The sequence below is a fragment of the Malus domestica genome, chromosome 14, assembly GCF_042453785.1.
Source record: "Malus domestica chromosome 14, GDT2T_hap1".
Taxonomy (NCBI): Eukaryota; Viridiplantae; Streptophyta; class Magnoliopsida; order Rosales; family Rosaceae; genus Malus; species Malus domestica.
This window is the reverse complement of record NC_091674.1, coordinates 1,942,771-2,014,859: the sequence shown is the minus strand read 5'-3', so window position 1 is coordinate 2,014,859 and position 72,089 is coordinate 1,942,771. Positions and strand designations below refer to the sequence as shown.

At 37.7% G+C, this 72,089-nt stretch overlaps 4 protein-coding genes across 5 annotated transcripts; 2 read left to right on the top strand and 2 right to left on the bottom strand.

Moving 5' to 3' along the window:
• The first annotated feature begins 27,827 nt into the window (after positions 1-27,827).
• LOC114821207 (cytochrome P450 94C1-like) lies at positions 27,828-29,844 on the top strand. The gene has a single exon (XM_029093184.2). The coding sequence runs from the start codon at positions 27,950-27,952 to the stop codon at positions 29,486-29,488; it is 1,539 nt and encodes a 512-aa protein (XP_028949017.2). The 5' UTR covers positions 27,828-27,949; the 3' UTR covers positions 29,489-29,844.
• Positions 29,845-36,430: 6,586 nt separating this feature from the next.
• On the top strand, positions 36,431-49,927 carry LOC103424254 (subtilisin-like protease SBT4.15). The gene is made up of 11 exons (XM_070812405.1): positions 36,431-36,484; positions 46,068-46,156; positions 46,259-46,356; positions 46,480-46,626; positions 46,840-46,945; positions 47,224-47,734; positions 47,905-47,976; positions 48,209-48,459; positions 48,658-48,766; positions 48,902-49,115; positions 49,207-49,927. The coding sequence occupies exons 1-11, from the start codon at positions 36,431-36,433 to the stop codon at positions 49,749-49,751; spliced, it is 2,196 nt and encodes a 731-aa protein (XP_070668506.1). The 3' UTR covers positions 49,752-49,927.
• A 125-nt stretch (positions 49,928-50,052) lies between these two features.
• On the bottom strand, positions 50,053-54,210 carry LOC103430934 (transcriptional activator hacA-like). 2 transcript variants are annotated; one of them, XM_008369083.4, is made up of 6 exons: positions 53,584-54,210; positions 52,523-52,720; positions 52,357-52,434; positions 51,638-51,703; positions 51,362-51,427; positions 50,053-51,280 (listed from the first exon to the last, which is right to left on the bottom strand). In XM_008369083.4, exons 1-6 carry the CDS (start codon positions 53,923-53,925, stop codon positions 50,375-50,377), a joined length of 1,656 nt encoding a protein of 551 aa, XP_008367305.3. In that variant the 5' UTR covers positions 53,926-54,210; the 3' UTR covers positions 50,053-50,374. The 2 variants fall into 2 exon arrangements, with proteins under 2 accessions (XP_008367305.3, XP_017186589.3); XM_017331100.3 differs by having other exon boundaries at positions 52,523-52,749; positions 53,584-54,162.
• Positions 54,211-65,228: 11,018 nt separating this feature from the next.
• On the bottom strand, positions 65,229-68,239 carry LOC103453948 (IQ domain-containing protein IQM3). Its single transcript, XM_070811552.1, has 9 exons — positions 67,691-68,239; positions 67,455-67,563; positions 67,156-67,221; positions 66,944-67,032; positions 66,754-66,841; positions 66,503-66,649; positions 66,325-66,417; positions 66,077-66,178; positions 65,229-65,906 (listed from the first exon to the last, which is right to left on the bottom strand). The coding sequence occupies exons 1-9, from the start codon at positions 67,975-67,977 to the stop codon at positions 65,388-65,390; spliced, it is 1,500 nt and encodes a 499-aa protein (XP_070667653.1). The 5' UTR covers positions 67,978-68,239; the 3' UTR covers positions 65,229-65,387.
• Positions 68,240-72,089: the final 3,850 nt, after the last annotated feature.

Here is a 72,089-nt window from a genome sequence, read left to right as displayed (position 1 = left end):
GTAACTCGGCCCGCAACAACTGAAGAAAAAAAAAACCAGTTTTTTCCTCCTGGACTCGCTTGCAGCGGCCTAATGCAGCTGTTTTGCTTGCCCCGCATGGCTGTGGTGCTCCCATGTGACGCGCCACAGTGGATCTGCACCCCCGGGCTTTTGTCCCACCCGCACTTTGGGCCTGCCTGCAATAGCCCAACAATGCATGAAAGCCTACTGTTTTCCCTATAGCTCGATCCACCTCTTGTCTAGCCTAATTTTGTTGGGTTTAGGCTCCCAGGTTCCATTTTTTCAAAAAACCCTCGTGGGCTTTGGTTCATTTTGGGCTACCAATTTTAATAGCCTATTAGAGTTTTGGTCCAATGCCTTGGGCTACCAATTATATTGCCTATTTTTTTTAGGCTTTATGGGTTTTAAATTTTTTCGCCCAACTTTTAATTTTGGCCTGAAGTCCAAATAATTAAATTATAAATTCTATACATATATTTGCATATTTTTGTATATATTGCGTTTGTTTGCAAGTACTATGAACCTGAAGTTCATACTTCCGAACTCGAAGTTTCAGAAAAGTGATATAGAAACCTGAAGTTTCTTAACGCACAACACTCATGTTGAGATCCGAAGTTCTCCATGCTTAAATCTATTTAAACCAAACTATGTCTTAGAACCTGAATGTTCTAACTTTGATGTTTATGGAAATTTAATTTCCTAAAACACCAAACACACTTTTGTTTTCGTAATTCAGCATATTTTTGAACCATAACAAGTTCAATTTCACTGATTTGGAAGTTTCGAATAAGAAACTACTGTATGTGGATACAAGACGTGACACCCCGCTTAACTACGACTAGTTGCGAAATCATTGTAGCTAAGTATGGTGTGGATGAGCTAAATAAATCATTCGAAGATTTATGCCTGAAGCATATCAAATGGAAGTACCTCACTGCTAAGGACTCTATGGCTCTTTGACTCACTTTGGACCGTTTCAAATCATGCAAAGATGAATTCTTGCCCGAAACAAAACATGATTGAAACCTTTACGTCCATGAATAGGTACAATTCTGAAGTTTATATCCGATCGAATTTTGACTGGAAGAAAATCTTTCTCGTCTTTTTATATCTAAATTGCTCATGAAGTAGCAGTATAGAGAGCAGAAGTTTACTAAATTCTCGGATCTGATTACTACCACACTTGTGTGGTACCCCAACAATTCAGCTAGGAGTTACCGAATGGTATAGACCTAGTTTTGGCTGGAGTCTACCGAATGATAGTGCCCTGCTTCAACATGGATACACCGAAATGCATGTTTTGCTTCGACAGAGGTGCACTGAAGGGCATGCTCTGCTTCGGCAGAGATTTACTGAATGGTATTGCTCTGCTTCGGCAGACGCTATCGAATAGACCTCTCCAGTTTCGGCTGGAGCTTACCGAACCCAAGTCTGGGTATGTCTTTCTTTCTTTCTCTCTCTCTCTCTCTCTCTCTTATATAATCTAATTTCCAGTTTGTTTTACAATATATGGTAGAATTAGGACTACTAAGATGTGGTATCATGCCTGAAGCATGATCCTTGGCACCTTAAAACTTCAAGAATAAGGGATAATATTCCCGAACGTCAACCCTACAGAATCTAACTCCGTTTTGATGGAATAGATCATTGGTTATGCATTTTTTCATGCTTTTACCCATGTTGTTGAGGAGTACCATTCCTGTAGTCAATTTGTGAGACTAATTTTGTTCCACCTAAAACATTTGGAAAATCAAAATTTAACATGGAAGGCCGTATTGGCCGAACCCCCTTGTTTATTTGGTTTACTTTGTGAATAATTTATTTTGTTCTCAGATTTAAGATTGGTGTTTGGATGTCACTATTATTCTCGAATAAGAGTTAATTAACGAAAATTACCATATGTGACTACAATTAACTCATGCTTAAGTATGTTTTGTGGGGAAGTTAGAAGTCTGGTTCCATGCTAACTTCATTCCTAATCATCCCCTGACAACCTTTTAGGCTTATCCAATCTGATTGTAGGGCATGACACTGTCCTATATTGTCAAATGGTACTAATTTTACCATAAAGGGAAGCTTTATACTCATTCATTCCGGAAGAAAGCCCTTTTTGAGCTTTAAGGATATTCGAGAGTATTATTACCATATTGAAACCAATGTAGAAAAATGAAGTAAAATTCCTTGGCATATTACCATATTGCACTTCCTACAAATATAACCAAATGCATATTCTAGAGAAGATGGAACGCTTAACGAGTGGATTACACCCATTCAGGCCCATTATGTGGCTGGCTAGAAGCTCGCAATTCCAAAGGAATTTTCGCTATGGATGAACGTTTGGGATATCTAGGATGATCCGTGACGCGCCGTTTTGGGCATCTTTTTGCTAGAAGTAAAGTCATCATACCTAGACGCGTACTATACCTTAGCACCCTTAATCTTTTCTACAACGGATTCAATGGGGATATTTATGGACTAATTCAACCACTCTGTGGACTATTTAGATACTTTATACTATTGGTTGATGCTTCTACACGTTTGTCACACGTGTGGCTGTTGTCCACAAGTTGCATTCTCCAAATTGATGGCTCAAATTAACAAGCTCAGGGCTCACCACGTTGATTATCTGATCAACTCTATTTGATTAGATAAGTTGGAGAATTTACATCGAAATTTTTTTATGGATATTTGCATGTAGGTTGGGTTTTGAAGTTGAACATCAAGTACCCTATGCTCATACCCAGAATGACCTAGTAGAAGCATTCATTTAAACACCTTCAAATGATTGCACGATCGATTAGTCATACGTACCAAAGTTCTCGATCTCTGCTTGGGGCCATGCAATATTTCAAGCAACCATGATTGGTTCGCTTGAGGCTCGTCACGACCTAACCTTATAAAGCGCGTGTCAGTTGGTTACCATATAAGAACCCAACATATTGCATTTGTGCGTCTTTGGTTGTACGGTCTATGTGCCATTTTGCGCAGCCCTTACGTACAAAAAAACAAAAGGGGTTCTCAGGGAAGGATGGAAATATATGTCAGTTAGATTCTCCTTCTAATATTCTTTACTAAGAACCTTTGCCAGGTGATCTCTTTACCGCTCATTTTACGGATTGTTACTTTTATGAGACAATCTTTCGGTCATTAGAGGGAGATAAGAACGTCAACGTTTCTAGATGTCCCACTATGTCTCATCTCGATCCCAATCTAGGTCGTCAAAGTATAACCAGACACTTTCTCTGATCTAGCAAAGTGACGAGATCATATATACTAGCTGGAAATGTGAATGCAAAGATGTGTACCAAATGTACGACGGACCTTCATCCCGAAAGTAGGAATGCCACTACTGTGGTCGACCCTCATACATTGGCGGCTATTTAATCAATCTATCCTATGCCAGAAGCATGGTAGATCACTTGGTTCGAGGATTCATTTCCCCAAAAGTGGAGGAATGTGGCATGAACGAATCCGCCCCTCGATCGCTGTTTTAATCCTTTTCATCTCATAAGATTAAATCCAGATTACTCCCGAGACATGAAGTTCTTAGTCCTATATACTAGTTTGTATGAGATATGGAATTGGAATGAGATTATCATAGATGATGTTTCATTTATATGGTAACTACTGACATAAATGAAAAGCGACGACAACGAACCACATTCCATTGATTAGTGTCAACGTAGAACTGATTGTTCAATTAAAAGAATCAATCTATGACAAATGAGATGAATGAAATAGTGCGATATGACGCCTTATGGCGCAAGGTTTCTCCCATACGCCATGTGATTGATTGCATCATTGTAAACGTGGTTGTAGTATCTCTAGGATCCTGATACGAACCCTACATGGAGTTTCCAAAAGACTTGCATTTACTGATTCACATAGTTATAGACCATAAGAACACCTTCTCAGTTCTGAGAAGACCTTTACTTTACTGATGCAGAACTATCCGGGTGGATATGGTATACCCGTCTAAGTGAATATTTGATCAATTGGGGATATATGCCCTTACGTGTACAAAATCCGAAATTGCTAGAGTTGAGAATACTAACTCGCACCTAAAGTCAGACTTTAAGATGAATGATCTTGGGAAAACTCGACATTACCTCGACCTGAAGTTTCAAGCTAGTTTTGATGGTATTCTGGTCCACCACTCGAACTAGACCTAGAAGGTGTTACGTCTAAGTATACCCTGATCGTCTGTATGCTAGATGCAAATGAGACCTTTACAGAGGGTATGAAGCATAAGGTTCCATATTAGAACATGAGGCAGCTATATCTAAGTACCATGGGCTTTTGTTATACTTAGCTCAAATGTACTAGATCAGACATCTTATGTGCTGATAATATTTTGGCATAAAGCAGCACTGCGTCTAACACGCCACCACCCAATTTGGTGTTAAAGACGTTTTTTCGTTACTATGAATTTGGGCTTATCTATCCCTATGCATCTCAGAATAGATCACATTCCCTTGATCTTTGGAATGATGCCTACCTTGTGGAATTTGCTAAATTAGACCATCTATTTGACCGCATAAGGTATGTTCCAACATGGTTATGTCTTTACCATTAAGGAATACCGCAATATCTTGGAGGTCAACCAGACAGACATTTTGTTGCGAAACCTTTGAATCGTTACAAGACTTACTGTATCTCATCACGTGAGAGATATAGTTGAGAACTCTTGTTAAGCATATTCAAAATCCCTACATTTTTCATCCATCGTTGAGTCCCAACAACGATTTATGAAGACAACACCGTATGTATTGACCATATCATGATACATCCAACAAGTTAACACCAAGCATATTGTGTCTACATCAGTATGAGCATTAGAAGATTGAAGTCAAGCAGTCCAATCCCAAACAACCTTGCCGACCTCTACACGACGTCATTGCCGAAGTCTACCTTCCAGAAGCTTGTCCAAGGAATTTGTATGCATAACTTTCTCATTTGCGATGCTTGTAGTTTCATTTGGAAGTTTTGTTAAACTCTGGGGGAGTATCCAGAAGTATACTCACTTGACTTTAATGTACTCTTTTTCCTAAGATTAGGAGCATTTTTCCCACTCGGTTTTTGCTACCTAACTAGGTTTTGACGAGGCACCCATCCTGGGTTAGTCATACCCTTGTGAGCTCTTCTACTTGCGTCCAGAAGGCGTATAATTTTGATTTAATGCAACTTCTCACTCTTCTCCTTAGCCTATGAGCTTTTGTCCCACCTTGGGTTTTATCATAGTGAGGTTTTGTGAGTTTTACTACCCATGCATTCTTTCGTTTGTTTTGAGACTCACATTCGCTACTTGTGCCGACTAGACGAGAGGACTTCATCAGCTACTTCTACATTTGCCTGAAGATTTGATGCACCATCTACTTGAGTATTTGCACACTCAAAGGGGAGTGTTGTGACATATGTTCTTATCAATATGTGATTGTGTAAATCCTAAATAGAGATAAAATAGGAATCCTTTAGGATCTAGAAGATGTTTCCTAATATACTTTGTATTACTTGGAGAATAGGTTCTCTCCACTTTATTGTTATAAATAAAGGCACAAGGACAGGAGAATTAATACACAATTCCTCAAGCCTATTCTCCACTCTCTCTTTCTCTCTATACTGCACCCCTCAGTAAATATAGGCCACAACAAAATTAAAATATAAAAATACTATTATAGTAAGAGAGAGAGTAGTTTAAGAATTAAAATTGAATCCCTTCCAACTATGCGCACCTTAATATTTATACTATTTTCTATAATGGTCGTTTGGCTTCACATGTGAGCCAATCTGACTCTGATATCATACAAAATTGAGATTCCACCATAAAATCAATTAGCAAGATGAGGAGTTGTCTAAGTCCAACTACTCAAAATCCTTTCTTCATACTCTCAACATGTCACCTGTGACGAATTTTCAAGGCAAACACGTATATAACACAAATCAAGTGACGTGGAAGCACGTGATCGATAAGTCCAACAGACAACCTACTCTAATACCATCATAACCATAGAGGAAGATTAGATAAGAAGCTTGGAGAAGAAGAAATATTGAAGAAAAGCTTGGATCTGTTTTTCTGTAATATTGTATCGGTTTACAAAATGATGCGTAAACTATAAGCTGGATGAATCTAGTCTTATATACTTGCTACATAGCTTAGAAACAAAGCAACTACATAACCACTCTAAGGAAGATATTGATAGAAATGTAAGGAAGAGTATAGAAAGACAGTATATGGCGTGGGTTGCAAATTAAATTTCTCTATTAAAACTTTGTTTTATAGAAATGTGAAGACGATGTTTGATAGAATTGTACTAGAAGCAAGTTCTACCAAGATTTCTATTAGCCAGCAGCCCATTAGGAAAAAAGAAAAAGTAATTGGAAGGCTCTGTTATACGACCATCTCCACTTATACCTGATGCAATGAAAGTTAAGCACTCAAATTAAACCCTCTTTTGACAATTGTAGTATATGTATAAGTAGGGATCGTTCTGGACCGGGGATTAGGAGAGATTGCTAATCTAAACTAAACTGACTTACAAAAAGAAACTTAAAAACACTTAACTAGACTCTATAGACTTAAAACACTTAAAACACAAACTAAAACAGATTCTAACTAATTAGACACACTAAAGTAAAGGGGGATTGGGTTTTGGACGAAAATAAAGTAAAACAAAACAGAAACTAGAACTAAACAGATTTGCACGAAATTGGTTGTTTTGGATGGATGATGGGCTAGCTAGAAGGTCTTTCTCCACACATGACACACTTGCATACAAATCAATCTCCAATTGCTTTTCAATAAACTATGATGCTCAACACCCCAGATTAACCGTGATGCACAAATTAACCCTCATATTTTCCTTTACTCATTGAATTGGATGAATGCATGCGACAACCCAAATCATTCTCTAAAAGTCCCCTATATGAATGCATAATAGAGATACAATTAAAGATCATTAAGTTCCATGAAAATCATAAGCGTTGACGAGGCAATTGTAACTATGAATGCATGATACGTTTGCCAAGAATTCAATTAACGCGATTGTGACAAGCAACCTTCACTACTCATGAATATAAACTTGTAACGATTAGGTGAAACTTATTTATATCCTAGCATCAAATTCATGCATGAAAACTAAGTATGCATCCTTAATAAACATACACAAATTCGTTATGAATAAAATAGATAATTGAATTGCAATCACAACTTATCAAATCACAATTGGAAGAAATCAATTCATATTGCAAATATATTCATGGTTTCGAATTCTCCTCTAGCCAAAAGAGGTTTAGTTCCTCATACTTGCAATTAAACAGAAACAATTGAAATTAAACATTGAAAACCAAAGTAGAATACACCTAGAATGCTCTAGCAATCCAAATTGAATGACTAGCATAACTCCAAGCAATCCTCATTCCTTGCAAATATGCGGCACCAAGGTGTGAGTGGTGAATGGATGGTCTCTTGTGGTGGTGGATGGATATAGGTGAGTTATGGTGAAGGGTGGAGAGTTGTGTAGATGATGTGGTGTCTTTGGATGATGGCCCCCAAATTATGGTGAATGGTGGATGTATTTATAGGCTAGGGATATGAGTGTATGGAGTTGTAATGAGTGGATGTAATGGGTGTAGTGGGTGGATGTTTGGTAATGAGTGGATGTAATGGGTGTAGTGGATGGATGTTTGGAGTTGTAGGTCAACACACTTGCACACACACATGTTGATTTCTAGGCTTCAAATCTTCAAAAACGTCCATCCTCATGTCTCCATGCTTGCACTATCCAATCTTGGCTCAAAAATGCTAAAAAATGCTCCAAAATGCACTTTCTTGCCAACTTTGTTATTATGACCTACAAACACACGAAAATAGCTTAAAATACATAATTAACTAAGAAATAACAACACAAATGCACAAGAACAAGCTAACTAAGTCGCATAAATATGTTCCTATCAATACCTTGCTTTGTATATACACAAAATAAACAATTTGAAACCATTAATATGCTTTGGAACCATTAATATTAATCAAGCATTTGGCTTGGTTATGTGAGCGAATCCACGATTAGCGACGTGAGCGAGCTCCGTTGCCCCTGGTTGAGCGAATCCCAGGTTATCTTCCCCCATCTTCCCGAGAACCTTTGGCTTGTCCTGCATCAAGTGGCATCAGAGTAGGTTTTCCGTTGCGTATGAAGATCATGGCTGAGATTTTCCATCCATTTGAAAATCAATTGGTTGAAAAGACTAGCTTGATCGATTGGAATTCGCCGCCAATTTATGACAAGTATGTTGATGACGACGAAGAAGTCAATGAGAAGTTTGTTGATTGAAGTTCTACACCAATCTTTGACGAGAAAATTGATTATTACAAGTATTTGATTTTAGTGGCTAATCAAGAGTGTTGTAGGCAGCTTGAGGTCACTTGTTCTCCATATTGGGACTATGTCCCAATTTTTTTTTACTACCATGTAGACGCAGGTAAGAGTTCAACGATGTGGACAACTTATAAAGAATGTGAAGCCTTTTGCATTCTGTTTTCATGCTTATATTTGGGATGAATTCATTGATCGTGCTTTGGTTAAGAGAAAATACTTGGATACGGAACTACCTTTTGCTCATTATTGGAGTTTTCTTTTCTCATTCATGAGTATTTACAATCTCCCAGAAGCAATAAGTTTGGAAGCCTATATGCATCACAATTCTTTTGGAAGAAAAAGGGGATCAGTCTATACACGATGGAAATAGAAAATATATTATGAATTTTGTGCTCTTTGCAATGTTGTACGAATTGTGATTATCTTACTAAAAGCTCTACTATGGGAAACATTGGTTGGGCATCCGAAAGATTGAGGAAGACCAAATGAAATTTGAGGACGAATTTTCTTCGAGAAGAGGAGAATGATGTGGGAGGTAGACTTGGAGAAAACAATTTGAAACCATTAATATGCTTTGGAATAACAAAGGTTTTGTATTTTAATTACTTAGGAATTTGTTAAGTTATTTTGGGAGTTGTAAGGGTGTCATGGAAACTTGAGGTCTATTAATTTGTAAACGCTTATAAATATTGTACTAGAAAGCTTTGAATGGCAGACTTGAATGAATTAAAATAGTATTTCCTTAGTGCAATCGAAGAGAGTGATTTCTCCTTCTAAAATCAAGTATTTGGCTTGATCGTGTGAGCGAATCCATGATTAGCGACGTGAGCGAGCTCCGTTGCCCCTGGTTGAGCGAATTCCAGGTTATCTTCCCCTGTCTCCCTGAGAACCCTTGGCTTGTCCTACATCAGAATTGTACTAGAAGCAAGTTCTGCCAAGATTTTTATTAGCCAGCAGCCCATTAGGAAAAAAGAAAAAGTAATTGGAAGGCTCTGTTAAATGACCATCTCCACTTATACCTTGCTCTGTATATACACAGAATAAACTTTGTCTTCGTCTTCCGAACCTTCTATATTTAGCAAAAAATCTTGGACCAATTTCGTTTTTGTGAGGTCATCCTTGGTCTCCAAAGCAATGATCTCATATTTTGATTCAAGGTGTTATATACGCTTCCACGTTTCAGTTCAACGAAAAACAGTATATAGGGTGTTGAGGAAGACCACATTCAAATGCATGTTTAAAGGTGCCCTAAGTTATGATTAATTAACACGTGGGTGCACTTCTCATTTGATTTAGTGGTAATGGGAAGAATGATTATATGAAGAATGATTATCTACTTGCATCTTTGTCTTCTATTTTTTGTTGTTATATTACTTGTCATCTGAAGAATGATTATCTTCTATTATTCGATTAATCTACTTGCATCTTTGTCTTCTATTTTTTGTTGTTATATTACTTATCATCTGAAGAATGATTATTTACCTAATTCGGAAGCTATTATGGATTAATCATCTGATCTTCGTACATAAGTAGCATATATGAATACTTTTTTTTTTTTAAACAAAGGATATAAATAAAAACTAATGAAAACTAACGATCTAGATTAATCTAGTCTAGTATCTTATGAAATTTTTTTAACACGAGAATATTTTACTGAACAATTCCTTTTGTTGTATAGGCTAATTAAAGATTGGTGATAAATTGTCAAGGGAAACAAGCATAGGTGGCTAAAATGGAAACCACCAACTTAAGGGTTTTGAGTTGTCACGGCTCTAGAGTTTTGAGACTTAGTGGCTTTGTTATCCTTGAGCTTTTGCTCTATAGGGTTTTGGGTCTCCATGCCTATTATTTTCAATTTTTAAGGTTTTTATTTTCTTGATTCACCTCCGATTCATCCTACATACCACCTAAGTCTGAACCTAATCTCACCATTCGTACATTCATCTTTTCCTCCTCTTTCACCGTATTCTCTATTTCTCATCTTTCGTTTCAATCCCCTTTCCCAAAACCTCAAATCTTTGGGGTTTTGGGGTGCTTCTTATTTGGTGAGATTTTGTGTTGCCGTACGTGGTTCGTTTGCGGTCTCTACATGTTCTGTCTTTAGTAGGATTTGTTTGTTACACTTGTTCCTTATTCGGCTCCAATGTTCATAATAACAAAATATTTGACATATGACTGGAGATGTCCTAACTATCTAGCCATATGACTGGCGATGGCCCCGGTATATATTTAGCCATATGACTGGAGATGACTTAACTATCTACTGCTTGAAATCAAATTTTGACCAAATTCTGTTGTTTGTCAGGTCAGAAGTAGCATTTCAAGTTTTGAGAGTATTTTGAAAAGTTATTATTCGCATTAGCAATCCCATTTAGGGTTCCTAACTAGCTAGGATTTGAGGTAGTATGCAAATCAAATTTAGCATTGCCTGTTGTTAATTATCCTATCAGTCAATAAAACTTGAGGTTTTTCTCGTGGTTAACTTCCCGATGGATTCTAGATTGCTATATTAACGTCTATGTTGTTGGACTTTCCTGTTATGCAGTGATGTATTTTAGAAATGTGTATAGGAAGAAGAAGTTTAGAGAGAAAGTGAAGAGGCAGAGAGAGTTCTCAAAATATCTCAGTGAGAGCCAAAAAATGCTCTACTGCATATATTCATTCTTTCCTCAACATTTACATGACTACTAGGGAGAGAGAAGCTACGTGAGCCTATGAGCTCATCATACCATTCATTACAAGACCCTATGAGATCTTGACACATGCTTACATCTGAGCCTAGCACAATATTATCTAATCTCAGCCCTTGATCACTAACTGATTTATTTACACTTGCTAAAGTAAGGAAAATACAGTTTAGACCTTAATCAACTAACACTCCCTTCTAAGGTCTTAACTGAGATTACCCCAAGCTTATCCCTCAAAGCACAGAATCTGTCTTTAGCAAGCGCTTTGGTGAAAATGTCATCTAGTTGCTCCTCACTTTTGCAGTATTGCAGGTCAATTGTTCCTTCCTGAATTGCATCTCTGATGAAATGAAACTTCCTCTTGATATGTTTAGACCTCTGATGGAATACCGGATTCTTTGACATTGCAATTGCTGATGTGTTATCACACATCAAAGGAGTTGGTTCGATCAATTCTTCACCAAAATCATGCAGCACAAATCTCAGCCATGTAGCTTGAGTGGTGGCTTCTGAGGCACTCATATACTCGGCTTCAGCAGTTGAGAATGCAACACTCTGTTGCTTTACAGAAGCCCAAGAAAATGCACCACTGCCAAAGCTGAAAGCATACCCTGATGTGGACTTCATGTCATCTTCATCTCCACTCCAATCACTGTCACAAAATCCTATGAGTAGAGCTGCATTTCCCTTTTCATACTTAATTCCATAGTCAACAGTTCCTTGCACATATATGAGGATCCTCCTTGCAGTGCCAAGATGTTTGATGGAAGGACAGTGCATGTACCTGGCAAGTACACACGCTGAGTACAAGATATCAGGCCTTGTTGCAGTTAAGTATAGAAGGCTGCCGACAATTTTCCTATACAATTCTTCATCTGCAGCTTCACTCCCATCACCTTTCCTTAGCTTATCCGTGGGAGGTAAGGGTATTGAGACAGATTTACAGCTCTTCAAACCAAACTTGTCCAGTAAACTCAGTGCATACTTTTTCTGGTGAATAAAGATACTCCCTTATTGTTGGATTACTCCAATTCCAAGAAAATGATGCAACAAGCCTAAGTCGGACATCTCATACTTGTTCATCATATCACATTTGAAATCTTCAATCATTTCTAAACAGCTTCCAGTATAAACTATGTCATCCACATATATAGAGACAATCAGAGTTCCCTATCCATCCACATGTTTCACATATAAGGTGGCCTCACTTGGACTTTTTTTAAATCCACTCTGCAGCAAATGAGTATCAATATTGCTGTACCAAGCTCTGGGAGCTTGTTTTAGACCGTACAAGGCCTTTTTTAACTTATATACTTTGTGTTCTTCTCCCTTGACAATATACCCATCTGGCTGATCTGTATACACTTCCTCTTCAAGGATCTCATTCAGGAAAGCAGACTTTACATCTAACTGGTACAGTTTCCACCCTTTCTATGCTGCCAAAGCAATGAGTGTTCTTATAGTGTCCAATCTAGCCACAGGTGCAAACGTCTCATTAAAATCAATTCCGGGCTTTTGAGTGTACCATTTGGCAACTAATCTTGCCTTGTGTTTTTGTACAGTGCCATCCAAATTCAATTTGGTTTTGAAGATCCATTTTACCCCAACAATTGGTTTGTCACTTGGCCTATCAACCAATCTCCAAGTGTCATTCTTCTCAATCATAGTAATCTCCTCATCCATTGCTTTCTTCCAAGCTTCATCTTGAGAAGCTTCAATGTAGTTCTCAGGTTCAATGACACTGAGTCTACACTGAGCAAACACTTCATTCAGATCTTTCCACTTCTTTGGTGTGTTGTCATAAGTTTCTGTGAGTGGAATTTCACTCTCCATATTCACAGTGTTAGGAGCATCATTGTGTACACTGGAAACATACTCACTTCTTGTATTTGGGCAAGATAAATCAGAGGAACTAATATTAGTTTCTTCACACACACCATTTTCTATCTCAGTTATGCTTATACCCTTATTAGCTTCTGAGAAAGGTACTGAGAAATGCACAGTTTCCATATTCTCCCAATTAAGAGCAGCATCTTCATAAAAAATAACACTCCTTGAGACAATGATCTTGTTGTGTTTCAAATCATACACCCTGTAACCCTTTTCTCTTGTCCCATATCCAACAAATACACCTTTCTGTCCAGTTTCATCCAGTTTCTGTCTTAACTGGGTTGGCACATGAGTGTAGCAAACAGAACCAAAGATTCTCAAGTGTTTTACCCCTGGTTTTCTACCACAGAATTCTTCAAAAGGAGTCTTGTTCTCTAGAGCTTTGGTAGGACACCTGTTAAGCAAGTAGACAGCAGTGTGAACTGCTTCACCCCAGAACTTGAGTGGTAATTTTTTTTCATAGAGCATGGTTCTTGCCATCTCTACTATGGTACGATTCTTCCTCTCAGCAATACCATTTTGCTGGGGAGAATAAGCAACAGTGAGTTGCTTTTCAATACCAACATCTTCACAAAATTTTTCAAATTCTAGAGATGTGTACTTTCCTCCTCTGTCACTTCTGAGTTTCTTCAGTTTGTAACCAGTTTGTAATTCAGTCATGGCCTTGAACATTTTAAAAATTCTGAATACCTCAGATTTGCACTTCAGAAAATAGACCCAACACATTCTGGACTTGTCATCTATGAAGGTAAGAAAATACCTGCTACCTCCAAGTGTCTCACTCATGGGTCCACACACATCTGTGTGTACAAGTTCTAAGGGCAACTTTGCTCTCCATTTCTGTTCTTTGCTAAAAGCCTCTCTGTGAGCCTTTCCAGTAGCACACCCTTCACACACCTGATTGTACTCCTTTAGATATGGCAGACCATACACCATACTCATTTCTTGTAGCATTCTCATGCTGTCATAGTTTAGGTGCCCAAATCTTCTGTGCCATTTCCATGTGTTACCTTCAGTGGTAGCAATATTTGCTACAATATGATCCACATGATTAAACATTAGTGGAAAGCATCTATTTCCCTTCATATTCACAGTGACTATATGATCTTGCAGTTCACGATCTCCAAATATGCAGGCCATGAAATCACCAAACAACAACCAATAGCCATGTTCAACCATTTGTCTTACACTGAGAAGATTTTCATCCAAACCAGGTACAATCATTACTTCTGGTATGAACCGAGTGCCTCTTTTGGTCTCCACAATCAGTGTGCCTTTGCCAACTGAGTCAACCAATTCCCCTGTGCCCATTTTCACCTTACACCTTATACTTCTGTCAATGTTGATCAGCAATGATTCAGTACTGGTCATGTGGTTACTGCAACCACTGTCCAGATACCAAACACCACTATTTTCTTGCACAGAGGCCTTATGACAGGCATAGAACATCATTGCATTATCTTGAACATGATTCAAATAATTTGCAGTATAATTGTTCTTTGGCTGGTGACAATCTCTCACTACATGTCCAAATCTGTTGCAGTTATGACACTTAGGTTTTCCTTTGAACCAACACTCTCCATGATGAGCCTTATCACAGATCTTGAACTTTTGTTTAACACCCTCAGTGATCTCACCCTGTCTCTCAGGTTGTCGAGTGTTGTTTTCCCACTTCCTAGACATAGACTTCCAATTCTTCTTTCCCTTACTGTGATTTCCCTGTGTGAGTGGCCTATTCTGTGCTTTAGGTACAAGACCCATAGTGGAGAAAGCATGCTCCGTGCTTGTAATTTCATCAACATGTCTACTCAATCTAAGCTCATAACTCTTAAGAGATCCTACCACTTCTTGCATAGTCATAGTATTCAAATCAGAAGTTCTTTCAATCACAACACAGATTGGATCATATTTACTGGACAAACTAATCAAAACCTTTTGCACTTCTCTTTGATGAGTGAGGTTCTCACCATAAGATTTCATTTGATTAATTAATTCAAATAGTCTAGTAAGATAGACAGATAGAGATTCATTCTCCTTCATTCTCATATACTCAAATTCACGATGTAAACTTTGAAGTTTAACAGATCTTGCCTGTTCATCGCCACGAAACTCCTCCTGGAGTAGATCCCAGGCACCCTTTGAGGTCTCTTGATTCACAATCCGAGGGAAGATCTCCTTCGAGACAACACTCTGAATAATGCCCAGTGCCTTATCATCTTTCATGAGCTGATCTTCCATGTGTGCATCCAACTCGTCATCATCTCCTTCATCATCATCCGATGAGGATGAATCTTCCTCGTCTTTCTCCTTCTTTGTTTTCTTCTTTTCTCCTTTCTTCTTCGATTCTGGAATAGCAATCCCTTTGTCAACTAATTTCCATATCCCATACGATTTGAAAATGGTGACCATTCTCACTTTCCAGAACTCGAACTCCGTTCCATAAAAAACGGGAGCTCATAAATCACCGTTTCCAGATCCAGCCATTTAGCTTGAATCGGAATGAAATTGAGAGATTTCACGTTGGATTCTCTCACACAATTTCACAGAATTCAACACCCAGTCCGAAATCGAACCTAGGCTCTGGATACCATGTTGGACTTTCCTGTTATGCAGTGATGTATTTTAGAAATGTGTATAGGAAGAAGAAGTTTAGAGAGAAAGTGAAGAGGCAGAGAGAGTTCTTAAAATATCTCAGTGAGAGCCAAAAAATGCTCTACTGCATATATTCATTCTTTCCTCAACATTTACTTGACTACTAGGGAGAGAGAAGCTACGTGAGCCTATGAGCTCATCATACCATTCATTACAAGACCCTATGAGATCTTGACACATGCTTACATCTGAGCCTAGCACAATATTATCTAATCTCAGCCCTTAATCACTAACTGATTTATTTACACTTGCTAAAGTAAGAAAAATACAGTTTAGACCTTAATCAACTAACATATGTGTGGCAAGCTTGCATCCTGGAAACTGGAAAGATCAGAATCATATATTAACACGGTATTAATTTTTCTATACAGAAACGGACACACACACACACACACGCACACGCACACGCACACACACATACACACACTCACACACACACACACACACACACATATATATAGGGGTGTGCTATCCACACACCCCATTTTACTTCTTACACACTCCTTGTTAATTTTTATCCGTTGATTTTCTTCAATTCATCCGATTCGAAGGCCAAAAATTAGAAGGGTGTGTGAAAAGTAAAATGGGATGTGTGAATATCAATCCCCTGTATATATATATACAGGAAGCTTAAGGGGAGGGATCCCCATTTTTTCAAAAAAAATGGGGACACGCTCCCCACCGTTAGATTGACTTTAATGAAATTGTGTGGTTGAGATTAAAACACAGGCCATAGAATCTCAACCACAGGATTTCATTTAATTCAAATCCAACGGTGGGAGCGTGTCCCCATTTTTTTGAAAAAATGGTCGGAAGGACAAGGCAGCAGCACACCTACTTCCAGAAAGAAACAGGAAGCTGCTGAATTTGGATCACATATTACTGTGATTGGAAAACAAACATAATAGTATATAGAAAGCTGCAGCTGTACGCAAAACAAAATGAAAGACGGCTTGGTGCTTAATTAAATTCACTTTATATATAATCTCGTTCATCGTCATCCTCCAAGCCGTCGATCCATAACTTTACCTAATAAGAAGTTTCTGGTTGGTGGAGGTTTGTGGTTATGGCGGTATCTAGAAACTAAGGGGTCAAAGAGATAATGGCGCAATTGCATGATTTATAAAAATACAAATTCCCTAGTCTAGGGGATTAGGGAGAGCAAAGGGGTCCCATTTGTGTTCACTCACTACTAAAGACAGTAATCATCAGCAGGTGTTTAAGAAACTCTAACACGGCTCTTGTTGGAGTGACAGCATTATCCAAACTGCTTATAATTTTCCTTCCGACCATAATCATTTTTCTTGAACTTTTACCATGCCATGTTGTTTAGTGGCATGACGACTTATTCTCAAAGAATTTGATAATAAAATATTGTTTTTAGTTCAAATGAGATTTTATTAACAATAATTAAGATTGTACATAGAGCGTGCATGTAAATGTAACTAAGAGGTGACATACACTAATAGAAATGTCACACTTGACAACTACAAAACATCATGAATACAAAATTCGCCCATCTAAAAAGAAAAGATAACACTCACGAAGACTAATTACTGTAAGATGTAAAACTATGAAGGCACCACAAGGAAAATACTGCACGATCGTTTGATAACTTGCAATTGTGGCCAAAAAAGTACTTCTATGAGTCATCCTTAACAAATGTCGAGTTTTCTACTTCTAATTCTATGTTATGCGCACAAAATCACAAGAAATACAAAAACCACCACATCAATTCTGAGCAACAACTGCCACTTAAAGATTCGAGTTGAGCAGTGAATTGTAGTCGCTACAAAAGCTCACCTCGATATAGCGAGACAACATCTACAATCATAAATATTCTCATCGCTTGCGGCCTCCAAAACCACAACTAGGGCTCCGCCGGGAAGGAGTATTTCTTTTTCTATCAATATCATTAGTAGAAATCATTATCTAAAAACTAGTCCCGAGGTTAATGATAAAATTTCATGGTGCCAACTGCTACCAATGGAAAGGTCAAAAGTTTTCATATAGATAGTATCGTAGAACTTCAGTGTGGAAACACACATCCAATTCAAACATTTGTACGGTTTTTCTTTTCTTTATATTAATTGGTAATGTTTAGCAAATCAGTTTCTTCAATTCTTTCTTTCTATCCTTAATTTAGTATAATGAAGTTGTTTTGTACAATGAAAACTTGTATATATAGGAAGGAAACAATTATAATTGTAATGAATAGGAGTTGTATATATTAAGACCGAAGTTAATTTTGTATGTACAATAGATCAAAAGAAACATATTGTGGAAGAATAGGATTCCACATTGAGCATATAATAAAATAATATACACTTAATAAATAAGAGTTTTCATCTCTAATATCACTGAGACATTTTGAGATAAAATTCAACATCTAGAAATAGGTAGTTAAGTTGAGATAATATTGGTGATGTTGGTGGTGGACCAGACTGAGTCTATAAAGTTTATCACATATTTCATGTAAGTATGGCTTTACTAAGTTGGCTAGAGTTGTGTGATTCACCCAAATTTGAATTCCCCTCCATCTAGTTTAGAGAAACGAGAAATTAAGTTCCCATCCCTTATTTTTTGTATTTCATTGATTGAAACCTTATTCATTTTTTCAAATTTTGATCGTCATTTGGTTATTATCCACATCATTATTTCAATAATAAAATATTTACATGCCAACATATTTAAATATTATAATAAAAAATAATTTAAAACCATTTCCACATAGATCATATAATGTTAGAAACGATCCATTGAACGCACTTATATTTATGGCTAATTTTTGTATCAAATATTTCTATTTTTAATTTATACTTTTTTTTAATTTGCAACCTTTTTTTTTAATATGTATTATTTTTTTTTATAGTTTTAGTTTGTACCCATATATATACTTTTTTTGTGCCCATATTTTAAAACTTTATTTGTATCCAGAATATTTTTTTAATCTTTTATTTGTACTCGTAATTTATTTATAATGTACCCATTTTTCATAACAATGTACCACTTTGTTATATGTATATGTATGAAAAGTATACCAATTTTCTTAATGTAAAATCTATTCACCTTTTTATTTATAATGTACCCCCATTATGTAATGAAATGTACCCTTTTTTAATTTAAAATGTACCAATATTTTCTTTTTAAAAAAAAAAAAAAAAAAAGTCAGATCAGATTTCAAACAATCCGAACTTGAGGAAAAACCTTTTTTTTATTTTAGCAAACGATATTATGTACACTAAGGTGGAGGAGATGAGCTTAGCCTCACAATGAGCTATCAATAATGTGGTTCAAATTCGTATTTGGCGAGAATCGAACCTAATGTATCTATAGTTGGTGTTAATCTTCGCATGATTTTAGGAAGGATTTAATATATTTTTTCTTATTAAATTTCTTAATTAATATTGAAATTTAGCATTTTGTCCTTCAATTCAAGTATTCAAATTAATAAAATTTCAATCTAAAATTTTTAGTTAATTAGAGACCGGAACGAAAGTTTCCCGAAGATAAATTTAACATAGAAGTACTATATCACATATACAACCAGTGGTTTGTGAAAGATGTCCCTATATTAGGACATTGATGTTGAATACTGAATTATTGGGTGATTGTCACTTATCATTACTAAAGGAAGTTGAGGTTCCAACGTAACACGTGGATAATATGAATTGGGTGGTGTGAAACACGTGTGACCGTTGGATTTTACACTTGGACCAACCTGCTGTGATACCATGAAGGTTGTTGAGATTCCACCATAAAACAATTTGGTAATATGAAAAGTAGTCCAACCTCTTATAAATCCTTACAAGATTTCTCATTTTACCAATACGAGACACATTTTCCCTTCACATTCTCAAACCTACTGTATAGGTTTATTGTTTATATGAATGAAGCATGAAACGACTGTGCAAAGAATTATGAAGCAACAAATATCGATTTAAGTTGTAAAAACGTGAAAAATGAAACCATCTCTACTCTCTTGCTATAAATACCTCATTACCTGTCGCAATAAACTACACAAAAATGACAAGCCATCAACCACTTCGAATTCCAGCTGGGGTACTGATATATATGACCATCAACGTCACTGACACATTATTTGGGCAATTATTTGGTGATATTTTTTGTGGTGTGCTAAATTTGTGGTCTATGGCAAACACGCATAAGGTAAAGAAAAATGATGTGTACTTCAAAGAACATAAGCTCGACAAACACATATCAGATAAAGGAGCCTTACCTTTTTCTGGTTACTAAATTAACTTGATACAGCTTTTATATTTTAATTTTCAAAGGTTGTATTGAACTATATAGTTATTATATGGGTACCATACCTTGGTAGCATATATCGCTATAAAAAAGGGTCTTGACAAAGGCCTAAATAGTTTATGGACCAACTCACTCAAATAATTGACCACTAAATCTCATGCGCCAAAAGTAGTGCACTTTATTTTCTTTTAAAATAAATGATGCATGGCTATATTTATTTATTTTTTAAACAAATGATGCATGGCTAATGAAATTCTCTATTATTGGATTAAAAAATTGTGCTAATTAATTTTTTTACGGTGAAATTTTTTTTATTAAGAGTTGGTCAATAACTTGTATGGAACAAGCTGTCAAACGTAGTAATGACTCCTTAGAGAGCACACATGCCCAAAGAAACATCACTACCTCTACAATTACAAACTCATCAAAGGTATAATACAATTCTCTAAATAGAAATTTTATTTGAACTCATGTAACTTTTTTCTACACCTAACTTACTCTCTACACCCATATTATTTTTAATTAAAGAATTAATAACTCTTTAAACCCAAATTTATTACCTAAATGACCCTCCCATACCCAATTCAAAATGTTAATTTATTTTTACCCCTATTTATAAAATAAAATCTCAAATCTCAAATTGAATAGTTTTGTTTTCAAAGAAACTCGAAAGACAAAAATCTTCTGGGTCATTTGTACCCCTTGCCGATGCAATTGCAGTAGCTGAGGCAAGAAACAACAACAACAAAGCCTTTTCCCACTAAGTGGAGTCGGTAATATGAATCCTAGAACGCCATTGCGCTCGGTCTTGTGTCATATCCTCCGTTAGATCCATTCTTAGAGTCTCTTCCAAAGTTTTCCTAGGTATTCCTCTACCCCTTCGGCCCTGAATCTCTGTCATGTAGTCGCATCTTCTAACTGGAGCGTCAGTAGGCCTTCTTTGCACATGTCCAAACCACCGTAACCAATTTTCTCTCAGCTTTCCTTCAATTTTGGCTACTCCTACTTTACCTCGGATATCCTCATTCCTAATCTTATCCTTTCTCGTGTGCCCACACATCCAACGAAGCATCCTCATCTCCGCTACACCCATTTTATGTATGTGTTGATGCTTCACCGCCCAACATTCAGTGCCATACATCATCGCCGGCCTTATTGCCGTTCTATAGAATTTTCCCTTGAGCTTTAGTGGCATACGGCGGTCATACAACACGTCGGATGCACTCTTTCACTTCATCCATCCAGCTTGTATTCTATGGTTGAAATCTCAATCTAAATCTCCATTCTTTTGCAAGATAGATCCTAGGTAGCAAAAGCAATCGCTCTTTGTTATTTCCTGATCTCCGATCCTCACCCCTAACTCATTTTGGCCTCCATTTGCACTGAACTTGCACTCCATATATTCTGTCTTTGATCGGCTTAGGCGAAGACTTTTATATTCCAACACTTCTCTCCAAAGGTTAAGCTTCGCATTTACCCCTTCCTGAGTTTCATCTATCAACACTATATCGTCTGCGAAAAGTATACACCAAAGAATATCATCTTGAATATGTCATGTTAACTCATTCATTACCAACGCAAAAAGGTAAGGACTTAAGGATGAGCCTTGATGTAATCCTACAGTTATGGGGAAACTTTCGGTTTGTCTTTCATGAGTTCTTACGGCAGTCTTTGCTCATTCATACATATCTCATATCCGTTATAGCTTGGATATATGCTACTCATACTCCTTTCTTCTCTAAAATCCTCAAAAGAATGTCTCTTGGAACCCTATCATATGCTTTTTCCAAATCTATAAAGACATGTGTAAATCTTTTTTCCCATCTCTATATCTTTCCATCAATCTTCGTAAGAGATAGATTGCCTCCATGGTTGAGCGCCCTGGCATGAACCCGAATTGGTTGTCCGAAACCTGTGTCTCTTGCCTCAATCTATGCTCAATGACTCTTTCCCATGGCTTCAGTGTATGACTCATTAGCTTAATACCCCTATAGTTCATGCAATTTTGTACGTCGCCCTTATTCTTGTAGATAGGCACCAAAGTGCTCTTTCGCCACTCATTTGGCATCTTCTTCGTTTTCAAAATCCTATTGAAAAGGTCAGTGAGCCATGCTATACATGTCTCTCCCAAAACTTTCCACACTTCGATCGGTATATCATCTGGGCCCACTGCTTTTCTATGCTTCATTTTTTCAAAGCTACAACCACTTATTCCTTCCTGATTCGACGGTAAAAAGACTAGTTTCTACGCTCTTCTGAGTTACTCAACTCTCCTAAAGAAGTACTCCTTTCATGTCCTTCATTGAAAAGATTATGAAAATAACCTCTTCATCTGTCTTTGACCGCGTTCTCTGTAGCAAGAACTTTTCCATCCTCATCCTTGATGCACCTTACTTGGTTTAGGTCATTTGTCTTCTTTTCCCTTACTCTAGCTAGTTTATAGATATCCAACTCTCTCTTTGGTATCTAGTCGCTTATACATATCGTCATAAGCCGCTAACTTAGCTTCTTTCACAGCTTTCTTCGCCTCTTGCTTCACTCTTCTATACCTTTCACCATTTTCATCGGTTTTATCCTTGTATAAGGCTTTACAACATTCCTTCTTAGCCTTCACCTTTGTTTGTATCTCCTCATTCCACCACCAAGATTCCTTTTGGTGTGGAGCAAAGCCCTTAGACTCTCCTAATACCTCTTTTGCTACTTTTCGGATACAAAGAGCCATGGAATCCCACCTTTGGCTAGCTTCCCCCTCTCTATCCCACACGTACTGGGTGATTACTTTCTCTTTGAAAATGGCTTGTTTTTCTCCTTTTAGATTCTACCATCTAGTCCTTGGGCACTTCCAAGTCTTGTTTTTTTTCTCTCTCTTTTGATATGTACATCCATCACCAACAAGCGATGTTGATTAGCCAAGCTCTCTCCCTGTATAACTTTGCAATCCTTACAAGTTATACGACCCCTTTCCTCATTAGAAGAAAATCTATTTGTGTTTTTTACGACCCACTCTTGTAGGTGATCACATGTTCTTCTCTCTTCTTAAAGAAGGTATTGGCTAATAAGAGATCATATGCCATTGCAAAATCCAAGATAGCTTCCCCATCCTCGTTTCTCTGCCCAAAACCATGGCCACCATGAAAACCTCCATAGTTGCCTATCTCTTTGCCCACATGTCCATTTAAATCTCCTCCTATAAATAACTTCTCCATCTGAGCAATTCCTTGCACCAAGTCTCCAAGGTCTTCCCAAAATTTCTCCTTCAAACTCGTATCCAACCCTACTTGAGGTGCGTACGCACTAATCACATTGATGAGTTCTTGTCCTATTACAATCTTGATTGCCATGATTCTATCTCCTACCCTCTTGACATTTACAACATCTTGTGTCAAGGTCTTGTCCAAGATGATGCCAACACCGTTTCTCGTTCTATTTGTGCCCGAATACCAAAGTTTAAAACCTGAGTTTTCTAGATCCTTTGCCTTAAGACCAACCCACTTAGTTTCTTGTAGGCACATAATATTTATCCTTCTCCTCACCATAACTTCCACTACTTCCATAGATTTTCCCGTTAAGGTTCCTATATTCCACGTTCCTAAACGCATTCTACTCTCTTGAACTCTACCATTCTGTCCTAGCTTCTTTACCTTCCCCCGTATAATAGGATCAAAGTACTTCTTTTGTGTGTCCTGTGTAAAGTTGATAGGAGCATATGCTCCCAAACAACTTTGAGTGGAGTCATTCAAAAAGAAGTTTCTATAACCCCCTTGCTCATTTAACACTGCATCCGGGTGCCGATGGAGATACAGCGACCCTTGCTCACTTATCACTATGCTCGGGCCACACGGCGCGCCACTTACGGGTGACGCCCTAGCTTTAGCGTGATTTTGTTCTGGATTCATTTTCATAAGGATTCGACGTAACCTAGGAGTGCCGGCTGTCGACTACCTGACGCCCTCCCCCTCCTCCTTTATCCGGGCTTGGAATCGCGCAATGTAAGATAAACTTACACAGGCAGAGTTAGCTGAGGCAAGAAAGATGGGGAAAAAACTCACGAAGCTATAGAATGTTCATGGTCAACAGTGTCAGACACAGTGCTGAGCTTCGATACATGTTGACTATAAATTCTCTCCTAGTTTTCATTCATGTCCTTTTATTTTGGGGGGACTCCTTGGAGATTTGATTCCAGAGTACATCACCTGACCTCAATTATAGAAGGTTGCTAAGCCATTGACATAAAAGGTTGCTGAGCCATTGACATAAAGATGTGGCCTGTAACTTAGGTACATCTTCAAGGCTTTTGCTTGAACTTTATGTTGTTTATCTAATTGGAACGTTTTGAGTGTGAGATGTTGTTTCATCAAGCTCCTCCATCCTTGCTGCAATTAGGGTTTTAGTCATCGATTACAAAAACTTGTTTTTTCTATATGAGCTATTAGGGTTTTAGTAGGAATGAAGGTAGAATAAACAAAAAGTGATAGTAAGGTTTAATTATAATGAGTGGGTTTTTTGATTAATTTTAGTTTTAATATTAATCTCATCTCGTACTTGATGGTAATTATGCAAGAGGATAAAAAAGACAATTAAATTTAAGATTTAAGTTGAGTATAGAAAGAGGTTACATGAGTTTAAATAAAATTTATCTTCTCTAAAATACAAAAGAACCAAATACAACCAATACCAAAATTTAGCACACATACACCCTTTTAAGTCGGAGAATTGCCATAAAATCACCACGAGGCAAATACATACCTCACCATCAAGGGCGGAGTCAAGTACAAGGCTACCCTAGGCTATAGCCTAGGTAGCATTTGTGGGTACAAACCAATTATTCACTATTAGCCCATGTATTTTTTTTTTTACTTATTTACTTCATTAACCAATACTATTTATTTCCTAACAAAATCTATTTTACACTGCATATACTATCCATTTATGGTTAATTGTGAGCATAATTAATTACTCTAATAGTACTTTTAATTCTTTTCAAAAGCAACTCATTGCATGTTTCAGTTTTTGAATTATTTTATGCATGACTTTTATCTGTTTAAAAAAGTTTTACATTGTGTTAACCTTTTTTTGTTTATTTATGTATATATTTGCCATATTAAAGGTTGATGAACATGGAATAATTGGACAAGCTTACTTATAAGATTAACGTATAGTCATTTTTTTTTAAACAAACTTTTTTTATACTTCTTAGCTAGCCCACCGGCCGTAAATTTTTTGGCTCCGCCCTTGCTCACCATCCTATAATCATTTTGCAATTGTTGGCAACAAAACTATACTATGATTTACTGTTTACGTCAAATAAATGTTGATCTTCATTCTCAAAGACTTTTGGCAAGTGCACAAACCATAAAACCACTACATCATATCTGGGTCCAATATCCTAGGGGTTAGAATGTTAGATTTCCACCCATGCTTCCCTGATTCGAAATTTCCCCTCCCCTAAATTAATGTAATAGTTTCGAACCTCCCCTTAATAATAATAATAAAAAAATCGTCGCTCTAAGACTAGATTGACCAGTAAGTCACAACTACTACAAACTCTTTTAGACAAAGCGATAAAAGTGACCACAAGCAAAAAAATATCTCAACATAATGAGAGCAACCACTATTAAAAACATAAAAGAAAAGAGAGAATAAATAAAAATAAAAATAAAAAAATTGTCACCAACCCCAAAACTAAGGGCTAGTTTGGTATTGTTGTGCTTAAAAAAAAGGGTAAACTGTCGGTTTACCCCCTGAACTTTCACCTCACTTTCGATTTCCCCCCTGAACTTTTCTATTGGAAAATTAAGGACTCAAACTAATTTTTTTAGCCAATTTGCCCCCTACCGTTAGTTTTTCATATATTCCATCCATATTTCCGTTAAGTGAGACCATGTGCATAACATGTGAGGATAGTTAAGTCATTTCAATTTAAAAATGATTAAAAACTGAAAATAAATAATAATAATAATTTTCCCTCTATTTTTTCCCGCTAATTCCTATCCTCAATTTTAATTTTCCCTCTTATTCCTATGCATGAGAAATAACATATGGTGTTATTGTCTTCATAAGTAGCTAAGTTAATCTTTTTTTTGAAGCATGTACTACCATTTTTATTTTCTCTAACAAATTAATAATTTGACAAATGCTAATGGTGTTATTGTCTCCAAAGCAGTGCATTAATATAAGAAACATGTCCATAAAAAAGACTAGGGTTTCTTATATTAATGCACTGCTTTGGAGACAATAGCACCATTAGCATTTGTCAAATTATTAATTTGTTAGAGAAATAAAAATGGTAGACAATAACACCATATGTCATTTCTCATGCATAGGAATGAGAGGGAAAAAAAATCGAGGATAGGAATTAGCGGGAAAAAATAGAGGGAAAGTTTTGCTTTTTTTTTATTATTTTCAGTTTTTTAATCATTTTTAAGAGTGAAATAACTTAACTATCCTCACATGTTGTGCACATGGTCTCACTTAACGGAAATATGGATGGAATATATGAAAAACTAACGGTAGGGGGCAAATTGGCTAAAAAAATTAGTTTGAGTCCTTAATTTTCCAATGGAAAAGTTCAGGGGGGAAATCGAAAGTGAGGTGAAAGTTCAGGGGGTAAACCGACAGTTTACTCTAAAAAAAAAACAGCTTTTATGTACTGTGTGGTAAAAGTGCTTTTAATAAAAAAAAATAGTGTCCAAGTGTTTGGTAAACTTTTATATAAATTACTATGAATATGTTAAATGACTAAAAAGGATATGTATTTATGTGATATAATAATTGTCAAAGAGAATAATATAGGGGCAATGATTGTAATTTTGTAAAATATGTGAATTTAATTAAATGGGCATTGATTAATATGCTTTGAAAAAAAAAATTTGAAGCATTGTAGACTCTGTTTTTGCTTTTTTATGCTTTTCTACTGTTATTGACAATAATTTTTTTTAAAGCATTTTTTTTATTTTACCAAACATACTTGTTCTAATTTTTTTAATAAACTGTTTTTTTTTTTTTTTATAATTTTTTTTATAAACACCTTAATTCCAAACCAGCCATAAATACATGTGTTGGCGGCTAAAGTTTATTTTTTTCCCTGTCAATTCCATGTGTTCATTAATTTCTTTAAGACATAAAAAAAGTGTCCTTTAAAATATCAAATGAATTATTTCTATGTGATAGATGCTCACCCATCTTAGTTCTAATTGTCGCAAATGTATAGTTTGTCAATTTACAACACTCGTTATTTGTCCATATTTGTATTACATATGCTTTAGATTATCAAAATATCCAGAAAGGGTATCTATAATTTAGCATTTATATATATATATATATATATAGCAGATTCGTACCCATACCAAAACACACTAATTTTTCCCCGATTTAACTAGCTGTGTTGTGGCTGTTTTCTGACCACGAACGTGGTCCAATCCACCCAATACTATTGTTAGTTTGCTTCTCATAAACATATAAAGGTTAGACCAGTTCGTACATATACGAATAAATCCACGTGGGTGAATGTATTTTACTAACATTTTTCGTTTTTATTTTTTATTTTGAACAGACGATATATCTTTATTAAAAGAGATGTGGACTTAATATCAAAATGTACTAGTAATAATATGGTATAAATTCGTTTTTGAAGAAAATCAAACATAAACTTCTCACTTACAAATAAAAAGAAATATTATTAAATAATAGTACTAAGTAGATATTTTCGTTTTTGTTAAGTTGTTCATTCAAATCATCACATTTTGCTCTAATCTCACACGGGTTCTTCATGCTAATTAAATATTCTCTCTCACTTTCCATATTAAATAATTCCTCTTTGCAAGTGGGTCTGTACGCAAACAGAAAAGAAAAAAAAAACACTGAACTAAAAATTACTTTCCATATTCTATACATCTCTGTTCATTTCTGTACCTTATTTGTTTATATTTACGTTTAAAACCAGAAAGAAAAAGAGTTGTGCAGCACGAGCAAATGGGTGAGACTGTGCGGAATTATTTAATTATCTGAAAAACCGTCGAATCCCATATAAAATATACATGCTATCTTGTGATCTCTCTCATCACCACTCCAGTCTCTTCCATGTCCCATTCCTTGATTATATTTCCAATGGAACTTCAAGTTTCTGAGCTCTTGCAATTCTTTTACACCTTCGTTTGCTTTCTTCTATTCTCCATCTTCAGCCTGTTCCTATTGAGATCAAACCGATGGTGCAGTTGTGAAATTTGCCAGACCTATATCACCTCAAGCTGGTCTTTAAAATTCATAAATCTTTGTGATTGGTATGCACATCTTCTTAGAGATTCTCCAAGCAAAACCATCCACATACATGTTCTAAAAAACACCATCACAGCCAACCCTGAAAACGTCGAGTACATGCTCAAAACTCGATTTGAAAACTACCCGAAAGGCAAACCCTTCTCTACAATCCTTGGTGACTTTCTAGGTCAAGGCATATTCAACGTGGATGGCCACTCATGGAGGTTCCAGAGGAAGATGGCAAGCCTCGAGCTCGACAGACACTCGGTACGATCGTATGCTTACGAGATTGTCAATCACGAAATCGAACACCGTCTCATCCCTCTTTTATCATCCGTTTGTTCTAATTCGGATGATGGTAACGGAGTATTCCTCGATTTGCAAGACGTGTTCAAGAGATTCTCGTTCGACAGCATATGCAAGTTCTCTTTCGGGTTGGACCCTATGTGCCTAGAGTTGTCACTGCCCTTGTCCAAATTCACCATCGCCTTCGACATGGCCTCGAAGTTGTCCGCCGAGAGAGCCATGACGCCATCTCCCATAATTTGGAAGATCAAGAGAATTTTAAATTTGGGGAGCGAGAAGCAACTAAAAGAATCCATAAACATCATCGACGGTTTAGCCAAAGAGGTGATCGCCAGAAAGCGCGAAGTGGGATTTTCAACCCAAAAAGATCTCTTGTCAAGATTCATGAGAAGTGTAGAAGATGAATCCTACTTGAGAGACATTGTTGTAAGTTTTTTATTGGCTGGGCGTGACACTGTTGCGTCTGCTTTGACAAGTTTCTTTTGGCTCATTGGGACCCACCCGAACGTTGCGTCAGCGATTCGGTTGGAAGCTGATAGAGTGCTTGGACTCAATCAGGGCCTCAAGAGCTTTGATCAAATGCAAGAGCTTCACTATTTACAATCCGCAATTTATGAGAGCATGAGGCTCTACCCTCCTGTACAGTTTGACTCAAAGTTTTGTGAACAAGATGATGTTTTACCCGATGGCACATTTGTGAGGAAAGGGACTAGGGTTACTTACCATCCGTACGCAATGGGTCGGATCCAGGAGATTTGGGGCTCTGACTGCATGGAATTTAAGCCCGACAGATGGTTGAAGGATGGCGTTTTCTTCAAGGAAAACCCCTTCCAGTACCCAGTTTTTCAACCGGGACATAGGGTTTGTCTGGGGAAAGAGATGGCTGTGATGGAGATGAAAACCGTTGTGCTTTCGCTGCTCAGACGATTTAACATCGAACATGCAGCACACGAATCAAGTAGTGTGCCTCGGTTCTCTCCCGGACTCACTGCGACCTTAAGCGGTGGGCTTCCAGTGCTGGTGAAAGAAAGGACTAGCACCACCATCGAGTCATGAGTCATGACTCGTGATAAGTCGTATTCTGCTCTGCCATATTTGGTGCATGGTAGTATGGGTCTACCAATGAAAAAGTGTTGCGCGCAGTGTTACCTCGGTGGCTGAACTCAAGGTGCACCATATGTAACCAGAACGTCTGCTTTCTTGTCGGTGTACGGTATTTATATTTTGGTGTACAAAATGATGGCAATGTAGCTGGCTGCTTTTTTACCACTGTGCAAGTGGATACATATATTCCTTCATGGAGTATAATTAGCTAGTGATGATTTGCCTTATCTATTTGTTTTTTTATACAAAAAGCTGCACAATATGGATGTTGGGTTTGATATAATGGAAGAAGTACACTTAATAACATATATCTAAGCGCTAAGATTCTACTTCAATTCACTAAATTAGGGTTCTTTGTTATTCTATGTGAATCCACAAAACCACGTACTCTCCCAAAGGGTTGGTGACTTTGGCTAACTAGGTTTCTTGTCCATACAAACGAAACGATAAGCTTTTTCTTTTGATAAGGTGTTTTATTCAATATACCATAAATCTTATATAGCCCAAAAACTTTCAATTTGAAATCCACGAGTGAAAATTAAGAAATAAAATTGTGTCATCACTTTTTTAATAAAAGATGCACTGTTTGAATGCAGTCACAGGGCAAAAGTAAAAAAGAAAACAAGCCTCTAGCAATATTAGAAATTCTCTTTTTACAAATGACATCTTTCAAGTAGAGTTTTGATCATTTCTCTCGCATGTTTTTGTAATTCTGATTTTATGATCAATTCCATGCTAACTTGACCTTAATATCTTGAAACCTATAAATCTCTCGCCCAAGTATAGCAATGCGGAACTGCACTCTTTGTAAAGTTATAAGATAAGAGGAACAAAAAACAAATAATAGGAAGAAAGAAAAGAAAGGAAAAAAACAATATCGTTGGGCAGTTGGAACGTGGTTCGCAAATCATGAGGTGAAAAAGTAAAAAGATAGTACAAACTGTCACAAGGTCTACAAATGTGCCTGACATCATATGACATACTCACATAATTACCAGGAGGATCTTTATCGGATTCTTCAATTACATATGTTCATCGTATATCGTACAGTCAGAAATCATTGTAAATTTTTTTATTTAAAATTGAATATAAACAGTACCTGATGAAAACTGGTTGCACGATATACGATAAACGAATGTGATTAGAATATCTTCATATCCTCACAAATAGAAGCGGGGAGAATCCTCTCTTACATAATTAATTTGTACCACTAGGGCTGCAGTTTTCTGTCTTCCTTTTGTACGTGATTTTAATATTTTGTGTGGCTGCTTTGCATTGCATATATTCTGCTAAAAATCCAGTTCCAGTAGAAATGCAATTTCGGGATCACAGTAGGTCCGTCCCAATAATTGATCCTTTATTCGATCAACTTAATACTTTCTCAGGTGAATGAACAACGTGACAATTTTTGGAGTTTGATCATGCAGTAGCCCCCTAAGAATTGTTTATGTGAAGGTTAGGAGTTCGCTCTAAAATTGGGTTTTGATTGGGTGATTGTGAAGGATACTTCACCTATGCGAAGAGTAATTATTGATGATGTTAACTTGTTGCTAACTCTTCACCCAGGTACCCAATGCTTGTGCTTCATGAAGCGGGAGGCAAGGCAACGACGTGGATATCGCTTAATTAGCTCGGTTTTACTTTGTATACAAAAATTTAATAAATAGAATGGTTTGAGAAGCCGTTTGATATTAGTCAGAATATTTTCATGAATGATGATATTAGTGGTCAAGTTCCATACCCTCTACACATTTATATATTTTATATAAATAAAAAGAAAAGAAAAGAAAAGAAAAGAAAAACAAGTATTTTTGCATGGTTTTAGGGTTATGACAAAGCCACTAATACCGTCTTCTTCTTTTTTTTGTTAGTTTAATCCAATTGCATTATCCAAAACACAAGCGGCATTAATATTTCAACAAAAACAAAAGTTGGCATTTCTATATTACTAATTGGGTAAATAATCCCATGGTTTTAATGGTAAAAATATTTTAATATTCTAAGGTGGTTCACATGACACGGTTTATGTGATATGTAGAGTTCAACAGATATTATTATTTACAAACAATTCTATTGGTCAAATTATGAGATATTGTTTCCTATCTTATTACCATGGTGTTAATTGATTATGGGCTTCCTAGGGAAATGAGTCCTCTCTCTACCTTATACATGTATATATAGTGCACATACCCATCTAATGTGCATTTTTTTACAAAAAACACGATTACGGTTTTTACGTGCAAACTAAGGCAAGGGAGATAAACTATTTCCTCCACCGTCGACTGAAACAGATTGGAATCTTAAAGTGTTCACTATCATAGATCAAAGTATGCTTAGTTGTTTATTGTATTTCCGCAGCTAATATGTGAAAATCATAAATTCGGTGATCTTGGCTTAATTTAATTTGTAATTTACATTAATTTCTAATTATTTATTGGTAATTAACAAGTTCATGTGACTAGTATTTCATGCTGCTAGAATATGACTGGTTTCTTTTATGTTGCCTCTTCGGCCGGCAGTAAAGAAACTGATTTGTCATATCTCCACTTATGATCGTCACAAAATATTCATGTCATTAAAGTTAGTTGAAATCAATCTATATATCAATTCTCAAGAAAATCTTAGTAGGAAATTAATATATATGTCCATTATCAAGCTAATTAGTCCCCTTTTCTTGGCGGGAATCTCTCAAATCTTGCATCTTCGTGTGAAATAACTTGAAAAGCTTATAAAGAGGAACATAGATGTAGGTCCATTTCTAAGAATTTGGGGGCATATGAAATTTGGAGATAATAAAGGTTTTGTTGAACTTTCAATTAGTACTACAGTTCAGTTATATTTCTCTTTATTTGTGAGTTGAAGGTCTTAGATTCAAAATTTCCTACATAAAAAATTGGGTACCATTTTATTATAGCTGGCTTATATATGACTCACCAGAAATCTCTCGCTCCTAGGCCTCGTCTATTATTACTTTTCCACAAAAAAATTGTTTCACTTAAATTTAAGCAATAAAAAGTGTTTGGAAAAACTAAAATATCCTGCTTATTTTAAAGGTAATAACCTAGACAACAGTTTTTAAAAGTAGCATGTAGGTTGCTTTTAACAGCTACTTTTATAAAAAGTAAAGTTGAGCCTTTAATGAATATTTTAATTTCTATATGCTCTTATTAGATTTTTAAAATGATATTATTTATCCTTTTACACACTCTTAATTTTAATCAAAAGAATTAATTAAATAATTATTATCCTCGAAAGAGGGAGTGGATTTTGAATAATCGCTTAAATATATCTTTGTGTTGTAGGCATAATTTACTGAACAGTTATGGAGGCCTTAGAGAGAAGGGTGCGGCAATAGGTAGAGAGAATGTGAGAGATGTGTAATTGTGAGTGTGTTATATTCCACCTCATTGTGTCTTTATTTATAGTAATAGGATAGGTAAAAAACTTTCCCTTTAGGACTACAACATTTAATAGGCAATCTACTATTAATAGGAATATAAGAGATATTCCAATATATACTAGGATTTACACAATCACATTCCTAATCTAATAGGACTGCAACACTCCCCCTTAAGTGTGTAAATACTCAAGTAAATGGCGCATCAAGTCTTCAGTGATGAAGCAAGTACAATTGATGAAGTTGTCAGCACAATGAGTGAATGCGAGTCTCATATCAATGGAAGAATGCATAAAAAATAAAACTCACAAAACCTCGCTATGGTAAAACCCAAGGTCGGGAAAAATCCATAGTCTAAGGAGAAATGTGAGAAGTTGCATTAAGTCAAAAATGTACATCTTTTGGACGCAAGTAGTAGAGCTCACAAGGGTATGATCAGCCCAGGATGGGTACCTCTAGGTAGCAAAAACCCAGTGGGAAAAATGTTCCTAATCGTAGTGAGTATACTTCTGGATACTCCCCCTGAGTTTGACATAACTTCCAAATGAGAACTACAAGCATTGCATATGAATAGTTAGGCATACCAATTCCTCGGACAAGCTTTTGGAAGGTTGACTTCGGCAGTGACGTCGTGTAGAGGTCGGCAAGGTTGTCTGGGGTCGGCTTGCATGATTTTGATCTCCTGATGCTTTGCTAATGTAGATGTGGATGTAATATGTCTTGGTGTTGACTTTGTTGATGCATCATGGCTTGGTCGAGTTGATACATGCGGCATAATCTTTATGGATCGTCGTTGGGACTCAACGATGGATGAAAACACAACAAGTACTTCGAATATGCTCAACAAGAACTCCTAACCATGTCTCACTTATGGCATAGTGAAGTGAGGTGATTCTTGGAACGTTTCGAAGATTTTGCAACTAAGGTCATATCGTGGACCTTCAAGATATTGCGATATCCCTAACGGTAAAGACATAACCATTTGGGGATTTTGCCTTGTGCGGGTTTGATAAGTAACCTGCGTCAACATAACTACAAGGAAAACATCATTTCGAGGATCAAGGGGGTTGGATCCGCTCGAGATGCGTTGGGATTTGCCCATGTAGTACCTTTAGGGTACGTCTTTAATACCAATTCAGTGGATGTGTGTAGGCACGGTGCTGCATCTTTACCAAGATCAACAGCAAAAGAGATGTCCTGTCTAAATACAATGACCTAAGTACAACGAAGCGCAAAGTTGAATTTAGATATGGATTTTCAGATTCCATAACCTTTTCAAGGGTCTCATTTGAATATAACGTATGGATGATCATATTTATACTTAAAGGTAACACATTCAAGGTGTAGTTCGACTGGTAGACCAAAATACCGTCAGAACAACGCTTAAACTTCAGGTTAACGCATAAACGAGTTTTCCCAAGATTCTTCATCTCAAATTCCATCTTCAAGTGCGAATCAGTTTTCTCAAGCTTTTCTGGAGTCTTAGTGAGATTCGTGTTAACGACATAAGCATTTTGGTATACCACATCTGTCAGATTGTAAGTGAATGCCTCAAACAAGTTAAGAGGGTGTTCTGTGGGTTTGGAACTATTTGAAACAGTCCATGTAATTCTTCGAGAACTTACATGTAAATCTTCGTATCAATATCCCCATGGAGAAAACACTAACCACATTACATAATGCTGCTATCAATCACATGACGTTTTGAGAGAAACCTTGCGTCGTAAGGCGTGCATCATATCGCACTATTTCATTCATCTCATAACGTTTCCTTTCCCATTTATAACACAATAGGGTTACCTTGGGCAGTGTAGGAACGACAGGTCCAATACACACTTTGGTAAGGAATTTGACCTGGATTGTAACTTTAGTTGTCCAATCAGTTCTACATTGCCACTTAATCAACGGAACACGGTTCGATATCGTCGCTTTTCATTTATGTCGGTAGCTACCATATAAGTGAAAACATCATCGATGATAATCTCATTTCAATTCCATTTAGCTCATTCAACTAGTATACTGGACCAAGAACTTTAAGTCTCAGGAGAAATTCAGATTAATCTCATGAGATGGAAATGATTTGAGACAGCGATCAAGTTTAGATTCATTGTTGTGCCGTATCTTCCTCTTCTAGGGAAGTGAATCCTACAAACCGAATGATCTGTCGTGCTCCAAGCCAAGACAGATTGATTGGTTATTCGCCGGTGTACCAAACCGTCCAACAGAGGTGGCACACCCTCTAGGGATGTTGACTCGACTATCATTCCAGGCATGTTTACGGTTGGTATATGATCTCATCACTTTAGCTAGATCAGAGGAATACGTCTGGAGCAACATTCTGAAAACTAGAATGCATTGCACTTATATGGTATAGGGATCAAGATGAGACATAGTGGGCAGTGTCCACGTAAATTCGTGTCGTTCTCCAGGAACGTTGACGTTCTTATCTCCCCCTAAAGGCGGGAAGACTGTCTCATTAAAGTGACAACCCGCAAATGAGCGGTAAAAAGATCGCATGCAAAAGCTCTAAGAAAGTGAAGGTGAAGGAGAATCATGATCAACAAAAGATACACATCCTTCTTTGAGGACCCATGGTGGTACGTTACGGCAGCACAACTTAGCACATGGAATGCACACCCAAATACGTAAATACAAAAATCATCAGGTTCGTATCTAGTAACCAACTGTAACGTCATATAGGTTGGGTGGCAATGGGCCACAATGCGGACTAACATAGTTGCGTACAAGATTGCATAGCCCTAGGTAAAAACCGAAAACTTGGTATGTTTACCAAAATTCGGGTGATCATTTGAATTGTGCTTTATGATCACCAGGCAAAGCTATTTGGGGTGAACATAGGAATTCAATGTTCAATTATAAACCCATGCAATACTTTATCGAAAATTGTCGATGTAAACTCTCCGGCATTATCCAGTCTCCTGGACCTTTAAGAGATAAGTAGGTGGTGAACCCTTAATCGGCAAGGAGGTTTAGTAGCAATGTTTGTGGACAACCATCTGACCAATTTGTCAATTCATCAACCAAAACCATAAGTATTTATATGGTCTTCATTTTGGTTAGATTAGTCCATATATATTCCCTTGAATCCATTGTGAAAAAAGGGTGATTTCGTATTTTTGTGAGGGATGATATATAAAATCAATTTCCTTAATGAGCAGGCTTGGCAAAGTGTGTTTGTAGGCACAAGATCCTTACTTCGAGTAAGGAGATGCGTCGTAGCATCATTGTTCGACCTAAATGTCCTAAATGGTTGTGCCAAAACAAGTAAACTGCTCAATCACCTAGCTCTAGGCTGGCCACATGTGGTGTTTTTTCAATTGGGAGACAACCCATTGGCCCCAAATCAAAGCTTCAGGCTCATTTTTGGAGGTGGTGCAAAGATATTCCATTATATTTTCTTTAGTGGTTCATTTATGATCATTGCCATCTCGAATATCCTTAAAAACTTAACGAATTGAGAATTTAATGTCCCTTAAATGGTGATTCAGTACCATTCATACAACGAGGAGCGTGTCAATGCTCTTAATCAGGTTAGATAGACCTGAAGTCGTTGTTAGAGATGTGATTTAGGTGTAAAGTTAGTGTGCGTAGTACGCATTCATCCAGACAACTAACTTTCCCATATTCTTACCTAATCACGTGTTTAATTGAATCAGTCACATGTATTGAGAAACTTGATTCAATTAACTCATATTCGAGGACAATATCAATAAGATTATCCATAAGTATATCAATAAGATTATCCATACGTAAAACATACACCAAACTTGAATCCAAGAACATAGAAAAATGTTCACAAAGTAAATGGTTTACTAAGGGGATTCGGCCAACAAGGCCATCCATGTCAACATTCTGCTCTTCAAACAGTGTTTGGTGAAGCAAAGTTAGTCTCATGTATTGACTACTAGAATGCTACTCCTTAACAACATTGGTAAGGGCACGAACAGGTGCATAACCAATGGTATATTCCATCGAGACAGAAATAGATTTTGCAGGGTTAAGGTTCAGGAATATTTTCCCTTATTCTTAGCAGGCCATGATTCTACTATATGTTGTAAAAACAAACTCGAAATTAGATTGTGAGAGAATATGTCATTTGATGTATCCCAATCGAAGCAGTGCATCACCATTTGGTAGGCTTTGACCGAACTGGGTCGAGCTATTCGGTAGACTCCAACCGAACTGGGTCCATACCTTTCTCTCACATTTGTGGTAGTAATCAGATTCGAGAATTTGGTAAACTTCCATTATCTACACTGCTACTTCAGGGGTGAGTTAGAAACAAGGAAGGGTGAGAAAAGTATTCTCCAGTTAAAATTGGATCGGATTTATAAACTTCAGAATTGTACTCATTCATAGACGTAATCATGGTGTGCTTTAGGCAATGTCTTTCATGATTAGACAGTCTGTATGAGCGAGCTAAAGAACCATGGAATCTTGATCGGAAGATATTTCCATTTGTAATGCTTTGAGCATAAGTCTTCAAATGAAGATCATGATGGAGGCTTATTCAGCTTTTCCATGCCATTGTTGGCTTCAATGGTTTCTCAGCTTCTTGATAGTCAAGTGGAGATTCACATCTTGTACCCCACATAAAGTGGTTTCTATTAGAAATGTCTAAATCAGGAAAATCGAACTTGTGACGGTTCGACAATCCACTGAATTGGAGGGAACAAGATTGTGATTGGTGCTATGAGAATGAATCATCCATAAGTATCAAAGTTAGAACATTCGAGTTCTAAGACAAGGTTTTCATGAAACACGTCGGGTTTTCATGGGTGTATTGTTTTATGAAAACTTCGGGTTTCAAAGGCACTAAATTTGAAATTATAGGTTCAATTAGTTTATGAACGTTTAGTTCATAAAATAGAGATTCCTGCAAGAACACAGAATGCAATATACAACTAAGTGTAGTGGGTTTGGGTTGCTTCAGGAACTCAAGTGTGAGTGCTTCGGGACTACGAAAGTAAGTCAACGGTTTAAAGAGAAGAAATAAATTATTGAATCGTTAATGTCCAAAAGTGATCTTCATGTCAATAATTTTGGATTCATTATCAGATTAATGGACTGTAGGTCACTGTCAATTAATTCAATAAATCAGGCCATACATGGTCGATTGTAGAAGTAAAATACGGGTTAAAATTATTTAAAATGCTAAATAATAGCATAGGGTCAAAAAATATAGTCCCAAAAAAATTTTGGGCACGGGTTGGGTGCCTTGAGTAAAAGGCATGGCCCAAAAAAGCCTCGGGTGTGAACTTCGGGGCACGGGGTGAAGGAAAAACCCCAGTCGCAGTTGGGTTTCAATTTTGGACCGAGGGGATAGCACGGGAGCAAGCTCAAAAAGCTTGGGAGTAGTAAGGGACACCCCAGCCACATTGGGCTAACATCATGCATGGCAGACAATGGGTCGTGACACGGGGCCTAGCAAGATAGGCTTGCTGGCAGTAGACCAAATGCCAAGGTTGCAAGCCCGTGGCTACTGCACAAGCCCAGCAACCATAAGGGTTGCAGCGTGTGTCGGGAAGGAAAGCCCATCCAACTGGGTTGGTTAGATGGATGCGGGCCAAGGTTAGCATGCATGGGCTTAGGGCTTCAGGCCCTGCCTAGGTGAAATCCAGGCCGTAGCCTGGTTGCTATGTCCATAGTGATGGTGCGGTGGTGTGCCGTACCATATCCCATTCCTTTTTTTTTTTCAAAAATCCCTTAAGGTTTAGGAAACCCTAAATATGCTTCTAATTTAATTTTATGCATTGACTCACATATTCCACATAACAATTTAATTGTGCGATGCATGAAACAAATATATATATTGACAAATATATGAACATTTACAATATATATATATATATATATATATGTATATATATATCGGAAGGAAAATGTAAACATAGGGGGTTTATGCATCATGGGGAATGTTTTCATGCTTCATGGTCGTTTCAAATATCTTACTTTATTTTAAGCGCACCTGATTGGCAGAAAACAACAAGAGCCTTTGAATTTGTAAAAGATCATTCTCATAAAGCCGAAATTGCATCTCCAATGCGTTGTATCACGTTCAACACAGAAAAATTAAATTGAATCAATAGCATGTAGATCAATTCAATAAAATAATAAATTAATCATAAAAAAGGATGATTAAAACGTAATACTCCCCCGATTGAAAATCAAACTCTCTTTAGCGCAGCGTCAAGAGCGTGTTGAGAACGTGTTGTAGGCATAATTTACTGAACAATTATAGAGGCCTTAGAGAGAGGGGTGCGGCAATAGGTAGAGAGAATGAGAGAGATGTGTAATTGTGAGTGTGTTCTATTCCACCCCATTGTGCCTTTATCTATAGTAGTAGGATAGGTAAAAACCTTTCCCTTTAGGATTACAACATTTAATAGGCAATCTACTCCTAATAGGAATATAAGAGATATTCCAATATATATTAGGATTTACACAATCACATTTCTAATCTAATAGGACTACAACACTTTGATCATCATAAAAGAGATATTCTTCCTTGAAATAAACCAAGGATGGAGGGATTTTGACTTGCTCTACAAGCCAATTCTTCTACCCCTTAAGCCTATTATGACCACTATAAATAGAGGTCATGAGGTGAGGGTTAGAGGCGGCCAATTCCGAGCCTTCTACTCGAAGTTTCTTTGTGAAATTTCTCCCTCACACCCTTCACACAGATCTCTCCCTATGAGTTCAATTCTAGCAAAGTGTAGGCAAGAGAACTACGTCAGTTTAGGAAGAGGATCCTCTCCGGATCTACTTTGTGGGGATCCTTGGGATTCCCACATCCTAGCCGTTCATTGTATTTATGTAATTTTAAATAAAAAAAATTAAATAATTTATGACCATACAATGCACGATGAATGATTAAGATGTGAGGATCCTAGGATCCGCACAATTTAGATCTGGATGGGATCCAAATCTGTCGGTTTGATGCATGTGATAGAGTACAGGGTATGTGAGCGTGCAACCAAATCCTGCCACGGGGCCCCTCCAAATTAAGTTATAATTGTTATAGGTTCTTATCACCCCTCTGCCCACTTCGGTTTCTAATTACCAATATGAAAATATTGCTTCAATTTTATCATATATGTATATACGCATATTATTTACATATATTATGTGCACATATATAAATAAAATTTATATAGTTAACTCAAATACTTACATGGATTAGTAATAAAAAATTTAGAAGTTTTTTTTAATACATAAATACGATATTATTTACGTTATATAATTAGGTTTGAATTCATTTTTGACGAGAATCGACCTAAGAGTTCTGACTTACAAGTGAAGAGTAATACCACTAAATGGTAGTATACATGGCAAGTTTAAAAGAATTTTGATTCCCATAAATTTAATAATTGTTATATATGCTCGAATATGTAATTTGTTACCAATATGCTTATCTGACATAAAATATGAACTTGCAAATTTCAATTACAATATATTTAATCTAGAGGAAAATTTTGTGACATTATTTATCTGTGTTACATTCTTCAATTATCTAGTTTTGATTTTTCTAGTCATATATCTTTAATTAGGTATATGATTTAAACCTTGAATTATCTAACTTATGTGATATGGTTTGAGAATAATAATTTTCTCTTGTTTGGGCAGAAATTTTTTATGCCTTTTATATGGCCGTTGCACTATCAAAAATTACCATTTATCCGATGAAATGTTGTTTGACGAATGACAATTCGTCGGGCAAATATACTTTATCTGACGGAAAATAAACATTCGTCGAGCAAAAACGGTTAATCTTTTGGTTTCTTCAGAGGCTTTTGCTGGACAAACGCATTTTGACAGGCAAAAGGTTTTTTATCGTGTAAAGTTTTAGCACGAAGGAAAATATTTGGCACATAATATCGCATCCTTTGCGCAAAAAATCATTCCGGTATTGTTGCGTAAAAAGTATATTTTATGATTTAAGATTTAGAATTTAGAGTAAGACAAAATATATTATTTCGTTGGGCAAAGGTGAGAGACATTTTTGCATATTCAATTCCATCAATGATTTTCGCAGTCTACAAAATTAATTTCAACACTCCAATCGTCAAACATGTTTATATGTACTTAGATATCGCATAGGCCAAAAATCATTAAAAAAACAAACTTTCAAAAATCATAAAATAAAAAATAAAAATAAAAACAAACTTTCGTAGATTAGGTAACAGAACAAAATCTTTTGACGATTAGAAATAGAAAGTCACGACCTAATAGTGATTTCAGCTCTGATTTTGATGATTTCCTATAACCAAGGTTCTAAAAAACACTAGGCGCTAGTCGGAGACCTAGGTGGGCTAAGCGGATTTAAGCAAAATTATTATATATTGTATAAATAAATGTATACTTATACTTAAAAAAACACTTAATTATACTGGGATACAAACATTTGTCAGCAAAAAAGGGTCAATGTTTTGGTTTCTTTAGAGGCTTTTGCCCGACAAATGCAGTTTGACAGGCAAAGGGCTTTCGTCATGTAAAGTTTTAAACGCGAAGGAAAATAGTTGGCGCGTAATATGACATCCCTTGCACAACGAATCATTCAGGTATCATTGTGTAAAAGTATAATTTATGATTTAGGATTTAGGGTTTAGAGTTTAAATTTCATAAGACAAAATATATTATTTTGTCGGGCAAAGGTGAGAGACATTTTGGCATATTCAATTCCTTTGATGATTTTCGTAGTCTACAAAATTAATTTCAACACTCCAACCGTCAAACATGTTTATACATACTTAGATATCGCATACGCCAAAAATCATAAAAAAAATTCGGAGATTAGGTAACGGAACGAAATCTTTTGACAATTAGAAATAGAAAGTCATGATCTAATAGTGATTTCAGCTTTGATTTTGATGATTTCCTACAACCAAGGTTCTAAAAAACACTAGGCGGACTAAGCGGATTTAAGCAAAATTATTATATATTGTATAAATAAATGTCTACTTATACTTAAAAAAAACACATAATTATAATGGGATACATAAATTGCAAAAAAAAAAAATTGACATGTAGATTATAAAGTATTACAACATATTGAAAATATAGGGAACAAGCATATAATGAGTGTTCATCCAAGTATTCAACCTTACATTTTATTGAAAAAAAATAAAATGCAAAATGAAAGTTAACGATTTTCTGTTTAAGTGAGAGTCACGACCTAGGCGGGTCTAGGCACACTTTCTTAATTTTCAAACGCCTAAGGATTAATCGGGGTGGTGGCCAGCTGCCTAGCACCTACAACTACAGTCCTCGACCCTAGAAGAATACAAAGAACAAACTTGACCATAAATTTAAAATATTTGTACTACTGGTTACCACAAAATCTTATGTTATACCTAATGGAAGTATAGAATAAACTCTAAGTGTTTGTTGAATCTATTGTTTTGATAGGATACGCAGTCTAGGAAACTAATTTCAACTATCCAACCGTAAAACTTGTTTGTATATAATTTGAGATCGCATACGCCAAAAATCACCAAAAACAAATTTTAGGAGATTGGTAACGGGCCGAAATCATAGGACAATTCGAAAAAAAAAGTCACGATTAATTAACAATGATTTTACCTCCAATTTTGATATCTTTTTAAATGACGCTAATCTAGAGTAAAATCACATATTGAAGGGATCTGATCATCAAATTTGATGATCTTTTGACTATTTGCAATTTTATAAAAAAATAGGGTAAATCTCAGTTTACTACCCTCATGTTTAGTGGTTTTCAATATTTAGTACATCAAGTTTTTTTTGTTCCAGAATCATACCTAAAGTGTTAATTTTTGGACAGTCTCATACATCCGTTGGTAAAACTGTTAAATCTGCCGTTAACTGATGACATGACGCTTATGTGAACAATAACTGGGCACCACGTGTCATTAAAGGGTCCACGTGGATTTTTTTTCCTCCCTCTCCCTCCCTTCTCTCTTTTGCAACCTGGGTCTTTGGGTTTCAGATTCGAGTACGAAACCGAGACGTTGATGACCTGACTCGACCCGTCATACTCGATCCACAAATTCACCTGATTGCTGCTCTTGAGATCGATGTCGACGGCATCCAGATCGCTGACATGTGTTGACACCATGGAGTCCAGATCCAACCCAACGTGGTACTTTACTCCAAAGGGTTTCTAGGGTTTGTAGCGTGCCATTTCTCAAAGTGGTACTTTACTCGCCAAATCTTGCCCCAATGCATCTGTTGAGGAAGCTCGATCATGTATTGTTCTTCGCGTTTCTCCGATCTAGGTTTGCTTTTGAGCGTGTTAGCATCTCGAGATTTAAGCTTCAGGAGCTCTAAGAAGCTTGGCATTTTCACTTTATTTTACTTTTTCTTCAATTACTTTTTGGTTTTTTGGATTTGTTTCTTGTTGGGTTTGATTTGTTTGGTGGGATAAATTTGTTGGTGAATTTTTTTTTCTTGGTGGTGTGCAAAAAATGGTTAAACTTTAGCTTGAAGAGAATTGAAAGATGGAAACTTGGTGAGATCGAGAACCGCAACATGGTGGGCTGGTGCAGATGAGAGAATTGAGGGATAAGGGAGGAAGGAGGAGAGAAGAGAGGGTGGTGCAGGTTGCAGAAGAAATAAGGGAGGGAGAGGGTGCGGGGGATGAGGGAGGGAGAAGACGGTTTTGTTTTGTTTTTTTTTAACCCCTTCTGAAAAAAGAAAAAAAAATCTACGTGGACCCCTTAATGACACGTGGCACCCAGTCATTGTTCACGTAAGTGCCACATCATCAATTAACGGCAGACTTAATAGTTTGACTAACGGATGTATGAGACTGTTCCAAAATTAATACTTTAGGTATGACTTTGGGACGAAAAAAACTTGATGTACTAAATGTTGAAAACCACAAAACATAAGGATAGTAAACTGAAATTTACCAAAAAAAATAAGAAAAAAATAAAATTTTGAGGTTTGCCTGACGAATAAGTGCAGGTCGTCGAGCAAAGGTACATATATGCTTCGGGTCACAGTATTATTTTGTAGGGCAAACGTACAAATTCCCAAAAAAATCAAAAGTTTCCCCACACTTAAAAGGTTTTAACCGACGAAATGCTCTAACATTTCTAACATCTCGTTTGGAAAACTTTATTTCCCCCGAATTTTTTCATAAAAAAAATAATTAATTAATTAATTTAAAAAAAAGCTAAACTAGGTTAACATTTTTAACTGATTTTTGTCCGACAAAAGCTCCAAGTTTGCCTGGCGAAATATTTGATTTTTGAACACGTGTCATATTTTTTTAAACCTTTGGCTGACAAACCATTCAATCGGGCAAAAGTCTGATATGTGAACACCGAGCTCTTCTTCTTCTTCTTCCTCCTCACACCGTGCTAAACTCTTTCTCTTTGCTTTCTCTCTCTCTCTGTCTCTCTCACTCTCTCTCTCTCTTTGCCATCATCCACCTCGGACCTCCACCGTCCTTTCTCCACCACGACGAACGTGCACATCTCTCTCTCCTTCCGTCCTTTCTCTGGCAACAGTAAATCCTCTCTCTCTTGTTTCTGATTTTGATATTTGTAGAAGAATTTGTAGGATTTGTGATTGGTTTTACACAACGAACTTTGCCCGACGGAATGTTGTTGGACAAAATTACAAGCAACGAAAACGTATTTGGCCTGACAAAATTAATTTATCTGAAAAAGGGGTTTTTTTTAGTGCTGCTACCGACGATTCCTGGTTTTGCCCTTCGATTCATGTAGATATCGTATATCATAATTGACATTCTAGTCCGGCGTTAAGATAATGTAGTCATTATGACAAGTGATAAATACATCATAATAGAATTTTCGTAAGGGCCCGGCTTCTCTGCCCTCTCAGTTCCCATACACTCGCATCCCCTCCTATTTGTACGGTCATGGTTAAGCCACGTCAACATTTTATATCACTATTGTTTTTTGTCTTATTATCTCTATAAAAAAATAAATAAATATAAAATGTTGACGTGACTTAACCGTGACCGTACAAAATAGAAGGGGATGAGAGTGTATGGGAACTGAGAGGGCAAAGAAGCCAGGTCCTTTTCGTAACACTCGTTTTTTTTTTTTTTCCTTTTCTTTTGGAGCAAAATCGTAACATTTGTTGATATAATCAATTTGATGTTTTTGTTCAAAAATGATACTCTTACCATACATTTGTATCATCTTCCTAATAGTAAGATCTACATGCGTTGGCGAGCCCTACACCTATTAGAGAGATAGTACAAATAGATGGTTAGTGTAGCATTACTCGTTTTTGTTTTATTTTGTTTTGTGATAATTTACAAATTATGTTTCTACCTATTGGTGCTGTAGCTAGCTAGCCACCTTAGCTACATAATCTCCACAGATCCAAAATCCAAGCCACCAAACTCTCAGCCCTATTTGGACTAAAGACTGCGTTCCCTTAATTACTCTTTGTTCAACACAGTCAAACCAGCTCATTCACTATCTCCCTCACCATATTTGTGCGCAGAGAGAGATACTCTTCCTCTATTTATAGCAAATTTAATCACTCCTTTCACTCGTGTGTTTGACAGAGAGCGACACAAACACACACACACACACACACAGATTTTAGCAAATTGCAATCCAATGAGGATGTTACGAAACCTACTGTTGATTCTTTTATTTAGTACTTATTTTGTAGCGACGTTGGGTGAAAGAACAGGTCAGAATGGTGACGATGGTAGGAAGGTACATACACTCCAGACGATAAATTTTCCGGACAAGGATTGTCTGCCCTCCCGTGCCCTTCTGTTTGTGTGGTCACGGTTAAACCACGTCAACATTTTATATTACTATTCATTTTTGTCTTATTATCTCTATAAAAAAACAATATAAAATGTTGACGTGGCTTAACCGTGACCACACAAAACAGAAGGGCATGGGAGGGCACCGGAAATGGGAGGGCAGACAATCCTTGCCCAAATTTTCCATTTCTTTCGTTAGTTCATCATTTTGTGCAACAACGTTATCATGTTCTATAGTCAGACTGTAAATTAAGATAACATAATAATCAAATGTAACAATGTGACAACATAACATGCTAGATGGTCTGCCAAGAGACATGTACCCTATAATGATTGTTATTCACAATGTGAAATTGTACTTTTAACAGACTTACATTGTGTATATGGGAGAACTGCCAGGACCTGAAATTTCTGCCATGAGCGGACATCATAACCTGCTCGCAGAAGCGATCGGAGAGTAATGATCAGCTTCTTCCAACCAATTTTTTTTTTTTTTAATTTTTATATGTATACTGAGCTATTCTTGAGGATGCCCGAACATTTTCCTTTCAAATTTCAGTGTCAAAGTAGCCAGAGAATCAATAATTCATAGTTATAGAAGGAGTTTCAATGGCTTCGTAGCAAGATTGTTGCCACATGAAGCACAGGCACTCTCAGGTTCTTAGAAATATAACTAAATAAATAAGTAAACAAATGGTGCTACCCTAATAAGGGTTCTAATTATTATCAGCACATTAGGTTCTTCTATTTATAGTTTCTATGATTTTCTTTGATTTGTAGATGATGATAGTGTTGTGTCAGTGTTCCCAAACACCGTGCGCAAACTTCATACAACAAGGTCATGGGATTTCCTAGGGTTGCCTTTGAAATCAAAGAAAAGGAACTCTCAAATAGAAAGCAATATCATAGTGGGTGTGTTGGATACAGGTTGGAATAGTCTGCCATTCTTTTCCCTCTTTTCTTTTATAGATAGAACTGTCGCTCATGAGATTTGAACTCCATACCTAGATGTTGCTGGATTAAATGATCATCAATTCATCAGTATGTTCTGTTATTCCGATTGAAAGACAATAGCAAAAGAAACAAAATTGAAAAATTGTGTAACAAAATGTTTATGACCCTTTAAATTCTGTGTATAAGGAATTTACATGCAGGCTCCCAGTTTCAGCGATAAAGGCTACGGGCCACCCCCAGCTAAATGGAAAGGCAAATGTATGAAGGGTGCAAACTTTACAGGCTGCAACAAGTATGTCACTCCCTTCTCTCTCTCACTCCAAATCAGTATTTTATTTAAAGAGATGGGCAAGTGACCCACTACTAACAATATTTTCCCTCAACTTGTATTTTACTAATGCACAGTACGATAGGTGTGAGGGTCTTATCACAAATGTCCCTCTATGTAATTAGAACTAGAGTCATTAAATAAAGCTACATTTAGTTTTGTTAAATTTTTGAGATGGGATTCTTGTATTCTTCAACATAGAAGTCTCATGAAAAACCTTCTGTGCCTTTTTCCTTGAGCAGCAAGGTAATTGGTGCCAAATATTTTAAACTGGAAACTGGTCGTCCTTATTGGGGCACTCACAGTCCAGTCGACGATGACGGCCATGGCACTCACACTTCCTCCATCGTTGCTGGTGCAGCCGTCAAAGGTGCCAGCGTATATGGCGTTGCAAAGGGGACTGCACGAGGGGGCGTGTCATTGTCACGCATCGCCGTGTACAAAGTGTGCTGGATCACTACTGGCTGCCTTGATGTGGATATTTTGGCCGGGTTTGATGAGGCCATTGCCGACGGGGTGGACTTAATATCGGTCTCCCTAGGTGGTCACTCGCGGAGTTTTTTGGACAATCCCATTGCCATTGGATCATTTCATGCCATGAAAAAAGGGATTTTTGTGTCGTGCGCAGCTGGGAATGATGGGCTTCCGGCCAGTGTGGAGAACGTAGCACCATGGGTTATGACAGTAGCTGCTAATACCATTGATAGGCAGTTACAGACTGTAGTAAAATTGGGAAATGGCCAAAGGATATCGGTAAGTCTCTCTCTCCCTCTCTCACTAAAACAATCTAACAATAGACACTAACACTAATTGCTCACAAGTACACGTCAATATGGCTATAGTCAGAAATTTTTCTAGTGCGTATCTCGCGCACAAACACATAGAGTGCAGAATTATCACGCAATCTGATGAGTTAATTGTAGGGAAATTCACTCAACACCTATTCGCCGAAGAAACTAATGTATCCTCTTATAAGTGGAACCCTTGCAGCCAACATGACCATGCGATTCGGGGGAGATGCGAGGTATGAATTTTTGCCCAAATTGTTGTGTTCACATAATTTTTTCACTTGTAACACGTTCGATTATTATATAGTACGACGATTAGTTCCATGTTGTGAGAAGGCGAACATATGTGTGCTCATACATAATATTCTTTGACTATCTTCTAAACTCGCATTGATAATTTTGGTGGAAATTAATGCAATTTCAAGAATATAAATCCTAATTATCAAATGATGAAAATGATAACGGCAGTGCTTGTGATGCTTGGGCTCTAGACGCTAACAAGGTGGTGGGGAGGATTGTGTACTGCCAAGGGTTTGGTACTCAGGATTCCACTATGCAAAAGTTAAAGGGTGCTGGAACCCTAATGACACGTTATGAACTTGATGATTACGCTTATAGCCCTATAATCCCCGGTACCGAAATCCTTGTACAAGATGGGATCAAGATCGAGAAGTACATCAACTCTACCAAGTACGGTTTTGTATAGCTCATTTCATTCACATCTTTTACAGCTCATAAAGCTTTTCAAAGGAAAATGATTTTTGCATACCACTTTTCTCCTTCTACACACTCACGCCTGTTTATGGAGAAGGAAAAAATGAGTGGGGCGGAAATCACTTTCCTTCTCATATATGAAAACCCTAATAAGTTATGTGGTACTAATTCCAGAAACCCTATGGCTGTCATATACAAGACAAGAACTCCTGGTACGACCGCCCCCATCGTTGCTTCTTTCTCATCGAGAGGACCCCAACACATGCACCCCAACATCCTCAAGGCATCTCTCTTTCATCTCTCATCTCTCTCTCTCTCTCTCTCTCTCTCTCTCTCTCTCTCTCTCTCTCTCTCTCTCTCTCTCTCTCTCTCTCTCTCTACATATTTGGTTATAATCAGGTACCATTTCCATGTACAGCCTGATATTTCTGCACCAGGGGTAAACATATTGGCTGCATATCCAAAGATACGATCCATAACTGGTTACTCAGACGACCGGCGCCACAATGTGTTCAATATGTTATCAGGCACGTCCATGTCTTGCCCTCATGTAACAGCAGCAGCCGCCTATGTCAAGTCCTTCCACCCGGACTGGTCACCTGCTGCCATTAAGTCCGCTCTAATGACAACCGGTTAGTCTTCCCAAACCGCACACTAAAAAAAAACAGAACAAAGTCCATCAAAGCAATGCGCTAACCAATCTTTTCACTTCATTTGGCTCAGCCACACCAATGAAAAATGAAACAGCGGATACCCAGCTAGCCACGGGAGCAGGACAAGTAAACCCAAAAAAGGCAGTGCATCCTGGTCTTGTCTACGACATAACCCCAGATGACTACATTAGTTTCTTGTGCAAAGAAGGTTTCAACGACACAGACATAGGCACACTTATTGGGGATAAAAAGAAGTACAAATGCTCAGACTTTAAACATCCACGAGGCACAGACGGCCTCAACTATCCTTCTATGCATCTTCAGCTTTTCCCGAACGACAATTATGGCGTTTCAGCCGTCTTCTATAGAAGAGTGACGCATGTAGGGTTCGGTAATTCCGTGTACAAGGCAAAGGTGACGAATTTGAATGGCTTGAGAGTGAAAGTCATACCGAGTACCTTGACCTTCACTAAGTTGCATCAGAAAAGGTCGTTTAAGGTTGTGGTGACTGGTCGTCCAGCGATGAACGAGACAGTTATGCACGCTTTACTCCAATGGGATGACTCTAAACACAACGTTAAGAGCCATATCGTAGTCTATAAGCATCTGAATTAGGGCACAGCGTTAAAAGCCATATCGTAGTCTGTAAGCATCTCAATTAGGTCTCTTTTAGCTTAGTTTTTGCTTCTAGTGCCAGCATTTGGTAGCTCTTTTTTCCTAGTTTTCATTTGTTGCTATAAATAAACATTTGCTCATCACTAGACAATTACTTTCGTTTTGACTCGATTTCATAGACATACTGTTCATATGTAATTAACAGTCGGCACTCGTTTCCGCAAACGTCCATGCACAAAGTTGGCCTACGCATGGCCTGGCCGGGATCGTTACGGCAACCAACGAAAGTAAAAAACAGAAATTTTCCGAATGAAATAGAATCAAGGATCTGGGTATTTATTAGTGTACATGTTACAGAGAGTTAAAACAGAACTACAGCAAGGATGGCGGAGCTGGATGAACCAACATCTCACGCTCCAACCATTCGAATTACGTAAACAACATATAAAATACAAGCAAAAGCCTTGAAGATGTACCTAAGTTACAGGCCACATCTTTTCATGTCAACCTCAGCAACTTTCTGTATAATTAAAGTTAGGTGATGCGCTCTAGACTCAAATCTCGAAGGAGTCCCCCTAAATTTAAAGGACCTGCATGAAGACTAGGAGAGTATACATCGAAGCTCAGCACTGTGTTCGACACTGCCGGCCATGAAGGTTCTTTAGCTTCGTAAGTTTTTTCCTCCTCTTTCTTGCTTCAGCTGCAGCAATCGCATCCGCGAGTTTCCCAGTAGGGTAGATGATTGGTTCCCCAGTAGGGTAGATGATTGGTTCGCTGTTCTTCTCTGGTAAGGCAGAGAACTTGTGATAAGAGTTGTCCGCTGTTACAGTGTGATCTGGTTCAAATCCGTTTTCATGCTTGATACAAGAAGCAACTCCGGCATGGTTGAGTGATGATGGAGAAAGGAATATTTCCTTACAACCATTTTCCTTCGGGTGGGGTCCTGTGTGCTGATCACCTTCATCCAGAGGAAACTGAGCAGGGGTCTCGTTAAGGTCATGTGAAGGTCTGCCTTCAATTGAAGCGGAATCTTGTGTTTTTAATCTGACAGGGAGAGACGACTGGTGGTTGTCTAACTGCGTAGCGGCTCTTGAAGATGAACTAGAGCTGTACTGGTTATTAAAAGAAGTTTCTTCTTGTTTATTATTCAGGCACAAGGATGACTGGGGTTGGAGTCCTTTCCCATTATCAAAATGAGGGATGAACCAAGGACAGGGAAATACGCATAAAGGAGTTCTCGCTCCATTGATGTTTGGGGGGGTTTCTTGATCAAGAGAAGAATCAGCTGCACCATTAGCCGGCAATGAGATGTTTGACAGAACGGCTATTGGATTTTGTAGTACGTGCTGCACCTGAATAGAATTTGAGGATTGAATGATAGGAGGCCAGAAAAGTGGTGTAATTGGTGGGCGATTAAACAAGCAGAATGGGGAATTTGTAGGCGAAGACGGAGGTATCTGCATCTGCACATAGGCTGACATATTTTCGGCCAGCGCTTCCTGATCCTCTGCCTTTATCACTTTAGCCATCTGCAGAATGAGAGAGCATGTCAAGCAAGTGATACCTTATTAAGATAAGACAGCTCTTCAAAGTGTCAGGCATATCTTTACCTGAACTTTCAAGTGCTTATTTGTTTTCTCCAAAGACTGGAACTCCTTTACCGATAACTCCTTTTTCTTTGGATTTAAAATGTCACCAAAGATGTGAATAAAGTTAGTACTGCCATGGATAGTCAAGCTCTGGACTCGAATATACCAACCAATGGTTATAAATATTATAAAATATGTGAGAGAGGGAGGGGGAGTGAGAGAGAGACAGCGGGGGACAGAGACAGAGAGTTCAAAGCAAAGCAAGTTTACAAAATTTCGTTTGGGACTAATGCCTACCCTTTTCAGATTTTCATTCTCCAATGCCAGATCGGCAGCTTTTCTGGTTAACTCCTCACATAGAGCCTGAAGAACAAGCAAAGATGAATGGTTTGCAAAAGTATAAATGCATGCTAGCCAACAAAGCAATCTGCATGGGACACATATCATGCAATTTGAGAATAAGAAACATAATTGATCAACATCTATTTTTTCCTTTGAAAAGACCAGTGCACCTTGTAATGCATTTAATTACTGCCACAATGGCACATGTTATACTGTCATATTATGGCTAGAAACTTCAGTCGAACAGCAACTACAATTCAAAATATTTAAACAGATTCATGTCATTAGTTATTCCTGAGACTAGAAAATGCAAGGAGGCCGTCTATGGCTACAAATAATTAGTTCATAAAGGAAAGGGGAAAAAAAACCAGTTGGGGATCCCAAAGCACAAATTAATTAGATACCCTTAAGTTCACGAAACAGACAACATATTATCTCTGGATCTCAGGACAGGACTAGATACATCGCAGACTAGACACCCTCATGGTTCTGTAGGTGTAGGGTACAAGTACAACCGTACAAGTGTTCTCCGAAACTAGTCCTGTCGTTTGCCTAAACCCTTGCCAATACAAAGCTCTGTTCCCTTTGCTATTTTATTACCACACAAACTTCATTTTTCAAAAAAAAAGAAATAGAAGAAAGATATATTAAACTAGTAGAGTAAAGCGGCCTACCTGCCGTCGACGAATTGTTTGCCTAGCTGACTCTCGGTTTGCCATTATTCTGCGTATCCTCCGCTCTTCCTTTTCCTCCTAAACAGAGAAAATATTAACTAACACTAAAAAGAGAAATGTAATCACAGAACATCGCACAGGGAAGAAGTTTAAAGGTTGTCAGTACCTCAGTTAAATTCCGCCTTGACTTGCTGCAAGTAAATGATGGGTAAATTGTAGTGCATATAGGACTTGGCTTATTTAATTCTGTATCATGCTCAGCCTTCACAACCTTTTCACTCAGAACCTGCTCAGTCTTCACTGGTTCTGTAAGGACATTTGTGCATACCGTTTCACATTGCTGCAAACCTGTCACCGCTTGATCCTGATATAGACAAAAATATTTCTCAAGTCCTGCAGAAAATAGTGCGATTTGGTGACAGTTAAGCATTCGCATCACCATGTAACAGATTACCCCACCCTCCCCCTCGATAAACTGGTGTCGCTAACTATATTTAGACAAATCCAGATGGTGATATTATGTGCAAATTTGGAAAACAATTCTAGCTAAGCCAGCCATGGACTCAGCCCCATTACAATGTACGTCCAGTGTAACAGATTACCCCACCCTCCCCCCAAGGTTAAATTGGTGTGGCTAACTATATTTTAGACAAATCCAAATGGGGATGTGTTATGTGCAAATTGAAAAACGATTCTAGCTAAATCAGTATGCACTTGACCCCATTACAATGCATGTAATAACATTAAATTCCGGCCATATGCAAACTATTTATGCATCCAAATTGTTGGTGATGGAACTCGCAAAACTCACATTTGAATCAAGCCATCCATGGGCAGAAACTACAATTTAATTTGACATAAACAAAATGGCAATCCTTCCCCGAAAAGGGTTTACCTTATTTTCAAAACCTTTTACTAGTTCTGTACAAAGAATCAAACTTTAATCCCTCAACAGTGACAATAACATCATACAAACCCCAAAAAGTTGTTTAACATTATTTTCTCTGTAACTCGTCATGGATAAGTTGCTATTCTTCCCTAAAACTCCATTATTTCCCAGAATCTTTGAATTTTTCCAATTCAAGTTAAAATACCAATTTCACCCAATACAAAAACCACCATTCCCTTTCTCTTTCAGCACCTCCTTTCTCAAAACAATAATTTAAATCAAAATAAATGATAATTTCAAATGTGTATATACATATAAAGCCAAAAAACCAAACGAACCTGAGGGAGAAGATCCGGACATGTGGGAGGCGGGTCAAGCGGGTTCAAACCCGACCGACTCGGCGGAGACTCGCTCTTGACTCGCTTCCTCGCTCGCTTCCCTTTCTGCCCCCAATTCCCACCCGATTCAGCGCCGCTACTCTCACGCATAGCCAAATGCGCCAAATCCGCCAGCGCCTCCGCCGCCTCGAGCTCCTCCTTCACCATCCGATCCGCTCCGCCGCTCCCGCCAACCCCATCGCTCGTCGACGACGAATAAGAACCGGAATCCGGCGACGACGACGGCCCCGCCGCCGTGGACACTGTCGAGCTCGAAAACGACCGCCTCCAGGAAGATACCATCGCTTCCCTCTCTCATAAAACACAAAACCAAAACCGCAGACGAAGTGTTTGATTATTTGTGTCACTGAGAGTTCGTACTTGCTTCTTCAGCACACGTTACGTTAAGCTACTGAAGCGACATAGTTGTAGAGAGAGTAAGTGGAGCGAGAGAGGAGAGAGAGAGGGTTACTGCCTCCCTGGTACAAAAGCAAAAGAGTTGCGAGAGCGTGCCACTTGTCGAGCCACCTCAGGCCACGACGTCCTCGCTAAATCGAGCTCCATATATCTCTGCGCGCCACGTCTCCCTTTGCGCCCGATTGCGCGGGTTTGGGCTCGCACGTGGGTGGCGAAGGAGGCACCGCACACGTGGCCCGGCGGTTGTTTTACACGTGGAGTTTTCGGCTACTTTGCGCTTTCTCGATGAGGTTGTGGAATCGGAAGGTGGATTTTTTTTTTTTTTTTTACCGCGCGGTGAAACGCGTGGGGGACATATTTTTCACTGGTTTGAGTTGACACCCGAAGGGTAAGTAAGAGGTTACAGTTGTCACCGTTGGGTCCCAGTGCGTGGTTGTTGCCTGTTGGTTTTGTGGGTCTCTTTGGTCCTTCTGATTTGAGTTGATTGCCCGTTTTCACGTCTAGCGTTAATTTTGTTACTAAAATTTGAGATTATTTGTCAATAAGTTCGTGTTTAATAGTAATTGTGATTTAAGTTTGATTGTGTAAATCTGAAATAAAGATTATGTTGGAAGAGCAATGCTCGTTTAAGGTCCTCAAAATTAAGACTTGTAAGGGCCTATTTCAAGTTGATTCCCCTTCTTATCAAGTTGAAGGAGTGAGCGAATTCGACAAACTTCATGATTCTATTCATATTCACAAACTTAAAGTCTTGGAAGCGAAAATATTGCTAGTCATCTCTTGCTTCTGGCAAAAGGATCAACTTTTGGTAATTAAAGCGTTCTTCAAGAGCGAGCCAAATAGCTCATCTACAATGCATGATGCAGGGCCGTCTCTGAGATTTCAAGGCCCTGTGCAAAATTTATAAAAGGGCCTCTTTTTAATATATATATATATATAGATATATATATTTTTTAAAGTATGACAATATATTGGTACTAGAAAATAATAACTTAAATCAAAACAACATTTAGGACTCATTGATTGAAAATTTACAAGTGTCATTAAATAAGTAAAAAGAGTTCTAAACATAATCTTCACTAAATAATAAAAAACAGTTCAATCTTAAGCAATCAAATATAACAACAATAACAAAACTTTTTCCCACTAAGTTGGGTCAACTATAATCTTAAGCAATCAAATAAAGAAAAAAAACTTCAAAAACTCTAACTTTAGAGTTTCACTTGAATATATAACATTATTATATAATTAATAAAATTGAAAAGAAAATCGTTTTTTAAGGTGTTGTTATTAACACTCCTAATATCTCATTGTGCATTCCAAAAAATTTATATTTAGAAAAAAAAAATATTTACACTTATAAAAGTGCACTATAAGATTTTAAAGTGCTAATAAAAGCATTTTTTAATATATAACATTATTACATATAAATATAAGATACCAAAAAATTTTGGGGGCCCTGTGCGATTGCACATTTCGCTCCCCCTCAGCGTCGCCTCTGGCATGATACATGTGTCTTCGAACTCATAGTAGTGGCTTTCTCAGCTTTGCCAACTGAATTTTCAGCTTTAATGGTGGCACTTAGCTTCTTTGCAGTCAAATAGAGTTTTACGTCTTGTGCCCACTTCAAGTAGTTTATTCCAAAGACTTCCAAGGCAGGTGAAGGTTCGAAATTTCGCTAAAATGGATGGAAAAGGTCGTGGTTTGTGCTATGGAATAGTAAAATGACCATAAGCACCAAGGTTTAGGACATTTTGGTTCAAAGACATAGTTTGGTTCAATTAATAGCATGTAATGGCTTGGCTCCATGTAGCTCAAATGCGATTAGGATCTATATTTCTTTTTTCTTTTTTTTACTTTTTTGTCAGTTCTCTCACATAATTCAACACAAAAAATATATAATAATCGATAAATCAAAGAAAAATATATAATTCGTAAAATAAATAGCAAGTAATGCTTCATGGTGAATCAAGCAGCTTAGGTTTATTTTTCTAATTTACTGAAATTGTTAATGGGGCTTGGGCAGTTTTAGTTGGTCCAACTCAGGTCCATTCAAAGCCCAACCTAACCTCAACTCAAATGTATGCCAAAAGCAAAATTTCTATTTTTGTAGAAATTTTGTAGTCTTCTTTTTGCCCGTACTCACAACTCATCCATGTCCTTTCAAACACTACAAAATCTTTGTACTCACGAAAATCACAAAGTAAACTGTGTAGTGTGTACAAGCCTGAACTGAACAACATCTTTGCGGCAATAGAACTGCCCACCAAATCTATGTCGATACTCATGGTGCAATGTCTCCAACCCCTCTAATCATTGGTTTTATGCAGTTAAACTCGTTTACAAGTTCCAGTTATTCCGAAAAAAAATTCTATGAAACTAGCTACGAGACAGACAGTTAGGTTCTTTATTTACTCTTAACCGAAATCGCTTTACAAAGTAAGAACTTAAATGGTTGTTTCCTTGTTTAGTACCTCGAATCTTTGTTTTTCAATTAGGGTTTGTTTTTGTTTTTCAGATTCTAAGATTGTGATTAACATGGCGTTACCTGGACTCAAGGCACAAATCAAAATTTTAGTCCAATCCATGCTTCATGAGGTAATTAACTCTTTATTCTCGTTCTTTTGGTTAGGGTAATTACACACAATGGTATTAAGCCATTTTTTCTCTCTTTTTTTGATACGGGGACGTCAGGAAGAGGGATATTTGAATACAAGACCTAGGTGTATGAGTGAACGTCCTTAACCACGTACAAACCCTTGCTATAAAGGTATACGTGATATGTACTGTGTTTTCAATATTTTTTTTGTACAGGGTATGTTGGACTACCAGTTTACTCAACTACAAGAGTTGCAAGATTCAAACAATCCCAATTTTGTTGCTGAAATAATCAAGTTGTTTTGTGACAACACATAACAGGTTATCACAGAGTTAGAGAAATATTTGTAATAACCTAAAAAACTCAAACTCTTGGATACAATTATATTCATTTTTTGTGTAGAGATTTTGATCCTTTATCCAACTTTTGGATTTTGGGGTTTATCTATTTATGTTATGCATTGTTCGCAGATGTGAAGATGTTGACTTTTGCAAGTTGACTCCTTTGTTCTTCAACTCCAAGGAAGTAGCTCTAGGTACGATGCTAACTGTGTTTGACAGAAACACTTAAAAGCATTCTTTGAAGAAGCACTTGGATATCTAATAAAAAATTTACGTGAATATAATAAAATGAGCTTTAACGAAAATTTTATGGTACTATTCACTTTAACGAAAAATCACATTTTTACACTAAAAAATCAATTCTGATACTATTCACTTTGCCATTTATTTTGTCCTTATCATTAAAACTCAAGGTTTGATATCTATAAACTAGCTAGAGCAAGGGAAAAGAAGACAAGGGACCTAAACCAAGTGAGGTGCATCAAGGATGAGGATGGAAAGGTTCTTGCTACAGAGAACGCGGTTAAAGACAGATGGAAAGGTTATTTTCATAATCTTTTCAATGAAGGACATGAAAGGAGTGCTTCTTTAGGGGAGTTGAGTAACTCAGAAGAGTGTAGAAACTACTCTTTTTATCGTAGAATCCGAAAGGAAGAAGTGGTTGTAGCTTTGAAGAAGATGAAGCATAGAAAAGCAGTAGGCCCAGACGATATTTCAATCGAAGTGTGGAAAGTTTTGGGAGAGACAGGTATAACATGGCTCACTGACCTTTTCAATAGGATTTTGAAAACGAAGAAGATGCCAAATGAGTGGCGAACGAGCACTTTGGTGCCTATCTACAAGAATAAGGGCGATGTACAAAATTGCATGAACTATAGGGGTATTAAGCTAATGAGTCATACAATGAAGCTCTGGGAGAGAGTCATTGAGCATAGATTGAGGCAAGAGACACGGGTTTCGGACAACCAATTCGGGTTCATGCCAGGGCGCTCAACCATGGAGGCAATCTATCTCTTACGAAGATTGATGGAAAGATATAGAGATGGGAAAAAGGATTTACACATGGTCTTTATAGATTTGGAAAAAGCGTATGATAGGGTCCCAAGAGACATTCTTTGGAGGATTTTAGAGAAGAAAGGAGTACGAGTAGCATATATCCAAGCTATACAGGATATGTATGAAGGAGCAAAGACTGCCGTAAGAACTCATGAAGGACAAACCGAAAACTTTCCCATAACTGTAGGATTACATCAAGGCTCATCCTTAAGTCCTTACCTTTTTGCGTTGGTAATGGATGAGTTAACAGGACATATTCAAGATGATATTCCTTGGTGTATGCTTTTCGCAGACGATATAGTGTTGATAGATGAAACTCAAGAAGGGGTAAATGCAAAGCTTAACCTTTGGAGAGAAGTGTTGGAATCTAAAGGTCTTCGCCTAAGCCGATCAAAGACAGAATATATGGAGTGCAAGTTCAGTGCAAATGGAGGCCAAAACGAGTTAGGGGTGAGGATCGGAGATCAAGAAATACCAAAGAGCGACCGTTTTCGTTACCTAGGATCTATCTTGCAAAAGAACGGAGAATTAGATGGAGATCTCAACCATAGAATACAAGCTGGATGGATGAAGTGGAAGAGTGCATCCGACGTGTTGTGTGACCGCCGTATGCCACTGAAGCTCAAGGGAAAATTTTATAGGCCAGCGATGCTGTATGGCACAGAATGTTGGGCGGTGAAGCATCAACACGTACACAAAATTGGTGTAGCGGAGATGAGGATGCTTCGTTGGATGTGTGGGCACACGAGAAAGGATAAGATTAGGAATGAGGATATCCGGGGTAAAGTAGGAGTAGCCGAAATTGAAGGAAATATGAGAGAAAATCGGTTACGGTGGTTTGGACATGTGCAAAGAAGGCCTACTGACGTTCCGATTAGAAGATGCGACTATGGGACAGAGGTTCAGGGCCGAAGGGGTAGAGGAAGACCCAGGAAAACTTTGAGAGAAACCCTAAGAAAAGACTTAGAGTACTTGGATCTAACGGAGGACATGACACAGGACAGAACACAATGGCGTTCTAAGATTCATATAGCCGATCCCACTCAGTGACTTGGATTTTCCAAGTCTCCAACCGAGAAGTTGTCCTCGCTCGGGAAATTAAGGGAACACTACGTCAACCTACATGCTCCACTCACAAAGCTCCAACATACAAGCTTCAACAAAAGAAAATTCAAAGAACTTAGCGAAGAAGGCTTTGGTGATTTAACACAATACGTTGAAATGAAGGAAAGCTTATTTATTGATATCCCCGATAAATTACAAATATGTACATATACTTGAGTCAAAATAAACAAACAAGAGGGAGCCTTCACAAAGGTTGCTTAGGAGAAGTCTCGGCAGTCGGTAGAGCCCCAGAAAGAGAAGGCACCGAAGGGGGATCATTCGGAGCCTCAGTACTGGACAGAACCCTAGAAGGAGGAGGCATCAGAGGTTGATCATTTGGAGCTTCATTACGCGGTACAGCCCCAGAAGACGAAGGCAATAAATGCCTTAGGAACAAACCCACAAATCTCTGATGATCAAGTAAAACCTGACCATCAGATTCCTTCATCTGGTCAAGCTTCCTCTTCATGTTTGTAGCATAGTCATGTGCGAGCCGGTGCAACTATTTATTCTCATGCTTGAGCCCTCTAATCTCCTGTTTGAGACTCATCACTTCAGCCGCCAATGATTCAACTTGGCGGGTTCGAGCAAATAGGCGTTGGGCCATATTAGACACAGAACCTGCACACTGAACACTAAGAGCCAGAGAATCCTTAACAGTCAACTCATCAGACCGTTTGGAAAGTAGTATGTTATCTTTGGGAGTGAGAAGGTTCCTGGCCACTACCGCAGCGATCATATCATTCTTCATCACGGAATCCCCAACGGTAAGAGGACCAGTAGGGGAGACGAAGGATGGGCGCCATATGTTGTCTGGAGAAGGCGGGGCTGCCTCTTCAACAAGGTTCAAGTCAAAACGACGGTCGGAGGGGCCAGACATTTTCAAAGGTGTAGAAGAGAGAAGAGGTCAGACAAATCAAGATCTTAGAAGTGCAAGAATGGAGCTTCTACTAGTGGATATTCAAGTGTGCTTTGGAACTTAATGTCAGCCTCTATAAAAATCTGCACTCGACGAAGCTTCAGAAATCGAAGAGGCGTTTGCTTTCTCAAAAGTTGGGCTGCTCAGAGACCACGAGGGTCGATCTCAGAAATCGAAGAGGCGTTTGCTTTCTCAAAAGTTGGGCTGCTCAAAGACCACGAAGGCCGATCTCAGAAATCGAAGAGGTTTGCTTTCTCAAAAGCTGGGCTGCTCAGAGACCACGAGGGCCGATCTCAGAAATCGAAGAGGTTTGCTTTCTCAAAAGCTGGGCTGCTCAGAGACCAGGAGGGCCGATCTCAGAAATCGAAGAGGTTTGCTTTCTCAAAAGCTGGGCTGTTCAGAGACCACGAGGGTCGATCTCAGAAATCGAAGAGGCACCTACTTTTCCAACCTTGTCAGCACCTGTCACACGCACACTCAGCTTTGCGGAAATTATGGGCATTCTGTCGAAGATTTCTGGCGAAGTAGAAAGCACATGAATCGTACTGTTCAATCACCCACTTCCCACACGCAACAGTAGCTCATGGGTACCACATATAACTTTGCCAAAGTTCTCTGACAAAGTTGAGACTACTTTTCCAGCCTTGTCAGCACCTGTCACACGCACACTCAGCTTTGCGGAAATTATGGGCATTCTGTCGAAGATTTCTGGCGAAGTAGAAAGCACATGAATCGTACTGTTCAATCACCCACTTCCCACACGCAACAGTAGCTCATGGGTACCACATATAACTTTGCCAAAGTTCTCTGACAAAGTCGAGATACGTGAAGCTTGCAACTCTCACTACATCGCTCTGACCAATAAGGGTAAAAGAATAGTAAAGAAACAACACTAACAAAGTTTAGACACATAAATTTTGACGGCCTAGCTACCATATTATTACCCACAAGGGTAAAGGAACAGTACCACTGCTGGATAATTGGAAAGTCCCGGTGTGTCAACCTCTGTGCTTCATGGCAAGGTAGACTAGCAAACATGCCCAACCTTTACTCACATTCGAGAAAACACTCCCAACAAGATTGCTTGCCCCAAAATCGAAGAGGCATCGCCCTCCGAATCTCGAGAGCCAGACTTCCAACATGATTACTTTCTCAAAAATCGAAGAGAAGGTAAAGGAACAGTACCACTGCTGGATAATTTGAAAGTCCCTGTGTGTCATCCTCTGTGCTTCGTGGCAAGGTAGACTAGCAAACATGCCCAACCTTTACTCACATTCGAGAAAACACCCCCAACAAGATTGCTTGCTCCAAAATCGAAGAGGCACCGCCCTCCGAATCTCGAGAGCCAGACTTCTAACATGATTACTTTCTCAAAAATCGAAGAGAGGGTAAAGGAACAGTACCACTACTGGATAATTGGAAAGTCCCTGTGTGTCAACCTCTGTGCTTCGTGGTAAGGTAGACTAGCAAACATGCCCAACCTTTACTCATATTCGAGAAAACACTCCCAACTCCCAACATGATTACTTTCTCAAAAATCGAAGACACCGCTCTCCGAATCTCGAGAGCCAGACCCCCAGCATGATTGATTTCTCAAAAATCGAAGAGGCATCGTTCTCCGAATCTCGAGAGCCAGATCCCCGACAGGATTGCTTGTTCGAAAACCGAAGAGGCACCACTTTCCCAACTTCAAGAGCCGGATCTCCTTGGATAAAGCTTGTCTGTAATCTTCACACGCAACATCAGCTTTCCAGATACCACAGACCACTTTTTCAAAGTGCTCTGACAGAGTTAAAACTTGTGAAGCTGGCAGCTCCCACTACCGTGATATGACCAAGCAGGGTAAAGGAATAGCATTATTACTTGATGTTAGGGAGACTCCTATATATGTCGACCTCCATCCCCAACGGACAGGCAGACCTGCAAAAATGCTCAACCCTTCCTCTTATCTGAGAGGGCACTCCCAACGAAGCCTTTCGAAATATTCAGCTTTCTTTCCCCCCGATAATACCTCTGTAAACAAGCTATACTAGAGCAAGAATATCTCATATCATCAGGGTTAAAAGCAAGAGTATCCCATATCATGCTTTTTCCCTGTCTTTTCCTTTGGCCTTGTTCTTACCTGCAAGACAAGGAGAAAGAGAGCAATCAGTCAGCACTTGGAATCAAGCTTCCAGCCAGGAACTGACTGCCTGGAACCCCTTACCCTGGCGTTGCTCTCGAGTACTCATCTTCAACATCTTATGCTTCCAGGGAAGATACCGCATCTGCCTGAGGAACAGATAGGGCAAGTGAGAAGGATACAAGGAAGCATGTGGAGACAAGCGTAACAGCACACGTGCCGATACATCCACTACTCTATCAAAAGAAAAAGTATCCCATATCAGCAGGGTCGAACGTACTCTAGATTTGATGGACTTGTTTTGACCCTCAAATTCTTCAGTCGGCCTTATACTTTGGAGGAAACCAGAAAACCCTCCAGCCCAGTTCAAGAATAAGCCTGTGGAAAGTTACTTCTTCAAAAGCAAAAGTATCTCATATCATCTCTTCTCATTTTTCTTCTCTTTATCCTTCATGCTGCCTGCAAGATAGGGAGAATGTGAACAATCAGCCGGAGCTCTGATTGCTTACCTTGTCTGTTACCTCTTTCAGCAGATCCCCTAGCTCGGCGACTTGGGGGACTCCTACTACATGGTTTGTATCGCGCTTGACCAAGCCTGAAACTACAAGTAAGCTTCAAGTGACATTGATACATTACCTTGTGCATCTCCACCAGTTACAGATACCACCCCTGGATGGAGGAAGAGTACTTCCAGAGAAGATTCCACATCTACCTATGAGACAGATAAGGAAAGTCAAGCCGATACCACACTCCGGGACTTAGAAGTTTCGTGGTTACGAGATCATTCTCCCACAATATTTCCTAATGTCATTTGTACTAAATCATTCACTTGTACTCCCTAAAGGAGAGCTTGAACCTATGTACTTGTGTAAACCCTTCACAATTAATGAGAACTCCTCTATTCCGTGGACGTAGCCAATCTGGGTGAATCACGTACATCTTGTGTTTGCTTTCCTATCTCTATCCATTTATATACTTATCCACACTAATGATCAGAGCAATCTAGCGAAGATCACAAAAAGTGACCGTTTTCGCTACCTAGGATCTATCTTGCAAGAGAACGGAGAATTAGATGGAGATCTCAACCATAGAATACAAGCTGGATGGATGAAGTGTAAGAGTGTATCGGCGTGTTGTGTGATCGTCGTAGGCCACTGAAGCTCAAGGGAAAATTTTATAGGACGGCAATAAGGCCAACGATGTTGTATGGCACAGAATGTTGGGCGGTGAAGCATCAACACGTACACAAAATGGGTGTAGCGGAGATGAGGATGCTTCGTGGGATGTATGGGCACACGAGAAAGGATAAGATTGGGAATGAGGATATCCAAGGTAAAGTAGGAGTAGCCAAAATTGAAGGAAATATGAGAGAAAATCGGTTCCGGTGGTTTGGACATGTGCAAAGAAAGCCTACTGACGCTCCGGTTCGAAAATATGGCTACGGGACAGAAGTTCAGGGCCGAAGGGGTAGAGGAAGACCTAGGAAAACTTTGGAAGAGACCCTAAGAAAAGACTTGATTACTTTGTTAGGTAATGTTTTTACGACGCTCTCATAAAATTCTTTTTTGAACTTGGTTACTGTACATTCATTTACTTAATACATTCGTTATCTGCCGGCCATATCCAATATTAATGTCTTAAACATTCTATATAATAAAACTTAGAAATGGTGTGCAAATAATAGTTTTAGATTTCTGTCCTTGTTCAATAGATTTTTGTCCTTTTCAGGTGCCTACATGCCTTGAGGAGAATCACACATTATTACATAGAATTAGACCACAAGTTTCAAACTTTAATACAGGTAGTGCATTTCATGTACTATCACTTTCACTTTATATCTAAATAGTCTACGTGAAGGAAAAAAAAGGAAAGAGATTTATTTTGTATTATTTTAAATATTATTATCAGGAGGAGCGGAAAGGGTAAAATAACCCTATTACCCTCCCCCCCCTCCTTCTCACCCTTCGACTCTCGCAACGCTGAGAGCCTTATTAGCTAAGGTCGTTCTTTATTGTTATCAAGGTGAGGGGAAAGCGTTCAAACTATTACAATGATTTAAAGGGAGGGTTTCGATGCATGGGTAAAAACCCTACAACTCCATTAAGATATTCAACTACTAACGTCCTTTTAAGCAAAAAGCTGGTCAAATGAGTGCTACATAAGAAACAAAAGCCGACTCGCGGTAAGACAGAGAACTGGCGTTTTTTTTTCATTTTAAAAAGATAGAAACCATACTTTCAGACTTTCAGTGATCCCAAACTAATGGGGTGCAAAGATTAATTAGACCATAATTTGTTATCATCTACACTTGTAGGTATTGTATATTAACATTTTCCTCACCTTTGGGTTGTGCAGCTGGAGAAGAGGATCCTTGACATTGAAAACGTACACCAAAGGATTTGATTTTATGAGGAATAATTTGGTGTTATCAAATGAAGATTTTGTTTTTAAGATTAGAGCTTTTATGGTTCTAAGATTAATTCTTTCTTTCCTTGTGTAGTATCTGAATTTTATTTAATTTGTTTATTTTTTACAAACGATATGATATTCATACTAAATTCACCTAAAAATTCTAATTACACGAAAGAAAGAAAAGAATTTGAGAAATTGGAACTTGTGCAGAGTAGAGCACACTACTTTAGTTACCATATATGTGTACCTCGGAAGTTCAAGTTGGGTAAAATTTTGTAGAAAAGGAGAAATCATCAGTCAAGGTTGACAAATGATGGGATGCCTCAAATCTCCTTTATGTTTAATTCAGTGCATTCATTATCAGGCTTGCATTAGGTCCTTGAATTGATTGGAAGGAAATACTTGGGCCCTGTGGCTTCTTTTTTGAGCACTAATCTTAAGCATTCTTGATCATTGAGTCAGCTAAACCTATTTTAATCTAAACATTCGTGAGGCACGAAAGTGATGAGTTTTCCAAACGTCAGGAACCATTCCAGATAAAAAATCCGAAACAAAATTCAAACTTCACCCAGCTACGTGTTACTTGTCACTACAACGAACTAAACAGAAACAGTAGTGACTCCATGAAAACATGACTAAGAAGAAAATGCTCTTAACGATTAATGTCAAAAGTTTTAAGTTTGACAGGAAGTTGACTATCTATACTACATTCTCTAAAACATCCATTAGAGATGGGGCATAAAACTGATGATGATGATGATTATTATTGGTGCAGTTCAATCATCAGATGACTGTCTAATCAACGTTATTGACATCCGTGGTGGAATTCGACGTATGTGATGTGAAACCAGATGTTGGTGATGTGAGATTCGATGTAGGTGATGTGAGACCACCGAACCGCCTGTAGGATGGCGTTGGGGGAGATCTCGGAGATAGGTTAACAAACTCTAAGGCCTGCATTCTCAGCTCTACCGGATAGTCAGCAACACAACCGATTCTCGGGCCAGCTCCTGTTGACCACTTGAGCGATAGCTGATGCCCGAGTTGGTATGATTTCACTGAGGTCTTGGAGTTGATCCTCTGCAGTATCTTATTCTGAGGCACCTCAGTTCTTGGACTTTGAAGACCACCGGATAAAGTCCTCTTGTACTCAGTTTTGGGTTCCGCTTGGGGAAGTTCAGTGGATTCTGCGGATTGGGTTTTCTCCACTTCTGGAATCTCCAGTTGAGGTGTTTCAAAGTTGGTTGGCATTCTAAATGTAGTCCCACCATTAGACTTGCCATCATCGTAGCAATCAGTATCGGCCTTGTGTATCTGGGGAACAACAGAGTTTAACACACCATTAGCCAAATGCAGATTAACGAAAAAATGGAACAACAAAACTCCCAATGAAGTGTCACCAATTCGTGGTAATCCTAGTTTTATTTTCCAGGTTGCTAATTTGGAATAAAAGCGCTAAAAGAACCATACGTTTTATCAATTACCTGAACTTCGTCTAGGTTCACCCCGTTATCCTTGAGAACTGATAAAAAGGTATCAAGCCTGTCATCTGTTGGCCGGTAATGCCCGCTATATGCAGAGATTGACTGCAAAATCAACGATATAACGATCAGATGCTATAAATCCAACATACTTCATCAGTACTTTAACAAGGCACTACCAAAATATTGCTTGTGCATGTCAAGTTTGTTTTTGTGCTAAAGGATCAAAGATAACCGCTATAAAACAGTACCTTCAGAATTCCATTCTCTGCCTCTAGCCTTCCAGCGGCTATCGTCGCTCCTCCAGCCAAGAAGCTAGAATGATGGAAAACCCCTTTCTTTTTCTGAAAGAATCAGCAATGTGTTAGCTATTTTCTTGATAACAACAGAAAATTGGAAACACGGGAATCTTATGTTTTCGATTCTTACAAAGCCGGCATAGAGTCTCTTAGAGGTGCTCATAACGAATATCCACTTAGCTCCCGGAGATCCATCCTTTGTATGAAGAAGCTCTCCAGTTTGCGAGTGAATAAGTTTCCCTTCCTCAACAATGTATTCATAATGCACTCTCTCTTGCTAAAATTCATCAACAATATCCACAACCACAAAAAGGGTTAAAAGAAAGATCATAAAATTTCATAAAATCATGTAAAGTTGAATTGATTCATAGAAGCACATACAGGTCCAAGATACTTGATGCATTGTTGTCGAAGCTTCGATCTCGGGCATTCTTTCAGATCAAGCTCTTTTCCATCTCCTACATCCAACCTGCAAGGAAAAAAAAAAAAAAAAACCAGAACAAAAATCAAACTTTAATCAAGCGATTAAACAAATTAACTTGAAGAAAACAAAAATGGTAACCTTTCATACCAGTAAAAAAATGGCTGACCAGCATCTGCTTTAGACCACTCTTCATAATACACATGCAAGCTATGGCCATACCTATGCCTCGGATCAATCTGGATTTTACCCACCCAAAATTTCATTCAGTAAAAACAAGGACAAGAAATTGATTATGTTGATTAACAAAAGTTATATTTTATAAAAAAAATCCAGAGAAATAATTTAATAAAAATAATTACAGCTTCAATCCAATGCTGAAAAGCCAATTTCTGTGCTTTGGCGTCTTTGGATAGCCCCTTGCCCACCTGCCAAAAAGTCCAAAATTTCAAGTGACAAAAGTAAACATAAGAGTGCGCTCTGCAAAAAATCATTTCCTACTAATAATCAAGAAAAAGTAAACATACGAGTGAACTCTGAGAAATCTTTTCCGATACGAAAAACAGTAACTACACACAAATTATATTTCTTTTTCGATCCAAACCCAGAAATTAAAACATAATTGTTCAAAAACATACCTAAAAAATAAAATAAATTTTACCTTAGAAGCATTCTTGCCGACACGGTTCCAACGTTTAGCCACAGATTCGCCGTGATCAAAGAACGAAATCGTGCTGCGGTTCAATCTCCAAGCATCTATCGCTTGCCACCTTCAATCAGTAAAACACCCCTCATTTTTCAGTTAATTACATAAATTTGTGTGTTCGTGTTACCGCTGAATACCGAACTGTTAAAAACAGAAGAGAAAGCGCGGAGATTCTGTACGGTCTCACTCACCAGTATTCTTCAACGACGACGGCGGAGTCGGCTAACCTGCGCCGTGTGCGGTAACTCCGATACACCTTCTGAACCTTCACCGCCGCAGTCAACTCCGACCACTCGCCCCCCAGGGCATCCGTGTCACTCGCTGGCGCCCCGTGAAGCACTTCGGGGGCCAAGCATTTCGGGTCAACGCCAGACATTTCAGAGCTGCGGAAGTCGCGGGAACCGAGGTCGGTGTGGGAGTAAGAAAACGGAGGATTGTCGAAGGTTGGGAGGGTTTGTGTCTGAGTTTCCACCTCCATTTTTTCGATAAGAGAGGGTCGAAAGGATGGTCGGAGTTGGTAGAGTTCAATGAATTTTATATGGGGGAGGTGGAGGTGTGGGCGTGGTTTTACCGGGAAACTTACATGTGAACCTGTGAACTTTAAAGCATTATCTAATTCTAAACGTCTGGGTTTTTGGGAGTGAGAGGTGTGTGGCACGCGCTCGGAGTACAGATGGGGCACTGTACTCGCTATGCTGTGGCTGAGCTGCTCAAACTGCGAGGTGAGTGACGGTGCAAGGTGTCTCATGAATTTATAGGGGGGGGGACAAAGGGAGAAATTTTTTTATTACGATGGAAACACGAATGATACATTACGTGTTTTGCAAGTTGTATCACTTTATGTGACGGTCATAATGAAAAATTTCTCAAGATAGAGAAGAAATTCCGAATTATTTTTCCTTTTTTTACAGGTGATATTCTAAATTAATTTACTAGGAAAAGAAAGAGATTTTGAACCTAAGACGCAGCGGACGAAGAGAAATGCTCTAATTATTAGGCAAACCACCACTTGATTTAGACATAAATGAAACTAGACCATAGAGAATAATTGGGTGATGGTCTCTACATATACTTTTTTACGTCACACACATTCTTCTCAATATTTGGCTTGGTACAATCGAATGAATTAAAAAGAATCAAAAGATAAAAATTAATAGGAGGTGGTAACAAACAAATGTGTGGATAGCACTACCTATAAAGCATATGGACAAATTTTTTTAGATAATCCTTTCTTTCATTAGCTGAAAAGGTGCGTGATAGTTTACTTGTGTCATATAAGTTATGTTTGTAAACTTATTTTTAATTTATTTAGACTAATAAACTAACCATATTAACTCACTTTTTAATAGGAATAGATCATACTATGGTATAAAAACACCTACCTAATATATTAGAAACTGTAATCAATATGGTTATATTTTTTACAATAAAAAATTAAAATAACATGGTTACTTTTGTTAGTGAACGATCAAATCATACATTAGGATATAATTTTACTACATCTGTTAATAGATCATTGTTATCATTGATTTAAATAGTCAATTTTTTTTTAGTCGAGCGATAACATTTGTAAGTTAAATATTAAATTAGTCATCAATTTAAATGGTCAATTAGGTTTTTTTTTTTTCTTGATTTTCTTTCATTAAGGAGTTGTACGTATTAATAATATGACTAATTTGTTAATATTATATGACGATATTTGAGCAAACAGGTGAATAAACTAAACTGTAAGTTTATTGGTAATTGATTTAGACATAAAACCGACCATATTAACTCACTCTTTAATAAATAAGATTTTACTATTGTATACAGGACCTACTTACCTATATGGCTATATTAGAGACTTTCTAAGCAATATGGTTAGTTTTGTTGATGAAAGATATTCGATTAATTAATATATGATTCTCCTATATTTGTTATAAATGATTGTTATCAACTATTTAAAATTGTCAAATATGTACTAATTTAATCTTACTTTTTTTCATTAAGGAGTTGTAATGTCGATAATATGAACGATATGCAAATCTTATGTGACAACATTTGAGTATTACTGAATAAAGTAGATGACTTTTACCCAAGGATATTTATTTATGTGTTTTAATTCTTTCTAATTTATTCAAACTAATAGTAGAAAGGGGCCATGGATTTTAAAGTGAGAAATGCAAAGAGGATTCTTTCAAAAGTAAGATAATTTATGATTTTTCTGTCATTTCAAGTTTTATTATTTTATATTATTTATACAAAAATTAACGTTAAAATATAAATAACAGAACTTGTATAAAAAGCCTCGATTTTTATAAAGTTCTCTTAACATTTCTCAAAATTTCAGTGTGATTCACTTGCTTGGATTTCTCCAATTCAATTTTCCAGGTCAAATATATTTCAGAATGTGGAATGACGTGTGACACCATGTAAATTGTAAAGTAAAAGACGTCCCCCAACATTGAATTATTAATGTCCCAGTCTGTCTGTCTCCCTATCAATTTTTACTTTTTTTTTTCATTTTTCGGCTATAGAAACTAGAATGAATTCAATCTTTGTTTTTTTTGGACTTGCATGTTTTGGACATTTCTGAGTTAGGTATTTTTATTTTTGCAAATCTTATATTTGAGGACTAGTAATGGTACACGTATTTACTTAATACGACATTCATTTGTGAAGGGCAGATGTTTATGTGCAAACTATGCGCTCGTTTGAAATTGTTTATAAAATGATTGAAAATATTTTTTGGTCAAAATCTTTTTAGAGTTAATCTTTAGTAAAAATTGAAGTGGATCATGAAAAAACATTTTAAGTGTTTCTTGCAAGAAGCACATATTTAGTGCTTCTTCCCAAAAGCACTTGAACCAAAAATCAATTTCACCAAAAACGTTTTTAATCGCTTCAAAAACACTTCCAAACCAATCCTATCTCATTCCACAAACAGTAGTGCATGACTCCCATACATCCAAACTAAAAAGAAAATAGTATTATTTGATTTAATCGAATCAAGAATTAGGGGTTTTATGGAATCAAGAGTTTGGGTTTTGGGGAATCAAGAGTTAGGGAAGTCTAACAACTTGGAATTTGAGATCTAGTTTCGGGGTGTTCAAAACTCAAATACGAGGTCTTACTAGGGTTTGTTTAGGCTTTAGAGGATAGACTTGGTTGACTCCTTGGAAACGTGTCCAAGTTTTCTTATAGTGCTTGTCACGTTGATTTGGTCACTTATATTCTGATTTTTATGAATGTTATTTCATGTGGTTTGAGTGTATGTGCCTTAATGTTAGAGATTTAATAAGAATACGTGTCTAAGGTTGTCTTCATGGTTCTTCCCCCCCCACCCCGTGGTATTTCTAGTCTCGAAAGCGATGAGTAAATTTCTAACACTCGTTCAAAATCGAACTCTTTGAAAACTACAAGATTACACAGATCAGTAAAACCTTTACATCTCTTGTTACTCGAAGATCAATAACTCTCAAATCATATTTAAACCGAAAATACGATGCTCATATATTTCAAAAAACAAGACACCGATCATTCAATACAAAATGACATTCTACTTTATGGTCCTGTGTTATGAAGATAACAAATGTTGTAATGCAATTACAAAATCAACTATTGCAAATTGAGATGTAAAACAAATACATGAGATGACAGTTTCACATGACAAAAATCATGTTAGTGATACATGCAAATATGGCAACTTACGTTGTTATTTTCTTATAGAATCCCAAGTTTTGCGGTCTCTCAAAACTCTGCAACTGTACAAGTTACGCGCCTCTTAGCGCCTAAAACTGTGCGGTGGACAGAGATATCTGTGCGTTTTGTTGTGCTCGCGTTCGTGGCAAAGACAGAACTTCGTTGTGTCGTTGTCTTTTTTATTTTTTTGGGTTTGTACGTTAGGTCGTTGTACATTTATATAATATTTACACAAAGACTTTGACGATGAATTTTTCATATAAAACGGTAGACCAAGTCGTGAAAACGACACAAAATCTAATGAGTAAAATGGTGACTCCAGTGTGTGCCCTTTAGGTTTTGGACCCGGTCACAGCTCGTGCTGGAAAATGATGACCAACACTCCCTCTTAGTCTTCGTCTTCGTCTTCAGTCAACTTTCATCGCAAATTTTAGGTTATGTTTGTCGTGGATCAGGAATCATGGAAGTTGCGGTGAAACATGATATGCAAGGAGTTGGTAGGGTTGGCAACTTGGAAGTGTTGCAATGTATCCGCCCAAGTTCGGTTGCAACAACTTTGCAAGAGACCTCTATAAAAATGTCTATCGTGGGGCACATTGCAGAGGATTCAAATGCGGCGCTGCGTAAGAGCAGCACTTTGAACATTTTCTATTGAGTTTCCTAGTCAAGCCAACGATACTACTCACTATCTAGCTCGATATGTATGCTCTTTATATTAGTATGTGTTATAACTGATTTAAGGAACCTCCAGACCTCATCTCAAATTTATTGTTGGAATATTGTATTGAGTAAAGGGCGTTTCTTTATCCCCCATGTTGTACTGTTACCACTTCATTAGTGAAATCTATTGAGTTTTTCATAAAAGAAAATTTCGTTGGAACTCAGTTGGTAGAATAATTATGGTGTGAA

Bases quoted from the DNA above. Each gene is read 5' to 3' on its own strand.
- LOC114821207 (XM_029093184.2), top strand. From the start codon at position 27,950: ATGTCCCATTCCTTGATTATATTTCCAATGGAACTTCAAGTTTCTGAG.
- LOC103424254 (XM_070812405.1), top strand. From the start codon at position 36,431: ATGGTGATTCAGTACCATTCATACAACGAGGAGCGTGTCAATGCTCTT. The intron at 36,485-46,067 runs GTTAGATAGACC...TACTTTTAACAG, and splicing joins GTGTCAATGCTCTTAATCAG to ACTTACATTGTGTATATGGG. The intron at 47,977-48,208 runs ATGACCATGCGA...TATAAATCCTAA, and splicing joins GTGGAACCCTTGCAGCCAAC to TTATCAAATGATGAAAATGA.
- LOC103430934 (XM_008369083.4), bottom strand. From the start codon at position 53,925: ATGGTATCTTCCTGGAGGCGGTCGTTTTCGAGCTCGACAGTGTCCACG. The intron at 52,435-52,522 runs GTACTGACAACC...TTCTCTGTTTAG, and splicing joins CAAGGCGGAATTTAACTGAG to GAGGAAAAGGAAGAGCGGAG. The intron at 51,281-51,361 runs GTAAAGATATGC...CTCATTCTGCAG, and splicing joins ATAAGCACTTGAAAGTTCAG to ATGGCTAAAGTGATAAAGGC.
- LOC103453948 (XM_070811552.1), bottom strand. From the start codon at position 67,977: ATGGAGGTGGAAACTCAGACACAAACCCTCCCAACCTTCGACAATCCT. The intron at 67,564-67,690 runs GTGAGTGAGACC...TACTGATTGAAG, and splicing joins GTCGTCGTTGAAGAATACTG to GTGGCAAGCGATAGATGCTT. The intron at 67,033-67,155 runs GTAATTATTTTT...GGTAAAATCCAG, and splicing joins TTCAGCATTGGATTGAAGCT to ATTGATCCGAGGCATAGGTA.